Here is a 53,108-nt window from a genome sequence, read left to right as displayed (position 1 = left end):
TAGGGTTTAAAACTTGATTTTTCATGATTTAAGGGCTTAAAACGTGTTAGTCAAGTTACTTATGTATATAGTATTTATATTATGTTAAAATCATATTTTTGGTGATTAAAACTAATTTTCAGATTATTAAGAATATAGATTTCGGAATTTAAAGCGTTCTAAATCATGTTTCTTAGAGTTTTCTATACACCACATGACCGTTATGATTAATTTATGTTAATAGCTTATTAAAGTATCAAGTTTAGAGTTTAAATTAATTTCCAGATTTTTGTAATCTGAATTTTATTGTTTTGGTATAAAAAATAATAAGTTTTGATGTTTCTACATATATATTTAAGTTATAATTCCATTATTACAAGTATGGGTTGTTAATTTTGCAAAGGATGCATATAAACTAAATTTTCAGATTTGGTTAGTAGCTTAAATATGCTGTAATTTCATATATAAAGATGTATTTTAAGGTTTTTATGAAGGAAACTTAAAGAACTATATATAAGCTTTTGATTTCAATTAAAGGGAAGATTTTAAAGTGTCGTTTAATTGGATTTTAAAGGTTTTAAATTAAGTTAGTATTGCTGTAAATTTGGTTGTTTGAGTATTGATTGAAATCTTATTGTTTGGTTTAGGAGAGGACTTTATAGAAGGTGATTTCTAGTTGGTTAAGTGGCATACCAACTCGTTTACTCAAGGTACGTACGAGTTACGAAACCTTGCCTTTAGATGCATGTTTAGGGATGTATAGAGAACCTAGTATCATGTATAGAGAAGACTGGGCTAATTTGTTTGGTTATACATTGTGATTTCCGTAGATTGTGTATGAGGTATGTTTGAGATATAAGTATATGACTACGGTTGTGGGTGATGTACAAGTGATTGTCTTATCAATTGGATATGTTATGATTAATTAAAGGTTATGGATTCTTGGTTGTCTATAAGTGGAATTAATTTTGATAATGGTTCCATGAGGTTAATTTTTAATACTCTTTCATAAATTAATTATGATTTGAGTAGAGGGAGTTTATTAAAGTTTCTTAAGACAAGGTTCAGGATTTGAAGTGCTCTATGCACTTAAGGTGTTTATACACCGAGGTAGTTAAAGGATTCAATACTAAATATTGTTTGCCACTAATAAATCAAGAATTGAATTGGAAATTTGGATTGCTTGGAATGATGTGATATTTGATTGATTATACTGTTTTGCATATGAGTCATCACCAATTCTAAACTTGTAAATCACGTAAAGTGCAAGATGGATGAGCAATAAAACTCTGGATTTGTGCACATCTAAAGTATTGACAATCAGGGGTTGGGGTACACGGGGTATTAGCCGTGCACTTTTCTAGAGGTCGTCTGATCTATGAGTATCTTATTTCAAATATTTATCAAAAACTAGGAGTTAAATGAGATCTCATGCTAGCTACGGTCACGGAATCGCGCCCGTGGTCGTTGGATGTTTTATTGATGTTTCCGAAAGGATGCATGGGGTTTTTCTTTTATTGATGTTCCAAATGGAGCATGGGATGGACAACCTTGTCTATTGCTTAATCCAATGAATAAAATGAAATGATTTAACCACTGTTAACTAGTGAAGTCTTAGTAAAACTGAAGTTGAGTCGTGTGTTGAGTCTATAATTAATGATGCGTGATGATTTAATATTAGTAGCATGCTAGGGATTTCTTATATATTTCGTAGCTTGTATGTACTCAGTTTTGCTAATTGCGTGCTTTTGTGTATCTTTCTTTGGTCATGACCTTCGCCTTTCAATGACCTTGTTATGATCTAATTTTTACACTTATAATATTGGGGAGCAGATTAATCACAGGTATTTGCATAAAGTGGGACTTGCTTCAAGTGATGGGTAATTGAGTGGAGAGTTGGTTCTACTTATGATTTATTTCTCGCAAAACATTAAATTGTCTCAAACTCTGCTTTGATTTATATACTACTTTGTTAATTGGGTTTTGAATAAGGGTCTCGATGGTTTCAACTTGTAAAATTAAATTTTGTTTTTAATTATTGGTTTGAAACTTTAATTTAATTAAACTATTTTCCGCTGCTAAATTCTGAAATAGCCTTAACGTTTGAACACGTGGCGGTAGCACGTCAGTAATTCTCTTGGATTTTGTTCAGGGTATTTACAGGTTTAAAGAGAGAATTATTGGGGTGTTACATTATTAAATAGCCTTAACTTTTGAAAACGTGGCGGTAGCACGTCAGTAATTCTCTTGGACTTTGTTCAGGGTATTTACAGGTTTAAAGAGAGAATTATTGGAGTGTTACATTATTATTATTATTATTACTACTACTACTACTACTACTATTATTATTATTATTGCATTATTATTATTATAATCAAATTAACTATTAATTATTATTATAATTATTTTATTATTATTAAATATATTTATTCATTATTTTTATTATTATTATTGAAAAGTAATAATAATTATTATCTTTAAATATTAGTTATTATCTTTAAATCTAATTTTTATATCAATTATTATTAATAATAATAATTATAATTATTAATATTATTATCATTATTATTATTACTATTATTATTATTATTAAAGATTAGTTATTATTATAATTATTAAATATAAATTATTTATTATTATTATTAAATATTTATTATTATATAATTCAATATTAGTTATTATTATTATAATTATAAATATTAATTATTTATTATTATTATTAAATATTAATTATTATTATTATAATTAAATATTAATTATTATTATTATTAAATATTAAATATTAATTATTATTATTATTATTATTAAATATTAAATATTAATTATTATTATTATTAAATATTAATTATTATAATAATAATTCAATATTAAGTATTCTTTTTAAGCACACCAGGGCAGAGCAGAGCAGATTTCAGAATAGTAGAGCAAGACTCAGCAGAGCAGAGCAACTCTAAAGAACAGGGCCCAATTATGGTTAATAAACCAATCCAATAAAATATGTTTGTATCAACATTCCATATAAACAATTAATAATCCAATTCAACATGTTTGCATCCATAATTCCATATTAACATAATCAATTCACCAAAACATGTCTCATAAGCATATAGCACATGAATTAATTTAATGTTTAATCAAACAATTTCCATCCAATTGTTCTCTACTCATGAAACTAAGTTCAAAATGGATAATGTATCACAAACAATATATTTTTCCTTTCACCACCCTAATCCCTAAACCCAAAATATCACATCCTTTTAACTACATCATGCAAGTATATTCCTCACACAATCAAACACATTGACTAGTTTTCAACTAGTAAAAAGTCAATGTAAACAAAAGTAGTGGGTGGTTTAGACTCATATACATTGACTTCTATTGACTTTTCTACCAAAGTAACATAAAAAAACTCTACATAATCTCCAATGAAATAGTGCCATGTGTAAAAATAAAAAGAGGAAAATTGGGGACCATAATTAACGGCATTTAAGGTGGTCTAAGTTGAAAGTTCATAGTCATAATATAGAAGAATTGTTACTACTACTAATTCCATTAAGAATATCATGATCATAGTAATTTTGTGTCGTTATAAATAGGTTGGGAAGTTCATTCATACCAATTTGTATGTTTATTTAGAAGATTCATTTTCTCCACACAAAATTTCCAGAAAAACTAAGAAAATGAAGGCTATCAGCAAGAGTAATAATAGTGGAAAATCTTCTTTCACTTTAATTTTTGTTCTTTGCATTTTCAGCTTTTCTCTCGGATTGTTTTTCTCTAACAGGTTTATTTCTGTCTCTACTTATATTGTTTTTTTTTTTTTTTGAAACTTTGTTTATTTCTAATTATGTCCATTTTGCCAACTTTATCGAGAAATATTGATGGAAAAACATTTTTTTCTTTGAACAATCTAAGAAAAACAAAAAAAATTGAAGTTGTTTTCTTTTTAATGTGGTTGTCCATCTCAAATATCTCCATATTTATAACAATTTTTTGTTCGTTATTTAAATTTATTTATTTTAATTTTGAGGTTATAAATCACTTGTGAATAGAAATTAAAATCAATTATGCTAATTGGTATAGTGTAGGGATAATGCATCTAAAATATCAGATCGAGTATTGCCTACATTACTTCTCTTTGTAGCTTTTCATACCAAAGCTATAGACTTTTAGGGATGACTTCCATAAAATTTTCAAAACCTATAATGTAGATATAACACATACAATAATTATGTGTATAACTTGCAAAAGGTAAATAAAATAATTAATGTTTGTTGAAGAGAGCATAGCTTACACTGTGAATACAATTTACATTATTCCACGTCATTTTGTTGGGTTTATGACTTAATTATGAGGATACAAAAAATGCGTAAAAGCAATTCTATTTACATTTTCTGAATTACAGTTCTAACCTCGTATCAAGACAAAAGCATCTTCAATTAAGCTATAAAAATTGCGCATCAGAAAATGAGGTAATAGATTTTGCAACCATTATATTCCATTTAACTATATATATATTATTCGCAACAAAGAAATAAAAAGAGAGAATCAACTACAGAAGGGCTTAATTTTTTATTTTTTTTAAGGACAGGACTTAAGTAATTCGATGTATTTTGCAGAAACTTCAAGAGGAGAAAGGCATAATGGTACACGTACGCAATAATCAGAAAGCTATCATGTGAGTAATGTTTGATTTATTGGAACTTTCTAACATGTTCATAGACACGTTTAAGTTACAAAAATAAACCTTTACTCTGTATTATGAATAAAGAATTAATTTATTTAATTTTAAAAGTTTCATGATACATTGATAACTTAATAGTTAATATTTCCCTCAAAAAACTTAATAGTTAATACTCTTAATTATTTATAATTAAAAAGTCAAACTTAACCCACTCACCTATTGATTGTATTTAATTCTAAAAATTGTTGTCTAAACCCGCTTTAACCGAACGGGTTGTTTTGTAACTCATACCAACTCTGAATTATAACCAAAGTGTTCAAACTCTTGTGAATATAATGCAGATCATTGGACAAGAAAATGGATGCAATTAAAACAAAGATAAAGGGAGGGAAACAAAATATAAAGGATGATAAAAGATCAAACTCCATGACCAAATCCATCAACGCTCTCTCATCAAGAGATAACTTCACAACAGAAGGTAGAAGACAGAAAGTGTTTATGGTAATAGGCATCAACACAGCCTTCAGCAGCAGGAAAAGGCGCGATTCTGTTAGAGAGACTTGGATGCCTACTGGTACTTATACCATTCAGTTATCTTATTCTTATACTTGAGTTTGTACATCAAATAGTTTAATATGTTGCTCAATGTGTTGCTAGTTCGTCTCCAAGATGATAATATTCAAGCACCCATACTGCCTTACGGGCATCTTAGCTCGAACTAACATATCGAACTATGCTTTTCTTTTTCAGGAGAGGACTTGTTGAAAGTAGAGAAAGAGAAAGGGATTATCATCCGGTTTATGATCGGCCACACGTATGTCTTTACTCTATAAACTTTAGGGAGTTTTACAATGATGCAAATCCTGATATGAAATAAAATGAATTCTATTCTTTGTTTGACACACAGAGGTTCAGGTAATGGAGTTCTAGATCAAGCTATTGACGAAGAAGAGGCTCAGCACAAAGACTTCCTTAGACTTGTATGTGTTGATTATAATCACCGAGTCCTTTTTTTTTTTTTTTTCCCAAGAGGCTGTTTAAATTGGAAAAAGAAAGAAAAAAGAAATGGTACAGAACTGACTAAATTGACTGATTGAAACTCACAGGATCATGTTGAAGGTTATCTGGAGCTATCTGCAAAGACGAAAGCATTCTTTAGTGCTGCTTTCGCAAAGTGGGATGCCGAGTTTTATGTCAAGGTTGATGATGATATTCATGTAAACCTGGGTAAGTGTACATTCAGTTTCAGATGAATTCTGCTACTGTATCTCAGAAATTTTATCTTGAATTCATTCACATTATTTTAGTTCTGTGATTTGAACAAAATCTCTAATTAGGTTAACTAATTTTCAGGAACCCTTTCTGCAACTCTGTTTCGCCACCATATGAAACCCAGAGTATACGTAGGGTGCATGAAGTCTGGTCCGGTTCTCTACCAGAAGTAATTCATCTGATTTAACTTGTATTCCTATTAATTTAGCATGCCATTAAGTCAAAAGCAATGAAACATAAACAAAAACAAACAAATAAAAGGATAAGAGATTGTGCAAAAATGGTGGTTAGAATATAAAAAGTTGTAATACTCGCCAAAATTGATATCACCTGCACACTGCACCATAATGAAAGTTCAAAATAACAAGCTTAAACGTGGTTGTAGCTGAAAGTATTGCTCATCTACCTAGCAAAATTATGTTTCTAACTTTGTCATGTTCACAGGGGAGTTAAATACCATGAACCCGAGCACTGGAAATTCGGTGAGATAGGAAACAAGTACTTCAGACATGCAACAGGGCAGCTTTATGCAATCTCCAAAGACCTGGCTGAGTACATTTCTATCAATCAGTAAGAATATCACAGAAAGCTAATTCCATAATTAATTTAAAGTGCACAAAGATGTGATAACATTTACACTTGGTATTTCTCTAGTTAAAATATGACAATTTACCTTGATATCCTGATATTCCAGGGAGATACTGCACATGTATGTCAATGAGGATGTGTCACTCGGGGCCTGGTTCATAGGCCTTGAGGTTGAGCACATAGATGATCACAGTATGTGCTGCGGGACCGAAGAATGCCAGTGGAAATTGAAGGGAGGTGATGTTTGCGTAGCATCATTTGATTGGAAATGCAGCGGGATATGCGAGTCGGTGGATAAAATGAAGGATGTACACACCAGATGTGGTGAAGATTCAGAATCTCTATGGCATGCACTCAATAATAGTGAACAATAACAAAGTATATTGTGACCCAAAGTTTCTTCTCTTTGTTGGGTTCACCCTTAGATTTATTGCAGTACAAGTAACACAGCTACTTAGCGTTACCAAACTACACTTTATACTGGAAACTGAGGTACATAGAAAAGCAATAGACGGGATAATGCACAAAAAGCAACACAGCTAGGCTGATATTATTGTTGCCATTAATCCATTATACCAACATCAAAAACGTACAAATTTTTTCAAACTGATATGATTACAAGGAATATGATATAATTATCTGAAGGTCAACAGCAAACCTAATAGCTTTTACATCTTTTGGAGGATATAACACTGCTGATCAGTATATATTCTACATGAAAAAATGGTTTTCGTAACTAAAATTCTATACAACGTATACAAACCTGATCATACTACCTCCTTTTCAAGCTTCAACACAGCCATAAATGCTTCTTGTGGTACATCCACTTTGCCAATAGACTTCATTCTCTTTTTTCCTTCAGCCTGACCAAATAAAACATATTTGTAAGTAAAGAAGAAAGTGTCTTTTGATCCTGCTTGAGCCTCAAAATATAATTGGAGGGAGTAAAACTATAATTATTTGACAAATTATAATATTACTCCCTCCATTCATATTTACATATATTGAGCTAATTATAGCCTTTGTATTAAAAAGACTGTGTGTGTGTGTGTGTGTGTGTGGGGGGGGGGGGGGGGGGGGGGGGGGAGGGTGGAGAGGGAATCAAATGAAGTACCTGTTTTTTCAGCAATTTCTTCTTCCTTGATATGTCACCACCTGTGTAATAGCAAAAATGATTAATCATAAATCAGCCGAAAGAAAACAGTTTACTATACTTGAACAAACACAATGAACAAGTGGTCAACAAATTGCTTGGAGTTTGATCCTGCTTGAGGCTCAAAATGTCCTCTTAGTTTTTACCGAAAAATAAGACCCTTTTTTTTTTTAATCATTATTTTCCTTTGGAATACAGAATAAATAGTAACTACAATTTTAAAACAGAACTACAAAGTTTGCCTCACCATAGCATTTGGCCAATACATCCTTTCTAATAGCAGAAATAGCTTCACTTGCTATAACTTTAGAGCCTATGCATGCCTGTCAGATGTAGAACAAATAGTCAGTTCTTATTCATATCAGACAACAGGGTATGTTTATGACAAAAGAAAAATCATCTTAGTTAATAATTAGCAACATAACAAGAGAACCAAATTATATAAGGGAACTGTTTTGTTGGAACAGATATTCTGCATTGCAGCAATATAAACAGGTAAACAAAGTTCTCATAACCTCACAGACATCTTAAAAATGATAACAGACGATACATGATTTTGGCTTCCCAATTATGCAGCTGAAGGGCTACGTATTCTGTTTGTCAGCTAGATGATTAGTAAAATAACAGTCTATTATACAGAATCCAATAATGGAGTCTTCAGTTTAGCATGCACCAGATGAACAAACCTAACCCAGCCTAAAACTCGTAAATAAATAAAAACACCTGCATTCTTTGTAACAAAGGATCTCTTCAGAAACCCCAAGCCATTATCACAAATTCACAATATTGTTGTAAATCATACCAACCAGCATTAATTTAAGGAGGCAAAGAATCATTTACAATTGAAGAAGAAAACTAGATGATATTTATTTCAACAAGAGAGACCTTAACAGTTCTAAGAGAATGCGGAAAGTCCACACCAATTTCAATGAGATGATGAGAAGAGGTAGGAGGGTGAGAGGCAAGGGTTTGGATGTCCTATTGCAGATTCTCTTCTAATAGCAAAGATATGATGCCATTACTTAAACAAATATGATGCTTTTTTATACTCTTTTCTCCTTTTCTTTGAATTGAACTAAGCAAGTAAGCTAGGTCATTTCACTTGTTGAATCAAGGGATCATCCTTCATGCCTAGTTTTCTGAATAAGGATAAAAGTTAGATTTTGATCTATAAATACTTTAAAATAGTGTTTCCAGTAAGTTTAATGACATACAATAAGAGAGTCTGAAATGCATTTTTTCTGTTTAAAAGTAAAAAGAATTATGACAAAAAGGTCAAATAACTATGGATTAGTAAGCCTCCCCACATAAACAAAACACGATGACCAATTGCATAGAGTCACTATGGAAAAGTAAGGACATATTAAATCATGACAATTTCCTTCTTTCATGAATTTTCAGCTTATAGTTGAGGGTTCATTATTTTTACCAGAAAGGTTAATAATTCGGGAGAAGGGAGATGAATGGATCAAAGACAAGCCTCACATCTAACTGATGTCAGTTAAGACTGATGGCCAGCCTATATCATCTATCAATGATGATGAGTAAGCTAATGAATCTGTGCCATACCACAAGTTTTTATGTTTTGACTGCTTGTTTAGCAAACATGGCTTTCAAATTAAAAGGTCAAACATTCTCTTTTCTTTAAATCCTATATCAGGAAATGATTGAATTAAGGAGCCTATTACGGAAGCTGATCAGCCTGATCATTAGGCACACAAAAAGAGCAGCTTTAGAGAGTCGTACCATCCCTTCAAGGGTCGAACATAGCATATATTTCAGGATGTATGGTCATATTTTGGGTCCAATCTAGTCAACAAACAATTCAATTATACAGCCCTATTAGACAAGTTTGAGTAAGAAAGCCTCGGTAGTCAATGCATAAAACCCTGATAATTAAATAATTCCATAAAACTGAAAGCAGTGTCAGCGTAGAATCATGTCTCCATATAGCACTTAGCACAAGAAAACCAGATTGAAGAAAAATAAAATTTGACGTAAAAAAGTTTCCATGCACAATGTGAAAAGCACTGCCAGACTTATCTAAGAGATGTATAAAAGAACCCAATCTCAGTTTGTTTTGTTTATTTCTACTTGTCCTATAAATTTCTTGGCTTGAGATTGGACTCTTATAGAACATCATGAACAGATACTTTCTCCAATGGGAAGATGCAGAACTTACTTGAATAGGTACTTTAAACATCTGGCGTGGTATAAGCTCCTTCAACTTTTGAGTCAAGGCCCGCCCCACACTGTATGCCTATTGAGGAATCAGAATACAAATCAGTGATATAATTCAACAGACCACAAACCATTCATATTTACAGACAGAAATTTTAAATTATCTCTTGCATTTAATTATTCTACATTTCTACTTAATCTTTCATTGTAAGGTGGTCAAACTCAAAAGGGAGAAACAGCTCTAATCTTGTGCCGTAAGTTGGTTAAACTAAAAAAACCAGTTGCTGAGTTCATCAAGATTCATCAATTTGATACTTTCTCCTTTAGATCTCCTCTTTCTCCATTATGCTCCTGCATCCATCTCTTTTTATGTCTACTAAGATGTTTTTACAATGACTGACATTGTATTTTAGTTTTTTACTCAGCCGCATGTTGCATCTACACATCTTGTCAGTTCCCATGATCAACTTTGTAAGTTCATAATATGTTTGTCCCCTTGCACTGAGGAGATGTACTAACCAACATCAGTTCAAGCAGTTAATTCTACTGGCAAAGTATGTATTACAAAAACTAGCATCAGGTGGTTCAAGAAAGAAACACAAAAGTTGATGAAGGCTGGTGGTGGATACTAATCAACCAAAAACTCAACAAGTTTTCCTATTTCTTTTTTGTCTTTATTATCTAAAAATGCAGGAGGGAGCAATAATGAACTTTCTTTAACTTTCAATGCTGGAGAGAGCATAATGAACCTTCTTTATAATTTCAATTCTACAGTTATCCTCACTACTTGGAACTAGGTTAATTGACTAATTTATTGGGACAGTGGAAAAGTTTGCTTTTATCATCTAATCATTTTAACACTAAATCTTCTATTCACATGTGCCAAAGTCTCTCCATGCCGCTTTATTTCCGCAAGTGTCCTACATTTTAAAAGCCAAGGTTATGAAGTATAACAGTCCTTTGCATGGACATCATGCCTTGCTAGGAACAACACTAAGGATAATCAACAAATTTGGCAGCTGATAAAGTTTGCATTTCCCAATTCTAATGCCTTAAGCCTACAAGAGGAAAGTGCTACAAAAGCAACATATAATAAATCTTGAATGGACCCGATTACCTTATCCTTGTGAACAATAGTAGCCAATGGATCCACACGATCACCATTTATTTGAATATCAAGTTTAACCAAGTCGCTTTCCCGATATCTGGCAGTTCAATTGAACACAAAGTATTAACAATCCTATCTGTGATGATGACCATAGGGTGAAAAGACAAAACTAGAGATGTTTAGGGTATTAGGGAAAGCACATGACTAAGTAAAAGGGAAAAAAATCCAAGTTTAACTAGAAACAGTAGTCAGTACCCCACAAAAGTGTACTCCATGCTGGCATAACCCTTACTCCTGGACTTGAGCTGGTCAAAAAAGTCACCCACCATCTGTGACAATGATATTATTATTATTATTATTATTATTATTATTATTATTATTATTATTATTATTATTATTATTATTATTATTATTATTATTATTATTATTATTATTATTATTATTATTATTATTATTATTATTATTATTATTATTATTATTATTATTATTATTATTATTATTATTATTATTATTATTATTATTATTATTATTATTATTATTATTATTATTATTATTATTATTATTATTATTATTATTATTATTATTATTATTATTATTATTATTATTATTATTATTATTATTATTATTATTATTATTATTATTATTATTATTATTATTATTATTATTATTATTATTATTATTATTATTATTATTATTATTATTATTATTATTATTATTATTATTATTATTATTATTATTATTATTATTATTATTATTATTATTATTATTATTATTATTATTATTATTATTATTATTATTATTATTATTATTATTATTATTATTATTATTATTATTATTATTATTATTATTATTATTATTATTATTATTATTATTATTATTATTATTATTATTATTATTATTATTATTATTATTATTATTATTATTATTATTATTATTATTATTATTATTATTATTATTATTATTATTATTATTATTATTATTATTATTATTATTATTATTATTATTATTATTATTATTATTATTATTATTATTATTATTATTATTATTATTATTATTATTATTATTATTATTATTATTATTATTATTATTATTATTATTATTATTATTATTATTATTATTATTATTATTATTATTATTATTATTATTATTATTATTATTATTATTATTATTATTATTATTATTATTATTATTATTATTATTATTATTATTATTATTATTATTATTATTATTATTATTATTATTATTATTATTATTATTATTATTATTATTATTATTATTATTATTATTATTATTATTATTATTATTATTATTATTATTATTATTATTATTATTATTATTATTATTATTATTATTATTATTATTATTATTATTATTATTATTATTATTATTATTATTATTATTATTATTATTATTATTATTATTATTATTATTATTATTATTATTATTATTATTATTATTATTATTATTATTATTATTATTATTATTATTATTATTATTATTATTATTATTATTATTATTATTATTATTATTATTATTATTATTATTATTATTATTATTATTATTATTATTATTATTATTATTATTATTATTATTATTATTATTATTATTATTATTATTATTATTATTATTATTATTATTATTATTATTATTATTATTATTATTATTATTATTATTATTATTATTATTATTATTATTATTATTATTATTATTATTATTATTATTATTATTATTATTATTATTATTATTATTATTATTATTATTATTATTATTATTATTATTATTATTATTATTATTATTATTATTATTATTATTATTATTATTATTATTATTATTATTATTATTATTATTATTATTATTATTATTATTATTATTATTATTATTATTATTATTATTATTATTATTATTATTATTATTATTATTATTATTATTATTATTATTATTATTATTATTATTATTATTATTATTATTATTATTATTATTATTATTATTATTATTATTATTATTATTATTATTATTATTATTATTATTATTATTATTATTATTATTATTATTATTATTATTATTATTATTATTATTATTATTATTATTATTATTATTATTATTATTATTATTATTATTATTATTATTATTATTATTATTATTATTATTATTATTATTATTATTATTATTATTATTATTATTATTATTATTATTATTATTATTATTATTATTATTATTATTATTATTATTATTATTATTATTATTATTATTATTATTATTATTATTATTATTATTATTATTATTATTATTATTATTATTATTATTATTATTATTATTATTATTATTATTATTATTATTATTATTATTATTATTATTATTATTATTATTATTATTATTATTATTATTATTATTATTATTATTATTATTATTATTATTATTATTATTATTATTATTATTATTATTATTATTATTATTATTATTATTATTATTATTATTATTATTATTATTATTATTATTATTATTATTATTATTATTATTATTATTATTATTATTATTATTATTATTATTATTATTATTATTATTATTATTATTATTATTATTATTATTATTATTATTATTATTATTATTATTATTATTATTATTATTATTATTATTATTATTATTATTATTATATAATTGATCATCTCAAAAATGAGAAAGGAAGAGCAAATAAGAAATCCACTGATTTAATTTAAGAAATCTACCTCCGCCAATGGCATTTCATAGCTTAATGATGCTCTTATCTCAGTAATAAACTTCATTTCTTTAAACTCTGCCCTTCTATCTTGAGCCAGCTCCATCAATGGACCAATATAGTCTTTTGGTGTAAGTATTTCAATCTACATAAATCATTTTGGAATAGAACTTGATCTTTGCAAAAAAGAAAAAATTGTAGCACATAACATATAGACAACAAATTGTTCAAGTAAAGAAGAGAACCTTAACATATGGCTCGTCAATTGATTTCCGTTTTCCAGGTTCTGGAAGTAGAGAAGGATTGGAGCATTCAATCTGAATAAATTACAGCAAAATGAATTAACTAGAAAAGGAGGCGTTGACATTTTTAAAATCTAACTCCGATTTCACCCTTTATGAACCCTAATAATTAAAAAATGAAAAATAAAAAAATAAAAAAATAAAACAAAAACCTACAATAAGACAGAATTCTCCAGCCCATCCCTTGGCCCCTTCAAGGAAAGAATAGCAGGAAAGAAATATCGGCAATAGTAATTGCATTATCACTGTAATCTGACCTTAGAAACAGCAGGAGACTAGAATTTTTGAAATTTATGCAATTCTACAAGTGAACACAGCAAAAAAATCCTACTGAAGTTCAAAGTGCAGTTACCATTTCACCATCTGAGCGATTCACTCGATATACAACACTTGGGGCAGTAGTTATTAAGGACAAATTATACTCTCGTTCCAGTCTTTCCTGCATGATAGCTAAAGTCATTCTCTCATTTACACAGCCAAATATAATTTCAATACGTAAAAAGCCACCTTTAAGAGAATCTAATTACCTGAATAATTTCCATGTGCAGAAGACCCAAAAATCCACATCTAAACCCAAAACCCATCGCAGATGAGGTCTCTGGTTCAAACTTTAAAAATGCAAAAAATTGTCAGCAGCCTTCATTTGGATATCACACCTGGCGCTCTTAGCCATACATAACAGAATGCTACTAAAAAACACAATATTTGAAGATAAATTCTACTTCAACAATTAACACTTAAACAGTTCCACAGGAAAAAGAGTAGAAAAATATATTTGTAAGGGAAAGGGAAGCTTAGGGAAGCCTAACTGTTGGCTCAAAGGGGAAAAAGGTATCCGATGAATATATACAGCAAAAATATATGAAGTATTAATAAATAATTGCTATAACAAAAATACTTCCTCCGTTTTCCCATGTGTTACCCACTTTCCGTTTTCACCTGTTTTTTTAAGTTCTACTCACTTTTACTTTATTCTTTTTATGGAAACCTTTTATTCATTTTTATCACCTACAACCCCACTTTGTGGTCCTAATTTTATTTAATAAACCCCTTATTCTCTATCGTTCTCCTCTTTAAAGCAAAAGTACCCACATGCATGATCCCCATCTTTCACTTTTCCTTTGTTACCTTGCTACAATAACTGAGTCACTCAGCAAAATGGAGAAAGTAGTTATTTTTAGCAAATACCTATTATAGAAGATATACAGATTTGGAATAATAATTTAGTTAAATGTAATGAAAGAAATATCTATGTTACTCGGACTCTTCATTTTACCTCAAGTACCCGTGTCGGACCCTCGACCCTCGGACATGGGTATGATACATGGACACTTCATTTTAGTTGAAAATCATAGAATTTTTTCACAAAATAGCCGAGTCGGACACTTGGACACGTACCTGTGTCGGACATGGGTACCCGAGTCCGAGTAACATAGAGAAATATGATGGAAAAATAGGAAGAAAAATATTTTAGTCTACTAATACTACGGTAAAAAAATGGCAAGAATTGTTTTTTTTTTTTTTTTTTTTTTAATACCCAGAGATGACACTGTAATTTTTTACTCACTTTTAGTATAAGTTTATAGATTATTTGGCAATGATTTAAACTTCTAAATCCTTACAAAAAAAATTTGTAAGATATAAGTTTGTGTATTTAATTCACCTTATTTTTGCTGAACTTAAATTATTTTACTAAACTGAAATTAATTTTGCTAAACTGAAATTATTTTTACTAAACTGAATCTCTATTATATTTCTTCTTCAAAGTTACTGATTTTTACTGAACTGAAATTATTTTTGTTGAACTGAAATTATTTATTCTGATCTTAAATTATTTTTATAGAATTGAAATTATGTTTACTAAAATTATATTTGCTAAAATTATTTTCACTGAATATTATTTTTTAAGGTGAAGTGAACAAGGCCTAATACAAAATTAAGTGAGAGCTCAATGGTAGATCTCCCATCTACAAACCATTGAGCTATGTTACTTCGATACGTCCAAATACATAGTGGCCTTGTATGAAATTATATAGAATCTGGAGTGTAAGAGGATCTAAATCTGAGATTGGGTAGCATAGCCATTGAGTCTGGGATCCAACTCTTATTACACCCAACTTCAACGTTGATACCTTGAGTATTGGGGTGTTTGTTTTCTTGTAGGTTAAAATCTCCCAATTACTAGTTGGGGTTTCCTAGTGGGTTATTTTACCCTTATTTCCACCCACATCATAAGGGTCATGCCTTCTAGAAACAACAACAACAACAATCTAAGCCACAATCCCAACAAAGTAGTTAGCAACATGACCTAAGATTTTAATTCATGTACTCGCTAATCATGATCCTCTCTTTTCAATCTCTTTTATCAACGCTATTCCTACAAACCAAACTTCTTTCGGTCCTTCTTGGTCTTCTCGTGCCTTCACTGAGATCCTCTTATACCAACGCTCTACTTTTCTTACTGGTATGTCTTTCGATCGGTTCTCCCTTATTTTATCCTCACTCTAACTTTCCTCCAAATATCTTCATTTCTATCCTCCCACACAATAACATACCCATCTCTGCTACTCTAATCGTCCTAATATGATCTTTCCTTGGACCCATATAACAACGCTGGTTTCATAGTTGTGTAACAGACTTTTCCCTTTAACTTCAAAGGTTTTCTACGGACACACAATACCCCTGCTCTCTATTTGAGCCACTGATCTTTTGGGTTACATCTTGGTCGATTTCTCCGCTCTACTGTAAAATCAACCCAAAGTATTCAAAACACTTGCTTGCTATGTTGCATATACTTGGCTTTGCTTTGACTTAGTCTAAACCCCCAAGATTCTAAGTTTTGTCTTCATCGCTCTAATTTAGCCATTCAGTTCAACTCTAGTTTCAAACACCATACAAGATCATCTACAAACAGAATACACCAACTCAAACCTTGGATAGATCTTGCTTAATTATCCAATACTTTTTTTTTTTTGACAAAGGGGTAAGGAATTTAACAGTGTCGTATATTGAGTGACTCATGGTGTGACTCCTGAGTTTTTATACCTCGATAGTTTGAGCAATGAGCGATCTTGAGCATCCCCTATGTTTTTACAAAGTGTTACCAAAGTGATTCCTCCAAGCCTGTGGTTGTTAGTTCACCAAATCTTGTTAAACAAGTCTGCTAACCAATCAATACCGACCTTTCCAAACATTTTATAGACCAAATAAATTTAATGATAATCTTATTCGTCTAAACAAAACATCTACTTATTGTATAAATTAAAGCCATTAGAGTAAGTAGCTCCTGAAATAGAAATCAACGTACAGATTGTAGTCTCTACCAAGATAATATGTTCCTCTCAACAGTTATGGTGAAATTATCAATGAAGCAGTGAGACAACTAGCAACAATTTCACCTCTCCTTAATTAAACTTAGGGGAGTGATGAAATAGTGAGAATATGAGTCAACAAGCAGCTATTACTTTTCCTAAATTATATGACTTAGAATTAAAAATGTCAGAAAAAGTCACTCTTTGGGTTCACCTTCAGGGAAGCATCATTAAGTTGCAGCTTTTCCAAGGCATCACGTAACTCTGGAAACCTGCGGCATAAAAATGGGCCGTTGATATCACCAAGAAATTGAAGTTAACTAATTTCTAGACCCCAATCTAGAATAAATTTTAAGATATTGCATCAGGGGTGATAACAGGATATTACTGATCTGCATCAACTGGAAATAAACCACAGAAGACCATGGGAGTAGACTCCTGATATCCAGGAAGAGGTTCCTCCGCCTTGCGGCCATAATGAGTGATGGTGTCACCAACTCTGGCATCTGCTACTGATCTTATTGAAGCTGAGATGTAACCAACCTATAAATAAAGCAAAAAATATATTAATCACTCTTCAGAAGAGAAAAAGTACATCCTTCAAACACTATGTATGAATTCAGTTACATCTTAAATACCAAATGACATGGGCAATAATGACTTTAGACCTTGTAATGCAGATAATCACATATTGGAGCCAAATACTATTCTAGTAAAACTATGAATTCTAGGATAAGTACAGCCAATACACATCAAGAAACTATTGAGAATTAACATGAAGACAGCATTGAGAATTCTTCTGCAAAAGATAAACCTAGGTCTTTTAATTAATTCTCTTTCCCTTTACTAAGCCATTGTGTTCATCAAACATAAATATTCTACAACTAATCTGCCTACCCCCAGTTCGAAAAAAAAAGGGGAGGAAGTCAAAATTATATTCAGGCAATATAAGTTTGGGAATGAAGCAAGAATTAAACAGTACACATTAATTTATAAGAAAGAAAAAAACACTGTGTCAAACTATCCTAGATTAGGAAAACTATTTCAAGCAATACCATACTGGAATTATTGAGATTTCATATAGTATTGGAGTTAAACAATTACATTTGAAAAATGGATCCCTTGCATGGTATATATTTGTAAAAACTAAAAACTGTTATTCTAAAGTAATCTGAACTTTGTGTTTTTAAAAGAGTATTTGATCTTGAATTTATAACCCTATGCCTAATTTCCTAGATCCCCCACTGCCTTCTTTCACCTAATTAAAGCAGCTTTTACGTAGTTATGCCCCAGCAACTCTACCTGTCTAGCCCACAAGAAAGCTTAATTATTATATGACTGTGTGATCAAAGATATGTGACTTGCTTCACCTAGCCTACCTTTACCTTGTAAGGTGAGCCATTATGGACAAGTATATGATTAATAGTAACATACACAAGTTTTAGATATGAAATATCACTCAATTTCAGATCTAAGGAAGGCATTGAAGCATTGACAAGAAGTAAATGTAGCACTTTACAAAAAACAAGTTACTAGAACTCAGCGAGGAAAGTCCAGACAGGAAATTTAAGTTTTATAAGTCATAATCCACTAAACAGAAGTTACAGAACATGGTTCAGCTGTAATATCCTACCTCACCAGCATAAAGTTGGTCAACTTGCATCTGATTAGGAGAAAGAACTCCAATTTCATCAGCAAAGTAATCCTGGGAATCAGATTAGCCCCTGCATCAGTTTCCAGAAATGGGTGTACAAAGCAGTATAAGAGCAGCTAGCATACTTAAAATCAGTAAGAATTGACACGTGAACACGTCTATGATTAAGTTATCTAATTTAAATCTTATAGAACCATAAGAGGGTAAGATAACAGCTTTCAATAATTATGAGTCAAATCAAATGTCTCATTAAATAGTCCTCTACTTATCACTTGTAGCAAAATAGCAAGCCAATTTTCATAAATCGTGTAAGAATGAAAAAATACATCTTCTAATTAACCTACAGTGAAGATGTAACTATGCATAAAGAGAAACCAAACTCTTCAAAGATATGAGGTAACATTGCGACAATTTGGATAGATTTCAAATTAGCTGCTGGGAAGAGTAGCCCAGGCTAGTTTTTTTTTTTTTTTTTTTTTCACACCTTTTATTCTTCATAATGCTCTAACTCGGATCTGAAAGGCAATATTTATACAATGAAATTTTCATTTAGGAATTGGGTTGAGGGAGGGAGTTTAAATAATTGTTGGGATGCTGGGGGCATGCTTTTGGTCATTCCTTGAGACCAGATATCAAGCTATCTAGTTTGGAAATTTCTGTAGCTCTTTCTCAGAAAAATTGTAATGATCTCAACAACCTATGTTCACCCGGTCACCCAGATTTACTTATTATTTAGAGATCTAAGGCCAAAAAGAACAGGCAAAGACCTAGTGTGGAAGACTTAATAGAAAGGTTTGACAAAAATGGGAACAGGTACGAAAACTCAATAAGCACATTCCAGTAATTCCACTGATACATGGGCCTTGTGCCTAGGAAGTAGAAAGTCAGGGATCCATCTCACATTTTGAGCAGGTTAAAAACACTGCTAGTGGGTCTTTTAAAATTGTTGGAAAGTAGTGGTGTATCCCTCATATACTTGGATTAAATTTGCAGATCTTGTTAATTTTGGGCGTGTAGTGGACTAGTGGTGCATCCCTCATGGTCCTCATACGAGGAATTGGATATAAAATTGTTCAACCCTTCCACCAAAGAAAGGAAAGGGAGAAACGCGCATATATTAAGATGAATAAGTTTGAGATTTCTACCAGCCAAGGCCTATGGACATTAATGTCCAATTGTCCAGTGCTTAAAGAGTCATAGGTTCATAAGTCATCACCATGAATAAAGCTCAATTTTTCTTCACAGGTTGCAATTGAGAGGCGGCAGGGTGATAAGGCTTAAAGCAAATAGTTTCTCTCTCCCAGTGTTGTGAAAATTCTACAGTTTTCCTAGTTTTTGATGCCCCATTTGGAATTCAACTAAAATATATTTCCCTTGTAGCCTAGAAATAATGTCTCTACAGGAACTAAGGGACACAACAGGACAAATTCAAATAAGTACTCACCTTTCCACTAATCATGAAATAGATTCGGTCACCTTTCTTCAGAGTCCCATCAATTACTCGAAAATATGCGATCACTCCCCTATACGGATCATAATAACTGCAAAACACTTTGAAAGCAACTCATTTACCAAATAATTCAAGACTTTTGATCTGCAAGGGAAAAGTAAAAATGACAGAAAATAAATGAATGATTCAAGGACTCAGAAAAAATGTTTGGCAAGAAAATTGTTTTCATGTCAAACTCGTGATGGCTCATTATAAACCCAAAGCATCAAATATTTGAACCTCAAGACCTAGTTTTACAAAATTGCAAATTATAATCCTTATTATAGTCATTACATGATTCTTTATAAACTATTACACCCAATGATACTGGCATACTGCTACAGGCCCACAACACCAGTATAATCCCCAGCGACCAAGCCATTGCAATAAAATAGCATACAAGGCACCAATGAGTCAAGCATGGTTACCTATCAAATATTAGAGCCCTTAAGGCCTTTGAGGAGGTATCAGCAGGTGGAGGAATCCTTTCAACAATAGCATCAAGAATTTCATTAATGCCAATGCCCTCCTAAACACGAGAAATCCAACCATTATTATGACCAGTAATTCCCATATTAATATCTAATTATTACTTTAGAATGAAAGCATGATGGGATTGTAATTCAACCATAAGAAACTTTTTTTTTTTCTGACCTTTGCAGAGCAGAGAATTGCATTGCTACAATCCAATCCAATTACCTACAAACAAAGAAGTATCTATATCAGAATTGCAAGATTCAAGGACAGCCAAATGTCACACAATAACACGTGCAAAAGTAAGAAAATCAGGGATTACTGGATTAGAGCACTGCGCTAGCTGCTAAGTACATGTTAAAGCTAAAGGTCGGACCCCTAAATTGAAACTATATTATCAACCATATAGAAACGATAAGACATATTGGACAAATAAGTAATGGAGGGAGCACTTTAGTCCACACTCCACAAGGATTACGACGTATCAACAAGGCAACAAAAGAAGCATTATAGATATAGATGGAGCAGATATTTGAGGAAAATAATCACACTTGCTTCTAGCAGTTTGGATCTTCACATAAATATAACAGTATATGAATCAGAGTTGACTGAAGCAACCAGAAACACGAAGTGGTTGCACTCAGAGAAGCTGGCTGGTTTCTGATCTGAAAAAATTTCCAGAATACAGTGATATTTATGTGAAATTGAGCATTTAATGCTTTATCAGAATAAAGGATTAGAGAAGTTAATGAGTAGCCACTCATGGGAAAGAAAAAGGAGCAACAATAATATATTCAAAGCTACATGATCAACAAATCCCTCAATTACAGCTTATTCTGACACCAAATGAATGTCAATAGAGATATAAAAACTGCTAAAGCTAATATCTGGATAGTACCCCTATGAACTAACCTCCTCAATCTCCTTCGCAACAAGATCAGGATCAGCGCCAGGCAAATCTATCTTGTTAAGAACCTGCAACATGTAAACATGTTCACTGTAAAAGACAACTCGCATTTTATAGATCTTAAGAAATCACCATGACCAAAACTTTCAATAGAATCCAATGAGATTATGGTAACTTCAACAAGAAAATAATTTTAAGATAATACTACCAGATAGTGCAATCCGGCAAAACTATAGAAAACAGAGTATCTAATTTGAAATAGTGTGATTTGGAAAAGGATAAACTAGTTATGACGAGAAAGAAAATTACTCACAGGGATTACTTCTAAGTTGTTCTCCAACGCCAGATATACATTGGCTAAAGTTTGAGCTTCCACTCCCTTCAAAGTAGGCCATAGAAATAATGACTAATTGATGAAAAAAGTAAAATCTAAGTAGCAGGTAGGAAATTCACCTGAGAAGCATCTACAACAAGGAGTGCACCCTCACATGCAGCCAGAGATCGAGAAACCTACCTCAAAAGGTAAAGAAAAAAATAAAGAATCAAGCAGATAATATCATAATAAAGTATGGTCTAAGTGAACAAAAATAGAGGATAGGAACCACAAAGGGAAACTACTTGGTAACAATCATTCAAACTCAAAAGAGAATTTGAGCTCTTTATCACTAGACTCATGCATGTGACTTTTCTAGAACATACACGTACTTAATTATTCTTGGAAAATTTGTCGAGAATAAGCCAACCTTTGCGCAGTTAGCTCAAATTAAGTCAACCTTTTGATTGACTCTGAATAAGTTGAATTTTAAAGGGTAATAACTTTAAAGAAGTCAAATGACATATCAAACAGGTCACTTTCTTTCACATTTTTAAATCAAAAATTATTTATTTTAGTTAATTAGTAAAAAATATACAAAAAGAAAAAACCCGCCACTTCTTCTAACAGCACCCATCACCATCTCCAACTCCCCCCCCCCCCACCTAATCAGCCACCGCAAGAATCACCCCCCACCTCGACTTTTTTTCTTTCTTTGCCCTCCCGCCAGCCCACCATCCCTTCCCCTAGAACACCGGTCACTTCCTATCCCTAAATGCCGGCATTCGTTAGCCGAGAGTAGACTTGGCAATTCTGACCCAGACTCGATAACTCGACCCAAATGACCTAACCCATGACCCGAAAACAGTGACCCGAAATTGACCCAAAACCCGAATCAACCCGACCCAAAGTGGAATTGACCTGACCTTAACCCAACCCGACCCGAGATGACCTGACCCGAAGTTGACCTGAGACCCAAAATTGACCCAATACCCAAAGTGACCCGACCTTTAACTTGAATTAATTGACCCAAATAGACTCGAAACCCAAAGTGACCCGGACCAAAATTATCTTATACCACCAGAATCTATTTAAGCTAAAGATTTGACCGGAGCAAACTGAAATATAAAAAAACCGCAATCAAACTGACTTAATTTTTTTTATTAATTTGTAGTGTGTAACAGTGTAAGTAATTTACATATTTTGAGCATTACTTTTCTCGATTTCTTCGGCCTTTTCTCTCTATAAGTTATTAAAAAATCGTAAAAAGATTGAAATTTAACGACTATTCTACGGAGTTTGTACATAAGATTAAAAAAAGGGAAATTCTCAATGGTAGCTATTTACTTTTACATATTCTCATTGGTAACAAAATATTTGGCTAATTCTCTCAAATAGCATTATTTTTTATTAGTTTCTCTGAATTGACAATATTTTTACATTAAGTAACTAATTAGCTTAATTATATGATTTTTAAAAAAAAAATTAAAAAAGTTGTGCAATACTCTTCACCAGCCACCCCACACCACCGACTATCCACCGGAACCCATCACCACCAAGCTCGCCTAAACCCCTCCGAACCCACCCCCACGCTGCGACTAGCCACCAGAATCCATCACCACCAAGCTCGCCTCAAAGAACCCTGCGAACCCTCCACCAAGCTCGCCTAAACGGACCTGCGAACCCACCCCATGCCGCCGAATAGCCACCAAAGTCCACCACCAGAAAGATCGCCTAAACCGCTACGAACCCACCCACGCCGCCGATTGTCCACCAGAATCAACCACCACCAATTGCACCTGATGAAGATTGTCAATTGGGGAAAAATCGAAAACCCTTAAAATCTGAAATAAAAATTTCTAGGCTAATGAGGAATCAATTCGGCAGAGGAAAGGGGAAAGGAAAATGAAGGAAAGGGTGGGAGGTTCAGGCGAGTATAGTTGTATGAATATCGAAGGTGATGGTGGGTTCTGTTGGGTTAGCGGCGACGTGGGGTGGCTGGCAAAGAGGGGTCTGTACATTTTATTTTTTGATAATTTTTTTTTACAAGATTGTTAATTAACTGTTAATTATTGTTTAATTAAGCTAATTAATTACTAATTATAAAAAAAATGTCATAATAGAGAAACTAATAAATAATAATGCTATTTGGGAGAATTTGTGAAATATTTTGTTACCATTGAGAATGTGCAAAAGTTTATAGCTACCATTGAGAATTTCCCTTACAAAAATTAACTAAAGATCGAAATAAAAGTCACAATTCTCACAAGTCTAGAAAAAAAAATGGTACAATAATAATGCGTACATAACATAATGTTCAATACCAAATGAAATTACAAAATAATCTAAAGTCAAAACAATTATTGTATTCCATGAAAAAAGTAGCCTTATTAAATATAGTGAGTTTCTCGTCAAAAAATATATAAATATATATATAGAGTTGAATTTAACCTAATACATCGACCCGAAGTTGACCCGAAAATAGGACCCGAAGATTGACCCGACCCGAACTGACTCGACCCGAAAATTGACCCGACCCGAACTGACCCGACCCAAACTTGACTCGACCCGAAATGTTGACACGAAACCCGACCCGACCCGATTATCAGTTGACCCGAAACCGACCCGAAATGACACGACCCGACTCAAACTTGACCCGATAACTTTTTGACCCGAACTTGACCCGACCCATACCCGACCTGAATGATCTATTTGCCAGGCCAAAAACCACGAACCCACACCGAAACCAACCTAAAAACCACCGTACCCACCTTGATTCCCCACCGTAACCACCAAAACATCACCATATCTACCCCGAAATCAAACCATAACCACCGAAACTTACTCAATTCACCCCGAAAAACCCAACACTCACCCAAAAAAGCATCCTACCCAGAAATTCGAAAAAATACAGTGTAGGAGCAAAGGTGGCAATGGGAAGGGAGAAAGAGAAAGGGATTCACGGTGACCAGTGGGTGGAGGATGATTGGCGGTTGCTCGGCTGGTCTAATGTTGCCGGCACGAGAGGTAGGGGGTTATTCAACAGTGAAAGGAATTAGTAAAGAAATTAAAATAAAATTAAAAAAATAGGTAATTGGAGGATAGGGATTTTAAAAATAAAAAAATAAAATAAAAATAAATAAGTAAAAAAAAAAAACCCTTTTAAATGCATCATTTTGTGGAAAAAAAAAAAAAAAAAAAACCTTTTAAAAGCTTTTTGGCAAAAGAAAACCAGATTTTTAATATTTTAGCAAAAGAAAACCCAATTGTGAAATTTTTTTGTTGAAGACAACCTAATGCCGCTAATTCACTTAATTAAGCTTCAATTTCTTCTAATTAAACTCTAACTATCACTTAATCATTTAATAATTAAATTAATTAATAAATTAAGAAAAAAAAAAAAAAAAAACAAAAAACAAAAACCACCACCCCTTCCCTTTCCCCCTCCCCTGGCAGCACCGCCAGACAGTCAACACTCCTCACTTGGCCACCATACTTGACCCCCTAAAACCGACAACCTAGCCACCCCAAAACCAACTATAACCGACTATCCCGAAACCCCTAATTAAATCAATTCGAAGATAAAAGAGTTTCCCATTTTGAATGAAAACCCTAATCTTCTTCCTTTTTAATCAATGGTGTTTTCTCCTATTTCCTGTTGATCGCCCTTTAATAAAATAATAAATCCTCTATTTTTTTTTATTAGATTTTTCTGTGTTAAAAATATTGGAACTCCGCCATTTTTGTTTGCTGTAAAGCTTGTTGGGGTGGTGGGTGGTTTGGTTTTGGGGGTTGTCGGTTTTAGTGGGTTTCGAACTGACTGGGTGGTGGGGTTTAGGGGGTTTGGGATGGTCGATTTTATGGGATTTCGGGGTGGATGGGTGGTTGGGTTTTGGGGTGGTCGATTTTTGGGGGTTTCGGGATGTGTGGGTGGCCGATTTTAGGGGCTCAGGTGGGGGTACATTGGTCAAGTAAGGACTGGTGGTGGTCTGGTGGTGCTGCCAGGGGAGGGGAAAAGGAAAGGGGTGGTGGTTTTTATTTATTTTTTTAATTTATAATTAATTTAATTATTAAATGGTTAAGTAAGAGTAGGAAGGTAATTAGAAGAAATTAGACGTTTATCAAGTGAATTAGTGGTGCCGGTTGTTTTGAACAAAAAAAATTTGACTTCGAGTTTTTTTTTTACGATAAAGCTTTTAAAAGGTTTTTTTCGCAAAATGGTGTATTTGAAAGGTTTTTTTTTGACAAATTTTACTTTTTAAAAAAAATTAAAAAAATTAATTTTAATTAAAATTTTGAAATGAACCAATTATATTATGATATGTGACGTACTTAACCTAAACAACCAGTTAACCCTAAAGCCAACAGGTCATAGCTCATTTTCGGAAGATATCATATAAAGGTTGACTTATTTTTAGTTAATCAAAATGTTGACTTATTTTGAGCTAATCACGCAAAGATTGGCTTATTTTTGACAAGTTTTCCATTTTTCTATGGGAGGCGAAATAAGACATTTTAGCTGGAGTCCATAGCTTTATTATTAAATTTATTTTCATGATAATGTACTCCGTAAGAACAAATACAGATCACAATAGATTATTTCTTAAAGCAGCCATATACTTCTGCTGCTCAGAGCACTAGGATACTATTAGCATCAGAAACAGCATCTCTTTTCCATTCAATTTGTTAAAAGGTGCATAGTCTGCATAAACATAGACATCTTAAACCCTACAACCAGAGAATCCACACTGGATGATTGTAGTTAATGTTGTGTGCATGAACATGCTGCAGTTCAGATGTGACAACTGACACAAAAAGAGAACTTTAAGATTTGTCTATTGTTGCATTGAAAAATCAGAGATAATTTGCAAGCAACCATCAATCACTCCAATCTTCTTTTTTAAGTTTCCTACTGAATAGAAAGACAATAACAGAGAGCCTCCACCAAGGTTAATCCTCAAAGAACTATCCACGGCTAACTAATGCATTCAGGTATCACACACTATTATACATATGGCTAATACAAGGGAGAAATTTTCTTTAATCAGGAAAAATATACAATGGTTCTCCTAAGAAAAATATATATATATGAAATAAGCACAGGTGAAGCACCTACTTTATTTAATAAAATGATACATATTGATTTAGAGAATTAAGGATATTATATTGTGTTGATATTCATTCTTATATTTTGATATGATAAATTATTACAACTTTATAGAGGATTACAAGCTAAAATAAGATAGGTGATGGAATCAACATTATTGTATACCTGACACAAAATTAACCTTTAAATATTTAAATTTAAGATTTCTCATTATGTTCACTTTATTGCAAATTAATCTCACAAATTCCCCTTCTGAATTTGCAATGTTTAATAACGTCTAGAATTTCTCTATCTTTTCAGAAGTTATTGATTTAGTAAGCTATATGCTGGTTAATCAACAGTATTGATGAACTTGGGCTTTATTTTTCCTTCATTGACTAAGTCACATATAATGATGTCCAATCTCAATGTGTTTGCTTCTAGCATGAAACACCGGATTCTTTGTCATTGCAATTGCTGACATATTGTCGCAAAATATTGTTGTTGGACTTTCTTGCATAATATCCTAATCTTTCAAAATTCTTCAACCAAACTAAGCAATGACAAAGAATCCGGCGTTTGGTTGAAGAATTTTGAAAGATTTGGATATTATGCAAAAAAGTCCAACAACAATATTTTGCGACAATATGTTGGCAATTGCAATGACAAAGAATCCGGTGTTTCGTGCTAGAAGCAAGCACATTGAGATTCGACATCATTTTATACGAGACTTAGTCAATGAAGGAAAAATAAAGCTCATCAATACTGTTGATCAACCACATATGCTTACTAAAGCAATAACTTCTGAAAAGTTTAAGAAATTCAAAATGTTATTAAACATTGCAAATTAAGAAGGGGAATTTGTGAGTTTAATTTGCAATAAAGAGAAAATAATGGGAAATCTTAAATTAAAATAGTAAAAGGTTATTTCTGTGTAAGGTATAGAATAATGTTAATTCCATCACCTCTCTTATTTTAGCTTGTAATCCTCTATAAAGTTGTAACACTTTATCATATTAAAATTTAAGAATCAATAGCAAAACAATACAATATCTTTAACTCTCTAAATCAATCTCTGTTATTATATATATAAAGTAGGTGTTGCAGCTATGCTTATTTCATACTTCCTTCTTTTCTATATACTTGACCCATAGCCTTAGGCACAACATTTAAGGAGAGGAGAGAGGAAATATAGTTTTGTGGCCCTTGTTGCACATGGCTTACCTTATTACCCCCAAAAGTTGCTCCCATGTGCACTTTATGAGGGTAATTTAGATAATTTATTTACCAAAAGCTTACCAAATATAGTATAGGTCAAGTAATATGACATTTCCATTTTAGGAATGTGAGTCAAGTAAATAGAAACGGAGGATGTATATAATTTTTTAGGAGAACCGTTGTATGTTTTTCCTGATTAAATAAAATTTCTCCCTTGTATTAGCCATATGTATAATAGTGTGTGATAATTGAATGCATTAGTTAGCTGTGGATAGTTCTTTGAGGATTAACCTGGGTGGAGGCTCTCTGTTATTGTCAAAAAGAAGATTGGAGTGATTGATGGTTGCTTGCAACTCATCTTTGATTTTTCAATGCAGATAAGTTATTAAGTCTTCTAAACCTGCAGATAAGTTATTAAGTTTTCTAAACCTGCAATCTTGTGCTTAGTCGTTTTTCCATAAAAACGAAACTAAAGCCAATGCACACAGACAAACAACACCCAAACTAAAGCCAATGCACACAGACATTCTTTTGACTTCCTACTGTTAAAAATATATATGAATTTCAGCCGAATTTAAATTCCAAAATCCCACAACAAATCATTAGAGTATTCTAGATGGACAAGAGGTCATTTTGACTTGACATGTCAAATGTATTGGTGCTGAAAACTGAATAGCTAGATAAAAGGTTTTCTGTTCCCTAGGTACACTTTCATCAACCATCAAAATTATGTCACTATATTTCACGAGAACAATAGGTGATTGGAAAAGTAGTTGGTATCCCTACTATATAACATAACTTCGGGGGGGGGGGGGGGGGGGGACGAATAAACAAGTATTCAATAAGCACAATATGGATCCAGCCCATGATACACAGCCATACATCTAACTCTCTTAGGCTCTAATACTTTTTAAATGTACACACTAAATATAATTCGGTTCCTTAATTCTAATATTTTTAATTTTTTATCAATACAATTCAAAAAATTAATTTACCAAGTTCTACTTCTTCCAAAATGGAACAATAATCCATGCATAGCATGGGATTAGAAAACCTGGTGTAGTAGTCACAAGGTTATCTGAAACATATATCACCAACCAATAGCCCCCTTACATAGAGTTCTCAAAGAGAAAGGGATCCCAAAAGGCACCAAAAGACGAACAGATTCCTATACTTGGTAGTGAATATTTCATAATTCTATATAATATAATAGACACTTCACTATATAGCTACTAATTGCAGCAAGGACATTTCACACATACGAATTGCAATTGATCAATGTCAAAGTTCTTCAGGCTAATGTTTAACCTATATCACATTTGGCAACATTCTGGAGAGCTTTCAAAGGTTCATACACAGTAGATGATGTGATGTCACTTCTTTTTACTGTATGTTCTGTAGTCTGTTCGTTGATCAACACAACGACTAGTGAACTAAATGCCAGCTAAACCATACCTCATAAGAGAAGTCCACGTGTCCCGGAGTATCAATTAGGTTTAGACAATGTGGTTCATTATTATGAACATAACGCATACGTGCTGCCTGGGAAACATAGTAAACAAATGAAACATTAATACAAACTATATGATACCATAGCATAGTGATTAATCTGATTATGAATAAAAAATAATACACTAGACAATACTTAACATTTAGGCTGAATTACTCTTAGCACCATAGCCTTTAATTGCTATTCTTGCATTTCAAAAAAAAATTTGAGTTTAACAACAAAACTCATGGAGATAAAACAATCTATGAGCTCATTCCTCAAAGAGAATGGAATAAAACAAGAGCATCACCCACCACCAAAATAGCTATAATACATACAAGAGATATAATAAACATCTACCTGCAGTTTTATAGTGATTCCTCTTTCTCTCTCCAAATCCATGTTATCAAGAAATTGTTCCTTCATTTCACGCTTTTGGACGGTACCGGTCATTTCAAGCAATTTGTCAGCCAAAGTTGATTTTCCATGATCAATATGTGCAATAATGCAAAAGTTCCTAATGTTTGAAACCGGGACCTGCAAGAACAACCAATGCAGCTTTCAGAGACATTTATATGATTTATACAGATAGACAAAATCTACATAATGTAAAAATGGAAAACCGCCATGCTGCCATAAACAAACAATTCCTTCCTCGAAAGAAAAGGAAAAAGACTTTAAGGAATCAACTAACTATGAGACTATACTAATGGGACTAATTTTCCTTTCCATTGACGTTTTTGGATTATGATGCACTAAACTAAAATAGCACACTAAATGTTTACGCCTTGAACCAACGTAAAGTAGCACACTCTTACTAAGGGGGCGTTTGGTTCACGGAATATAGGTATGATGTATGGGTTTAGAATGACTAAAACCCATACCATATGTTTGGTTGTAAAAAGTTGAATTTTAAATCCATCCCTCAAACCCATAAGGTATGGGGTTTAGAAACCCGAGGGGTGGGTTTGGCTCATTCCATTCTCTTAGGTATCAAATAAAAGGATAAATAATGAGATATTTCATTCCAGAATTGAACCAACACGTGGTATTAAGTATCAAGTTTCAAACCGATATCACCTTAACCTCGTTCCTAATTCCAAACTCATACCACTCTGCGAACCATACGCCCCCTAAGAGGCTAAGAGTTACACGTTGAATTAAGGATTCATCTTTCGGTATCACACATTGACACAAGTAAGATAATGTACATCCAAGTATCCAACCCCATTCGCCTTGTCCGCCTAGAGTCTTTAATCAACTTATCCAACTTTCGGGGTTATGTTGATTTCATAGTTGCACTCCCAAAACAACTTATCCAATTTCAACTCCATTCTATCTAAACAACAAATTTCAAAAATTGTACCACATTATTAACTAAGCATCTCCTCCTTCAACACAAGGGGTAAATAAGCCAATACACTGTGAACAACCCGCGAACAAACAAAAACCCACATCTTGTATTTCTATAATGAACACAAAAACCAAGCATAAGCATAACAACTTGCGAACAAACCCGGCCTCATTTTCACCCTTTTTAAACACCAATTAATCCAGCCAAACAAACAAGCACCCACATACTATTTTAACATAATGAACACAAAACCAAGCATAACAATAAATTAACCAAGAAAATTTGAAAAAAGCAATACTTTCATAAGACGATCTTGTCCAACTTTAGCAGCAAATTGGATGGCAGAAACATCTTTAGAAGGGGCACCAGCAGTCTGAGAGACGACTCTAAGCCTGCGATTAGTCCTGAGAGTGGTAATTCGAGGTGGGTATTGGGCATTTTGACGAGAAGATGAAGGGAAGTTGGAGTAAACTGCGCCTGAATTGGCGGGCAGTAGAACAGTGAGACGAGAAATGGCTGTTGAAGTGGTAGTAGCCATTGGCGCCTTTGTTGTTGCTACAAGGTTTTGTTAGCGTTTGTGGATCATGTTTTGTTATTTTGGAGTGTTTTTGGTTTTGAGCCACAAGAAATAATGGATTGGTTTTCAGTTGTAAGTTGCTAGATGTGCAATTTATTTGGTGGAGGCGGATGTAAAACTACGGTTATGCATATTTAAAAAATAAAAAAAGAGCCGCGCTTGAAATATATAATGTAATCGTCTAATTAATATCATGAGTCAAACAAAGAATATGAACCTAAAAACATCTAGTTTAATAGTATTGTACTTTACATTATTGAAAAAAGTTACACAGTTTATTTACATCTCATGTATGTGAGGCTAAGTGTACATTTTGATGTATTAGGTTATTAGGGCTGAAAGGATCTCCACAACGCACTCAAAATGAAAATTTTATGAAAATCTTATACCAATTCAAGTTCAAATTTAAAATAACTAGGTATTATGATTAAAAAAATATATATATATATACTATAATAAGAGAGAGAAATTCATTTGAAGTATTATTACCTACGTTATAGAAATAGTGATGTTGATTCGATAGAGATTTTCTAAAACACAGTGAGCGTTCCAGTGGACTCTAATAACTTTTTTAATCTTTATATATATATATGATCACGTGAAAATAAGACTAACTCTGAAAACTGAAAACAGTTAATCTGGATCGTTGATTTCTATCTAACGGATGAGATCATATCTGCTATTATGCCGTATGTTTCTTTTCTCTCTCTTCCATAATCTCTTGATTTTTTCTCTCTCATCTTACTCATTCTCTCCTTCCAACTCAAAATAAATGATAAACTCATCAAATTACAGTGGATTTTGCTTCAATCTTTAACAATTTCGACGTTAGCTTCAAAGGTGAATCTCACAAGTGAGTTTTTCATTGATATTTTTGTTTAATTTTTTTTATTTTCTACATTTCTGTTTAAAATCAAACTGATTTTTTCAATCTAATTTTCAAAATCGTACGAGTAATTACAATTTATTTGAGCTTTTTAACTTCTATTTGAGTTTCATATAAGTGCAATGTTGATAAAATTGAATCTAATTTCTTGGTATGATTTGTTTTGGGTCGATAATATGATTTCCTGATTTACACCTATATATAATGTTTTTGGATAAACTAGGTTGATATTCGTTTGATTATTATGTTTAATATGATTTATAATTTTTCTATTTATTTATCGAATTTGATTTCAAGGTTTTGCAATTAGAATTTTGATATTCTTTTGCTATTTATTGCTTTTTGCTTAGGTGGTTGCTCGTGGTGTGGTTTGGGAGTTGCGGCTGCTCGTGGTGTGATTCGGGAGTTGCTACTGCTTGGATCGGTGTTTGGTGAGCAATGCAGTAGTCGAGATTTGGTGCGGTTGAGAAGTGGGATACAAAGGTAGCAGAGGCGAAAGCAATTCTATGGGGTCTCAAGTTAGCGCTGGACGAAGGCATTGATAAGTTAGTGGTGAAAATTGGAAAGTGATTGCTTGGGTTTAATTCCAGAAATCCGTGCTCAATCCAGTGGCTTAACTTCATTTCATTTAATTGTTGATGATATTTTAGAATTATATTCTAGTTTTACTAGTATACGTAGTAGTTTGGTCTTTTGTTAAACGATGCGAGAATAATGTATTTATATATAATGGGTTTTTGTGCAAACTTCATCAAAATTGATATTGTAAGTTTGTAACCTTATTTCTATATATTGTAAACTTTGTGTAAATGTCGTCAAAATTGTTATAATTTGATATAATTACCTTATGTTTATATAAAGTGACCTCTGGGTAGTGTTAAATTGATATAATTACCCGAAGTTTATATATAGTTACATTATTTTTGTATATAATGACCTCCGGGTAAATGGTGTTAAATTGATATAATTACCCGAAATTTATATATAGTTACCTTATTTTTATATATAGTGACCTCTGTGTAAATGTCGTCAAAATTAATATAACTTGATATAATTACCTAATTTTTATATATAGTGACCTCTAGGTAAATGGGGTCAAATTGATATAATTACCCTAAGTTTATATATAGTGACCTCTATGTAATTATTTTCAAATTGATATAGATATGTTATTTTTATATATAGTGACTCTATACAAATGTCGTCAATTTAAATAAAGTTACCTTATTTTAGTATGTAGTGACCTTTAAAACGGTTGAATTGATTATATGTAAGGTTGGAAAAATATTAGGGCTTTTAAACCGTCTGATCTTTTGTGCTAATAATGAATGGTTGAGATTTGTTGTTTTCAGCATAAGCTTTGTTTTCAGCATAAGCCTTGTTTTCAGCGAAACTACCTCGTGTGTGTGTGTGTGTGTGTGTGTGTGTGTGTGTGTGTGTGTGTATATATATATATATATATATATATATATATATATAACCAGGTTATAATGAGAACCAATTGCAAAATAGGAACTAAGAACCAATCAAGACCGTTAGATCAGAGACAAGAGGCGCGTGATTTAAAGGCCGAAATTGATTCAGACAAATTAAATGTACCACGCAAATTAAGGCGCGATTTCTCTCTCTACTCCGTCATTTTCGCTCTCCTCTCTCTCTCCTCTTTTTCGCCATTTTCAACTGCTCACAAGCTTCGAAAACCGCCATAACCGTCCATACAACTGCTTAATTTCGCTATATAATCACAATTATAACTTCTACTGTCTACATAATTCATTTTCGGAACAAAAAATTTCGAAAATAGGCAAAAGTTGACGAATATTAGGTATTATATCAAAACTTCGAAGTTCATACTCTTTTTTGCTATTTTTGTTGCAATTTTTTTTACTTATATTTGTCTTTTTGCTTGATTATGTTAAATTTGAAGTACCAGAAGTTGAATCGGAGAACTTCGAAGTTTAATTTGGGCATTTTTAAGTTCGATTTCTTCTAAATCAGGTATTTTCACAATTTAGTTTGTTTTTGTTCAAATTATGTTTAATTTAATTATTATTTTGGTTTAAATTTGTTGTAATTTAGGTTTCAATTGGTACTAATTTAGAATAGTTTTGATTAATTTAGGAGTAATTGTTGATAATAGTTAATTTATGAGTAATTTTTTAGTGCATTATTGTTGCTTTGGTACTTGTGCTCTGCTACTTGCTATTGAAAATGTTGCTACGGAGTAATCAAGTGACTTTGGTTAATTTATGAGTAATTTTTTAGTTCATTATTGTTGCTTTGGTACTTCTGCTCTGCTATTTGCTATTGAAAATGTTGCTACGGAGTAATCAAGTGACTTTGGTTAATTTATGAGTAATTTTTAAGTGCATTATTGTTACTATTTGCTAAAAATAGATAGAGATTTGCAAAATGTAAATAGAAATTAAATAAAAATAACTTAAAAGTAATTTGTTTTAAGTTTCTATAGTTTTGAGTGCATTATTTTTAAAAGTAGACGGAAATTTGCTAAAAGTAGATAGAAATTGCCTAAAAGTAAATTGATGTGCCTAAAAGTAGATGTGCAAACTAAAGATGTGCCTAAAAGTAGATGTGCCTAATCAATAAATTGATGTGACTTTTGTATTATGGCTTGTGTATAACATATTAAAAAAAGATGAAAATCCTTGCTCATTACATTACCCTATACATTATCCTTGGTCACCTCATTTTTGTTTTGAATTGCAAACGGATTAAAATGGCCAAAACTACAAAGAAAAAACCTCCAACACAACCAGATCTAGCAAAGGAAATTCTTGCAGCAAAGAAGGTTGCTGCAAGTAAAAAAGTTACTGCAGCCAAGAAATCTCCTGCAGCCAAGAAAGTTCCTGCAAATTCAAAGCAATCTCCAATTAAAGGTATATAATATTAAAATACAATAATTATTTGATAAAGTAAATAGAAACACTTATAAAGTAAATCATTTATCTGTATAAGTTGATGTTACAAATTTAAAGATGCATACTATTACATAATTGAGTATAAAAGTAAATGGTTAGTTTAGTAAAGAAATAAAAAATCTTATAAAGTAAATATATATGTTTTAAAAGTTCTGTAACATGTCTATACTTATAAACTGATTGTGCAAACTAAATGTATTAGGTGCTAAGCTTCAAAGGATTTCGAAAAAACAAATATTGATAAAGAGAAGGGTTAAGGAACTAAAAGCATTAAAAGGTTCATAAATTTATATAGTAAAGAATCTATTAATCTATTATAAAGTAAACGAATATTGTTATAAAGTAAATACAAATTGTTATAAAGTAAATAGAAACTCTTATAAAGTAAACAGAAACTGTTATAAAGTAAACTATTTATTATTATTTGTGTATGAAGTCTATTGATAAGTTTAATAAAGTTAATAAAAATGCTTATAAAGTAAATATAAATGTTTTCAAAGTTAGTTAACATGTTTTAATAAATTATAGGAACAAAGAAAAGGATAAAATCTGAAGTGAAAGATAGCAATTATGAACCAGAAGAAGATCAGAATGAGGATTCTGATGGATCATCAGAAGAAGACAGAAAAAAGGGAAAAGCTCATTTAAAGAAAAAAATGAAGCTTGACAATTCTGACCTTGATGTACATGAAGTTATTGATGTTAATGATGATGATAATGGTAATCTAGAAATCAAGAAAACACACTGCAGGCCCAATGCAGTTGTTGATTTGATCAAGGATTTTAGTGAGCAGCAAAAAAAAAAATGTCATAAGTATTGGTTTTGGAGGGCTGCTTGAACTAAAGTTAACAAAAATTTCAACAAAGATGCTTCCATGGGCATAAATTTAGGAACTAATTATATACGTATCAATCTAAATATATGCCTAACTAAAATACACTAACAAACTTAGGAACTAATTATATACGTATCAATATAAATATATATGCCTAACTAAAATACACTAAAAAACTATATATACATATATCTTAACACACCCCTGCAGTCGAAGCAGGAGGAGGACGAATCCTCACAAGGAGTACTAGAAGTTGCACTCATCTTCTCCTTAGTGTCAACCGGAGTAGAAGATGACTTGCATAAAGCCATTCCGGCTCTCTCAATTATTTGCTCGGCATATTTGCGTTGAGAAAGGAACAACCACCCTTATGTCGAGAATCTGCAATACCAAGAAAATAATTTGAAGCCTAATTAAACCCTAGAATTGACCTTTTTATATAGAGAGTCGTAGAGTAATTTACAAGATAATAATCATATTCTACGAGATCCTAAAGATAAATATCTTATATTTTTTAATATTATCTCCTTATTTACATATATCTGACACCTAATAATTAACAAAATTTCGGTGTCTACACCTAGATCCTTTATAGTAAATTCAGAGCCAAGAAGCTTCATTATAAACAATCAGAGAGCATTAGAAGAGGCAGTGAGAATAATATCATCAACATAAAGCAATATATATGTCATATCACGACCCTTGCGATAAATAAATAAAGAATTATCACTTTTACTATTAGTGAAGCCAAGGAAAATGATATAATCAGTAAATCGCTTATATTAAGCCCGGGGTGCCTATTTAAGTCCATACAATGACTTACGCAGCAAGCAAACATAATCCGGACGGGTACAAACCCGATACCCCGAAGGTTGATGTATATACACCGTTTCTTGTACCTCATCATGAACAAAGGCATTTTTAACATCCAATTGATGGATAGGCCATGCCTTTGATAAAGAAAGAAAGAGAACTGTGCGAATGGTTACCGGTTTCACCACCGGACTAAATGTCTCGCCACAAGCAATACCAACCTGTTGAGTTTTTCCAACACCTATAAGACAAGCTTTATGCCTCTCAAAAACACCATTAGATTTTTCTTTATGAGCAAAATACCACATAGAACGAATCACATTCACATTAAGTGGACGGGGCACCAACTCCCACGTCTTATTTTTAATAAGAGCATCATATTCATCATCCATAGCTAACTTCCAATTCGGGTCACAAAGTGTTGTTACCGGGTTACATGGAATAGGGGACCTTGTAACCATAGTGGCATAAGCAAGCTCATATTTTTTGTTGGGTTTAAAAATACCCATTTAGCTTCTTGTGACCATAGTGGGCCAATTAGTAGGCAAGGATGTTGAAGGTTGGGCAGAAGGTGTTTGAGAAATAGGTGGATTTGGGTTGCTCACGTCTGCTGGGCTCACAGATATGGGCCAGTCAGGTGAAGAGGGAGGGCTGACTAGGCTTACAGGAAGCGAGGAAGATAGGCTGTCTTAGTGTGGGCTACCAAGGATTGGGCGGTCAACATAATTTAGATTTGAGGCTTGTGTTTGGGCCGTTTGTGGCATTGGATTAGGAGAAAAAGTCTGACTCCGTAGGTAGTGCAATGTGTATGGTGAAATATCATCACATAAGAAATCATAAGTAGAAGCAGAAGGAGTATGCAATTGATCAAAAGGAAAAACATTCTCATCAAACACAACATGCCGACAAATTATGATCTTATTTGATGAGAAATCATAGCATGTATAGCCACGGTGATTCGAAGGGTATCCCAAAAACACACAAGGAGTTGAACGAGGTTGCAACTTATTGATGGTTGTAGAAGGAATAAGGGGATAGGACTGATATGTCTACTTTATATGGTGTTTTACCCCCGTCCCTTGGTCATAATTAGTAGTGTTTTCGGCTCGTTAGAGCCACTTTTATTACTAATTGGTGTTTTCTAGTGTTTTCGTAGTTTCGGTTGAGTTTTGTAGGGAATTGCATCTTTGGAGCTTTTTCCCGGGATTATTGCGGTACAACTACGAGCATTTGAGGGCATGACCGATTGCTTTTGGACACCGAGTATTCAAGACCCGAAGTGGAGATTCGAATTGGGCCAAGAATGGAGCCCAATCCAAGTCCAGCATATAGCCGGGCTCGATCGGGCAAGCTTTAGCCCGATCGGGCGGATGCCCAGAACAAGAGGGCGAAGAGAAAAGGCAGGCCCGATCGGGCGGCCCTAAGCCCGATCGGGCGCGTGTTTCTGGGGAGGCTTCTTCGACGATTACTTAGTTTCTAATTAGGAGTAATTTTGGGTTATGGTATAAATACGATTTTTAATGCTTTTGCTTAGGACCTCTTCTCTTAGACTTTCTCTCTCTACTTAGCTTTAGATTAGTTTCTCTCTCTACAACACCGTTCTCCATTTTTGTTCTTAATTCAACTCCTTAATTCCGATTACTTTGGTAACGATTTCTTCTACTTTAATCTCATTTATTTTACTTTATTTCTTTCATCATGTTTCCTTTAATTGCTTTGTTTAGTTTATGTTCAATTATGTCTGAGTAGTTTTCTTTCTAGGGTTTATGGGGATTCATAAATAATATGAAGGGGTAAATTATTATTGTTGGTTATCAATGCTTGATTAATTTCCTATTGATTGATTTAATGCTATGCAATTAGATTAAGCCTGGTTTAATTGTACGAGTTTAGCAATATTGATTCAAGATTCGAGAGATGAGAATTTATGTTTAGGCTTAGTTTCAATAGGCGGACTAATTTATAAATGGTTAAGTCGAGATTCGAGAGATGAGATTTAATACCGGTAAATTAACTTTGTGATTGTAATACGTAGAGAAAGCCCTTTATGATCTGATTAATTGATGCATTGATGATTGATTGTTATGTTTTACCTTGGAATATTGTTTATTGGTGAACCTATGCCCTAGGCTTTTATTTCATTGATTTTCCTCCTACTTTTATTCCTTCCCACTTATACTCTTAGTAGTTTAGTTCCCTTTTATAATAACAAATTCGTTACTTGATAATTTATATTATATTGATTAATTAGGAATAAATTAACTCGTTTCCCTGTGGTTCGACCCTTCTTCCCTATCTGCATAGTTAGTGGATTTAGGTATTATTTTTTATTGGGTGACTACGACTTTAGCCTGTCAAAATATGGCGCCGTTGCCGGGGAGACGGTATTAATTTTTATTTCTGATTATTCTTTGTAGTCTAGATTATTTTCTCTTGTCTCAAAGAACGTTAGTTCTTTGAGGAAATTCTCATATTTGTCTTTTTAGTTCTTTGTTTATGCCCAGGGGTTCCAGATCAGGTTATATTTCATTCAATCCTGAGATCGAGCGTTTTTTCCATAGACAAAAGAATCTCTACAGACAAATCCTGGCAGGTTCTGGGAGTTACGATATTCCTAACGATCCGCCAACTGATTCTAGTGATTTAGAAATTCCATCAGATTCAGAATCAGAGATGACAGCACCTAAGAAGCTCAGCGATTACTCGCAACCGTCCCTGACGGATTTTCCACACCTTTCGCCTACTCCAGATCTCGAGGGAGTCCAGTTCGAGATCAAGCCCCAATTCGTAACTATGATAGAAAGGAAGCAGTTCAGTGGAGCCAAGGGTGAAATCCAAATCTTCACATTGCAGATTTTTATCAGTACTGCAATACTATTAGGCAGAATGGGGTTACGCAGGACCAGATAAGGGAGATTCTTTTTCCCTTTTCATTATGTGGAAAAGCTAAACTGTGGTTTAATGGTTTGAATAGAACTGCACTAGGTATTACTAACTGGGAAACTCTTGCTTTGAATTTTTATAACAAATATTACCCTGCAGAGAAAACAGCTCTATTGAGAAGTGCAATTCAGAATTTTGCCCAAGAGCCAGATGAAGCGCTATATGAAGCTTGGGAGAGATTCAAAGATCTATAGAGGGAGTGTCCCCATCATAATCTGGCACAGTGGCAGTTGATTCAAGCCTTTTACAACGGATTAGGAAATACATCCAGGACGATTCTAGACTCCGCAGCTAGTGGTAGATTTATGAATCTTAATGTTGATGATGCAGGTCAAGTTATTGAAGATATGGCAATACATAATTCCCAATATGGGAATTCTAGAGGCTTTGTGAACAAAGGCAAACACCACGTTGATTCAGTATCCTTTTTGCAAGCCTAACTTACATCTATTTGCCAGAAACTAGATAGTCTTAGTACTTCTATTCCTACTTCTGTTGCTAATGTTTATGCTGTTTCTAATAATTCTAATGAAGCTTTTTGTGAAAATTGTGGTATTGTAGGACATTGGGAGCAAGATTGCAGGAGTTCTATAGAGCAGGTTAATGCCTTCCAAACCTATAGGCAAAATAACCCATACTCCAACACCTATAATCCTGGCCTTCGGAACCATCCATACCTATCCTATCGGAGTACCAATGTTCAGAATCCTTCACCTCCACAACAACCACAACAAGCACCCCCTTCACAGCAGAAATATTACCATACCCACTCTAACCAAAAAGCCCCAGCACAAACCCCTACTCCAACTTCTGACCCTGCATTGTCAGAAATTAGAGCGATTTTAACTAATATGCAAAAGCATATGGAGAGTAGAGATACACATATTGACTCAATCACAGCCCATAATAAAGTCATGGACACCCAAATTGCCCAATTATCTTCTACTCTACAAACTCGCCAGCAAGGAGTTCTACCATCGCAAGGAATACCACCTATGGATCATGCAAATGCAATTACCCTGAGAAGTGGTTCACACTACGATGGGCCCCCTATGCCCAAAGAGGATGAATCTGATTTAATTAAAATTGCTAATCCTGATTCCGTTATACATGTTGTTCCTGTAGGGCTCCTGGGTAAAACTAACATTTCTGATACTACATTGCAGGGTACAACTTCAGGGAAGGATACTACTCAGGAGAAGAGTAGAGAAGCACAACAACCAGTTATCAAACTACCATTCCCAAATCGTCAATTGAAAACTAAATTAGATAAGAATTTTGGTAAGTTTTTGGAGGTTGTGAAAAATTTGCAGGTAACAATTCCCTTTACAGAGCTTATTACACAGGTTCCTGCATATGCTAAATTTATGAAAGATATTCTGACTAGGAAAAGGGCCTTTAATGAGGTAGAAACTGTAGCTTTTACAGAGCAATATAGTGCTTTATTGCAAAATAAATCCCCTCCTAAGTTAAAGGATCCTGGTAGTTTTTCTATCCCTTGTCATATTGGTAATGTCTTCATTGATAAAGCATTGTGTGATTTGGGTGCTTCTGTTAGTGTTATGCCATCGTCTATATGTTCTAAACTTAATATGGGTGATTTAAAGTTACTAATATTACTCTGCAAATGGCAGATCGTTCTGTTAAGTACCCCTTAGGTATTTTAGAGGATGTCCCTGTTAAAGTTGGTAAATTTTTTATCCCTGTTGATTTTGTTGTTTTAGACATAGATGAGGATACACAAATTCCCATTATATTAGGTAGGCCTTTCCTCCATACTGCAGGAGCCATAATTGATGTTAAAAATGGTAAACTAACCATTTCTATTGGAGATGATAATATCACTTTTAATTTAGGGAAGGTTTTGAAAGGACCTATGCTAGAGGAAAATTGTTGTTTAATTGATGTGATTGATATAATGGATGATATCTGTGAAGAAAGCTTACCACAGGTTCTTGCAAGGGATCCCTTGGAAGAAATACTTTGTGGAGATTTGTCTGCAAGGTATGCGAGTATTTGGAGCAAAGAGGTAGATGCCATTGAGAAAGCTCTTGCCATATAAGAACTCGATCCTAAAGAGAGTAAGAAGGTAGTAAAATTGGTTCAAGAATCAAAACCTGTAGAGGTGAAGAAACCTGAACTAAAACCTCTCCCTTCTCATTTAAAATATGTTTTTCTTGATGAGTAGGAATTGTACCCTGTGATCATTAGTACTGCACTTGATGACCCTCAAACTTCCCAACTTCTAGAGGTTCTTAGAACCCACAAAAGGGCAATAGGGTACAGTATTGATGATCTCAAGGGTATTAGCCCTGATTTTTGTATGCACAGGATACATCTAGAGGACAATTATAAGTCCTGCATTCAACCCCAGAGGAGGTTGAATCCTAATATGCAGGAAGTAGTTAAGAAAGAGGTGATGAAATTACTTGATGCAAGTATTATCTATCCTATTTCTAACTCTAAGTGGGTAAGTCCTGTACAGGTGGTTCCTAAAAAGGGTGGGATGACTGTGATTAAAAATGAGAAAAATGAATTAATTCCCACTAGAACTGTTACAGGGTGGCGTATGTGCATTGATTATCGTAGACTAAATATCGCCACTAAAAAGGACCACTTCCCCCTTCCCTTTTTTGATCAAATGCTTGAAAGGTTAGCTAATCATAAATTCTTTTGCTATTTGGATGGGTATTTGGGATTTTTCCAAATTCCGATTCACCCTGAAGATCAAGAAAAGACCACATTTACATGCCCTTATGGTATTTTTGCATATCGTAGGATGCCCTTTGGTTTATGTAATGCCCCCGCTACCTTTCAACGTTGCATGATGAGCATTTTTTCTGACTTCATAGAGTATATTATGGAAGTCTTTATGGATGATTTTAGTGTGTATGGTTCTTCATTTGATGCATGCTTAGCAAATCTCGCTAAAATTTTGAAAAGATGTGAAGAATGCAATTTGGTTTTAAATTGGGAGAAATGTCACTTTATGGTGACAGAGGGAGTAGTTCTTGGTCATATTGTATCTAATAAGGGTATACAGGTAGATAAAGCTAAGGTTTCTGTGATTGAGCAATTACCTCCTCCAGTTAATGTTAAGGGAGTTAGAAGTTTCTTAGGTCATGCGGGGTTTTATCGTCGCTTTATCAAAGATTTTTCTAAAATTGCTAAACCACTAACTCAGCTCTTACTCAAGGATGCCCCTTTTGTTTTTACTGATGAGTGTCTTGAGGCTTTTAACAGGATAAAGCAGGCTTTGATATCGGCACCCATCATATGTGCACCCGATTGGAATCTTCCTTTCGAGATTATGTGTGATGCAAGTGACTTTGCACTAGGAGCCGTGCTCGGACAGAGAAAGAACAAGGTTTTTCATGCTATTTATTATGCAAGTAAAACTTTGGACGAAGCCCAAGTTAACTATGCCACAAACTTTGGACGAAGCCTAAGTTAACTATGCCACCACGGAAAAGGAGTTTCTTGCTGTGATTTATGCTTTAGAAAAATTTAGATCATATCTAGTTGGTTCCAAAGTTATTGTTTTTACTGACCATGTAGCTCTGAAGTATCTGATAGCCAAGGCAGAATCAAAGCCTAGGCTACTCCGTTGGGTTCTCTTACTCCAGGACTTTGATGTTGAAATAAAAGACAAAAAAGGTGCAGAGAACGTTGTGGCAGATCACTTGTCACGTATCAGGTGTGATGAGGGTAAGAATTCTCTTCCTATAGATGACTCTTTCCCTGATGATCACTTTTATGCAGTTGTAGAGCAGCACCCATGGTATGCCGATTTTTCTAATTATTTAGTGGGTGGTACTCTACCCCCTGACGTATCCTACCAACAGAAAAAGAAATTCCTTTATGATGTTATACATTATTTTTGGGATGATCCTTTTTTGTTTCGTGAGTGTGCAAATGGATTATTTCGCAGGTGTGTTCCCGAATGGGAAGTCCACGGCATTCTTACTAGCTGCCACACTTCACCTTATGGTGGACATCATGGCCCTACCAAAACGGTGGCCAAGATTAATGAGTCAAGTTTCTATTGGCCCACCATGTTTAAGGATGCTAACACTTTTGTGTAGGCTTGTGACTCTTGCCAGAGGACTGGCAACATTTCGCGGCAGCATGAGATGCCTCAAACCAGGATTTTGGAAGTAGAAATTTTTGATGTTTGGGGTGTTGTTTACATGGGACCGTTCCCTTCTTCAAATGGGAATCGTTATATACTTTTCGCCGTCGACTATGTATCCAAGTGGGTTGAGGCCATTGCCACTCCTACTAATGATGCCAAGGTGGTCCATAGACTTTTCAAGAAGACCATCTTTCCACGATTTGGAGTACCTAGAGCTATAATCAGTGATGGAGGATCTCACTTTCATGAGTGGAAGTTAGACACCCTTCTCAAGAAGTATGGTGTATACCATAGGACAGGTCTAGCCTATCATCCCCAAACTAGTGGCCAAGTTGAAGTTTCCAACAGGGAAATCAAGGTCATATTAGAGAAGGTGGTAGCCAAATCTAGGAAAGATTGGAGCGACAAGTTGGATGACACCCTTTGGGCATACAGAACTGCATTTAAGACCCCAATAGGTACTACCCCCTATAGACTTGTGTACGGTAAAGCATGTCATCTTCTGGTGGAATTAGAATACAAGGCATATTGGGCTATTAAGGAGCTCAATTTGGATGCTAAGCTAGCGGGAGAAAAGAGGTTACTTCAACTTAACCAACTCGATGAGTTTAGGTTGATGGCCTATGATAGTGCACGAGTCTACAAGGAGAAAACCAAGAGATGGCACGACAAGATGATCCTTCCAAGAGAGTTCAAAGAGGATGACAAGGTGTTGTTGTTCAACTCTAGACTTAAACTTTTCCCAGGAAAGTTGAAGTCAAGGTGGTCGGTCCCTTTACTGTAAAATTGGCTAATAAGTTTGGTTCTATGGAATTGTTTGATGAGCAAGGTAACGAGTTCAAGGTTAATAGTCAAAGACTCAAGCTATACCATGAAGGGGCTACGATCGGTGCGGTTGAATTAGTTCACCTAACCGGTTCCGGTTCACCTTGAGTTACATTATGGTAAGAGGATCGTGCAGGACTTAGATAAACCAGCGCTTTGCGGGAGGCAACCCGTATTTCTTGCTTTCTAGACTAACTTTTTTCCTTTCTTTTATTTTTTATTTTATTTTGAGAGGTGAGGAGAGTGCAATTTACCTTTTCAAAGTGTCTTTTTGCACAGGTTTTGAACAAGTAAAGAGTATTCAAGAGAAAAAGTTAAAGAAGATTGAGTGTCCCGAACTGGGCAGGGGCCCGATCGGGCGCGAGAGTAAGGTTCAGATCGAGCCTTATCCTCGCCCGATCGGGCTACCCTTTCCCGATCGGGAGCGCAAGTGAAGGAGAAATCGAGTGAAATTTCGCCCGATCGGGCGCGAAATCGGAGAAATCGAGTGCACAAAAAAAAAGAAATCCCGGGCGAAGCTCGCCCGATTGGGCAAAGGAATCGAGCAAAGTTTGACCCCCCTCTCGCGCCCAATCGGGCGGAGCTCCCCGATCAGGCGCGCAAGCTGAGAAAAGGAATGCTAAAGATTCGCCCAATCGGGCGTGCCTTTTACCCGGGTTATCAAACCCTCCTTTCCCCTTTTTTCTTTTCACTTTCCTCCTTATTTCTCCTCCTTCAAACACTCTTTCTCTCTCTAAACTCAATTAACAAACACTCCAAACTCATCTTCTCTTCAAAATCTCCTCAAATTCTTCCATCCAAACTCAAATATTTTTTACATATTCTTAAACCTCTCACCTTCCTCTACATTCTTCATATACTTTCCACTACTTTCTCTCATAATTTTTGAAAACCCTAAGAGAGAGAAAGCTTCAAAGTTTGTCAATTTACCTTCAATGGCTCTCAAGCGATCAAGAACACAAAGGGGTGAGAATTCAAGGAAGCAACAACCACCTATGGTTGACCCGGAACTCCAAATTCCGGGGTGGAGCGAGGTGGTGGTCACTTCCGCCGAACAAAAGGCTAGGATGCTCAACCTCATTACGAGGCAGGTAATTTCTACCCGTTTTGTTCATCATCCCACTATAGCTAGATTAGGAATTAATAAACCTGTGGAAAAATTGTTTAAGGGAATTGGCATGAGTGGTTTCTTTCAAATGCATTATGATACATATGATTATTTGACCGTGGAATTTATTTCTAGCTTTAATATGATTAAATCTAATTCTATTATTACTCATGTTCAATTCCGATTGCTTAACAATGATGTGAGAATGACTTTGAAGGAATTTGGTAAATTGTTTGAGTTAAAATTGGATAAACCCATTGAACCATCCCAAGACCATATTGCCGTGGTCTATCAAAAACTCACAGGGGAGGGTTTAACTAACCTCCAACATGCCAAGGGAACTTGGATTCAACATCCCGTGCCAAAATTTTGGCAACGGTTTGTTGGCCTCACCATCTTTGGGAGGCATGAACCGGCCAATGTAAGGAGGGATGAGCTAGAGTTGTTGGCCTCCTATGTGATCCCTAGAGGCGAGAAATTGAACATCCCGCATAGGATAGCCCAACACTTCCAACGGGCGGCCAATGCAGCCGAGGGTGGTAGGTCTAGGGCACCTATTTATTTTGGTGGGTTGGTTACCCACATTGCGGTCAAACACCTAGGTTTCACCCCTACCGGCCATAGGAAAGTAGAAGGCTCAACCCTTATGGACCTTGCTTACCTAGGAGGCCTTAATTGGATCCAACCCATGGGTGGCGAGACGTGGTGGATAATCCACCGAGAGTTGGGTAGGAGGGACCCAGCCTTTAAGCTACCTAACCCCACCTTGACTAAGTTTGAGAAGGGTAAGCCTTCCTATACATTTGAGTTAGATGGTCAAGGGGAGGCTCAAGCGGCTCACCATACACCACCCCACCCATAACCTCCATTCCAACCACCGCCCCAACCCTACACACATGACATCCCTACCTCTTTCGTTGATTATAACATTGATCCTAATGCCCCATATGACTTCTCGGCTTTTAGGAGCCAATTAGATAGGATTAAGAGGGGACAAGGAAGAGTAGAGGGTTTAGTGCGAAACCTTGACACTAGAGTAGGTTCTCTAGATAAACAGGTTGGGCATGTGGAGCGAAACCTAGGGAGGGGTTTATACCCCATGTATGATGACTATGCCCGCCGAGGGGCTATTCCCCTCGAGGCTCTTATTCCCGATTGGTTTCAATACCCCCCAAGGAGGATATTCGACCCCTGGTGCCTATGGTAGTTATGTGGACTATTCTTCGGTCCATGGTTATGGGGTCGATGCTCCTTTTGGTGGGCTTGGGGGGAATGTGGACCCTAACTATTTTGTAGGTGGTTCGGGTTATGTAGGTGTTGGTTCGAGCCATGGAGGTGCCGGCTCTAGCCATGACGGAGGCTACTCGAGGATGGATGAGGATGAGGATGAGGAGTAGCTACTCTTAGCTACACTCCCAAGTTAATGAGGGCATTGCTTGATTTAGCTTGGGGGAGATGATCTTGTACATATGGTAACTCTCTCTCTCTCTCCTTTCTCTATTTATTGCTTTCTAGTATAGATTTATTTGCTTTCTAGTGTAATTTTTATTGCTTTCCTATATGAAAAATACAAAAAAATTAAAAAATTAAAAAAAATACAAAAATACGTTCCAATGAATTATGAATCATGCTTCCCTGTGCCCCATACTTGAAAAATATTGTTTTGATTCTTGGTATATGACGATGAGCATTGTGGATTTGTTGATCATGATTTGAAGTTTGATTGCTTGGATGCCTTTACATGCGTTAATTTTATCCAACTACTTGTGAATATAGTGCTTGACTATTTGATTTGGTTAGGAATGTGTGTTAGTTCTTGGTATGTCAATGAATTTGAGTATTGGTTTGCAACTATGAGTATTGTTTCATGGCTCATTATTATGCACATGAAGAGGACGAAGGCATTTGTTCTTTAGGTGGCCTTCAGATGATATTAGTTACATTTGTTCTCTTCTTGCTACCCATGTTGTTGCCTTGACTTTTTGTTGTTTATTAGCCACATTACAAGCCATATTTGCACCATTGGTTACTAGTCCCAAGCTTGGCTTGGGGGAGCTATTAGTGAGTGAGTTGAGGGAGTTTGTAATGTGCTTATTATTTGCACAATTTGGGTGGGTTTTGAGAAGTTATTTGTTCTTGATCGTATTTTATTTTTGATGAGTTTGGAAGTTGAATTGTCTTGAAAAAATAAAGTACGATGATATGAAAGAAAAAAAAAGAAGTTCGAAAAAAGAAAAAAAATGTTTAATGTTCAAGTGTTCTAAGTGAAGGTTGATCAAAAGAAAAGAAAGAAAAAAAAATTGAGTTTCAATGAAAAATTCATGTTTGATAGTTTAGAGTTTGTGATTCACTCGAGTTCTACATTATTATATTTTTATGAGTGAAATTGTAAGAGTTGGGATTGTTTGATATTTTTGGAGTTGTATTTGGTGGATTTTTGTTGGAGTTGGTTATGTTGGAGATGTTGATCATTATTTGTTTTGATCATGGGTTTTATTAGGATTTGGCTCCCTTTAAGCATAGCTTTTCTTTCACATATTCCCAAATATATCCTACCCTTTTTCCCTAGCCTTACATTACAAGCTTTAAAGACCTTCCGACCTTGTGCATAGAGTTGTGTAGATGTGAAAGTGTTGCTTATCAATGCAAGTTATGATTTGACATATTTCGAGTCAACTAGTAGGTTGAGTGTATGTTTTTTAAACACACGTGAGTGTGAGTTGGGAGGGCATTGTTCACATTAAAGGGGTTGGGATGGAGAGCGATCGAGTACATCTTTTACTCGCCACATAAATTAGAGTTGAGTGTGTGAGCACTAGTCTTGAATTCTATATGCTCATGTGGTTTGCTCTACTTGACAATTGTTGGGGAGGATGAGTGATTAGATGAATGAGATTGATTGACGTTGAAGCATGTTTATTAGATTTTCCTTGAATTGTTGGTTCTTGATTTTGATTATTTGGGGTGAGGCATGTTTTATGTATTCATTGATGAGCTCTTTGCTTAGGGACAAGCAAAGGTTCGGCTTGGGGGAGTTTGATATGTCTACTTTATATGGTGTTTTACCCCCGTTCCTTGGTCGTAATTAGTAGTGTTTTCGGCTCGTTAGAGCCACTTTTATTACTAATTGGTGTTTTCTAGTGTTTTCGTAGTTTCGGTTGAGTTTTGTAGGGAATTGCATCTTTGGAGCTTTTTCCCGGGATTATTGCGGTACAACTACGAGCATTTGAGGGCATGACCGATTGCTTTTGGACACCAAGTATTCAAGACCCGAAGTGGAGATTCGAATGGGCCAAGAATGGAGCCCAATCCAAGTCCAGCATATAGCTGGGCTCGATCGGGCAAGCTTTAGCCCGATCGGGCGGATGCCCAGAACAAGAGGGCGAAGAGAAAAGGCAGGCCCGATCGGGCGGCCCTAAGCCCGATCGGGCGCGTGTTTCTGGGGAGGCTTCTTCGACGATTACTTAGTTTCTAATTAGGAGTAATTTCGGGTTATGGTATAAATACGATTTTTAATGCTTTTACTTAGGACCTCTTCTCTTAGACTTTCTCTCTCTACTTAGCTTTAGATTAGTTTCTCTCTCTACAACATTGTTCTCCATTTTTGTTCTTAATTCAACTCCTTAATTCCGATTACTTTGGTAACGATTTCTTCTACTTTAATCTCATTTATTTTACTTTATTTCTTTCATCATGTTTCCTTTAATTGCTTTGTTTAGTTTATGTTCAATTATGTCTGAGTAGTTTTCTTTTTAGGGTTTATGGGGATTCATAAATAATATGAAGGGGTAAATTATTATTGTTGGTTATCAATGCTTGATTAATTTCCTATTGATTGATTTAATGCTATGCAATTAGATTAGGCCTGGTTTAATTGTACGAGTTTAGCAATATTGATTCGAGATTCGAGAGATGAGAATTGATGTTTAGGCTTAGTTTCAATAGGCGGACTAATTTATAAATGGTTAAGTCGAGATTCGAGAGATGAGATTTATTACCGGTAAATTAACTCTGTAATTGTAATACGTAGAGAAAGCCCTTTATGATCTGATTAATTGATGCATTGATGATTGATTGTTATGTTTTACCTTGGAATATTGTTTATTGGTGAACCTATGCCCTAGGCTTTTATTTCATTGATTTTCCTCCTACTTTTATTCCTTCCCACTTATACTCTTAGTAGTTTAGTTCCCTTTTATAATAACAAATTCGTTACTTGATAATTTATATTATATTGATTAATTAGGAATAAATTAACTCGTTTCCCTGTGGTTCGACCCTTCTTCCCTATCTGCATAGTTAGTGGATTTAGGTATTATTTTTGATTGGGTGACTACGACTTTAGCCTGTCAAGGACAAACACCCAAAAACCCGAATATGAGAGTAAGAAGGAACCCTATTATAGAGAACTTATAGCGGAGATATATTACCCAAAAGCTTGCTTGGAAGCATATTAAGAAGATAGGTAACCATTTGTAATGCATGATGCCAAAAGGAAGGAGGAAGAGGGGCATGAGCTAATAGAGTATGAGTGATATTATTGATAGAATGAATTTTTCATTTGGCTTTACCATTTTGAGATGATGTATGAGGACACGAAAGACGGATGGACATGCCATTAGCTTCACAAAATTCCCAAAAAGGACCATTGTCAAACTCCCTCCCGTTATCACATTGTACAGTTTAGTATTACGTTAAAATTGGGTGAGAGTATGAGCATTAAAAGCTAAGAATTTGTCAAACACATCAGTTTTTTTAGCTATTGGAAAAGTCCACAAAAACTTAGAATAATCATCCAATATAAGAACGTAATATTTATGTCCCATAGAACTCAAAACAGGAGATGTCCATAGATCACTATGAATAATATCAAATGGCATAATAGTACTTTAATTAGAAGGAACAAATGGAAACTTAACATTCACAGACATAAGAATGACAAATACTAGAACTTGAATGACGATTACAATCAATGCTTTTATTTTTCCTAAGAGCCTCTAAAACAGGAGCACACGGATGACCCAATCTATCATGCCAAAGAGTAGGTAAGATGACTGCAAAGATTGAATAGAGAGCTTGATTGTTGATGGTAGAGGAAATAGGATAAAGGTCACCCCGACTATCACATCTCATTATTGGCTTCCCTGTCTAAAAATCCTTCATAGAAACCCCAAAAGGATCAAACTCAAATGTCACAGAGTTATTCGTTGTAAACTTTCGAGCAGCAATGAGGTTTTTAATGAGTTTGGGAGCATGAAGAACATTGTTTAGGGACAAAGAAGGATTGTCATTAGTCAAAGAAGTGTAATCATAACCATGAATAGGATTAATTTGACCACATTGCCCACAGTAATACAACTATTATGATTATATTGCTCAACTTAAAATAAAATGAGAGATTACCATTTGAGGAAGTCATGTGAGAGGTAGCTCCGGTGTCCATGTACCATGTCGGATCGGGGGGGATTCAATGACATAGTATGCATCGCAGAAGCAATATCAGTTGGTGCATATGAAGCGGACTGCCCACTGGTTAACCCCATAAAGGCCTACTGTGGTCCCCAAGAAGACCCTGCCACTGACCCTTGTTACTCATTGGACGCTGGGCCAACCCTTGTGATAGATATGGGCAGGGTGGTGTGGCCCATTGTGGCATCCAACCTCAAGGTGGAAAATTAGGCCACGGCTGTAAGCCCCACTGCTTCTATCTGTACGGCTGCTACTGCTGACATGAAGGTTGCTACTGTCCACCCCGAGCACCAGCATCGTGAGACTGACCCTGGCGACCAACACCTGAACCTTTTCCGCCACCAGAATTCTTACGGTTGCCGTTGTGCTTCCCATGATTGTGAGATTGATTCAAATTAGAAGATGGGGAACCCGAGTCCTCATAGTCCTTTCCTAAGGTTGCCACCATATAGAAGACTCCGAACTTATGGCAGCCTCCTTCTCCTTGTCGTCCTCTTCCAAAGTCAACATCAACTGGGCTTGATAGAATGGAGGTAACGGGTCTCTTTGTCGAATCAAGGTATCAACACCGCGATATGCCCTCGTGAGACCCAAAATTAGTTGAATAACAAGCCGACTATCCGAAACCGGTGCTACGATATTCTTTAACTCATCAGCAAGGGACTTGAGACGCTAACAATACGCCGAAATGTTAGGGAAATTCTCCAATTTTGTATTGGAAAATTCAGCTTCAAGGGTCACCACACGGGAATTTTTGTTATCCTTGAAAATATCACGGAGTTGATTCCAAGCTTCCACAACCGTTGCATTTGGTTCGATGATAGTATAATAGAGATCATTAGAGATTGTAGCATAAATCCAGAAAAGAACCGTAGCATCAAGAGTCAACCATAATTCTTTTTCATCCTCGATCGAAGGAACCTTCTCTTTGCCTTTGGCAGGAGGAATGATGTGATGAAGGACCTTATGAGAATGTGCGGTGATCTTAAAGAGTTCCGCCCATGTGGAGTATTGAACATTCTCTATTTCAAGGGTGATGGAGATATGGTTCCAAATATTTGAAACCGCAAGAGCAGGATGAAAGGCATTCTTGTTGTCCGACATGGTTGAACAGGGAAGAAGAAGAATAAAAGTAATGGAAAAGAAGAAGAAGAAGAAGAAGAAGAAGAAGAAGAAGAAGAAGAAGAAGAAGAAGAAGAAGAAGAAGAAGAAGAAGAAGAAGAAGAAGAAGAAAGGTAAGGTGCTTTGCAGAAGCTAGAGAGGATCGGTTTAGCCTTAGTAATCTGAAACCATATTAGAAAT

General features: G+C 33.7%; 2 protein-coding genes and 1 non-coding gene across 4 annotated transcripts; 1 reads left to right on the top strand and 2 right to left on the bottom strand.

Annotated features, from left to right (window-relative positions):
- The first annotated feature begins 3,585 nt into the window (after positions 1-3,585).
- LOC145574643 (putative beta-1,3-galactosyltransferase 4) lies at positions 3,586-7,112 on the top strand. The gene is made up of 10 exons (XM_081632482.1): positions 3,586-3,763; positions 4,385-4,451; positions 4,599-4,657; positions 5,005-5,237; positions 5,414-5,477; positions 5,571-5,643; positions 5,770-5,890; positions 6,017-6,104; positions 6,380-6,505; positions 6,630-7,112. The coding sequence occupies exons 1-10, from the start codon at positions 3,660-3,662 to the stop codon at positions 6,895-6,897; spliced, it is 1,203 nt and encodes a 400-aa protein (XP_081488608.1). The 5' UTR covers positions 3,586-3,659; the 3' UTR covers positions 6,898-7,112.
- LOC145574642 (translation factor GUF1 homolog, chloroplastic-like) lies at positions 7,041-31,958 on the bottom strand. 2 transcript variants are annotated; one of them, XM_081632481.1, is made up of 22 exons: positions 31,574-31,958; positions 30,282-30,458; positions 29,888-29,974; positions 22,269-22,325; positions 22,129-22,194; positions 21,821-21,883; positions 21,089-21,133; positions 20,863-20,963; positions 20,390-20,486; positions 18,925-18,996; positions 17,680-17,834; positions 17,506-17,563; positions 14,508-14,588; positions 14,333-14,419; positions 13,924-13,995; positions 13,689-13,823; positions 11,221-11,270; positions 10,975-11,062; positions 9,859-9,936; positions 7,924-7,999; positions 7,638-7,678; positions 7,041-7,386 (listed from the first exon to the last, which is right to left on the bottom strand). In XM_081632481.1, exons 1-22 carry the CDS (start codon positions 31,811-31,813, stop codon positions 7,291-7,293), a joined length of 2,022 nt encoding a protein of 673 aa, XP_081488607.1. In that variant the 5' UTR covers positions 31,814-31,958; the 3' UTR covers positions 7,041-7,290. The 2 variants fall into 2 exon arrangements, with proteins under 2 accessions (XP_081488607.1, XP_081488605.1); XM_081632479.1 differs by having other exon boundaries at positions 11,221-11,294; positions 31,574-31,957.
- Positions 31,959-40,379: 8,421 nt separating this feature from the next.
- On the bottom strand, positions 40,380-40,486 carry LOC145577175 (small nucleolar RNA R71). Its single transcript, XR_014098655.1, has one exon. It is a non-coding gene; the product is annotated as a small nucleolar RNA R71 (small nucleolar RNA).
- Between the last annotated feature and the right edge of the window lie 12,622 nt (positions 40,487-53,108).

This window comes from Chenopodium album, chromosome 13 (assembly GCF_948465745.1).
Source record: "Chenopodium album chromosome 13, dcCheAlbu1.1, whole genome shotgun sequence".
NCBI lineage: Eukaryota > Viridiplantae > Streptophyta > Magnoliopsida > Caryophyllales > Amaranthaceae > Chenopodium > Chenopodium album.
Note: the sequence above shows the minus strand (reverse complement) of the source record. Positions and strands in the feature narration are given on the sequence as shown.

Coding starts and splice junctions, on each gene's coding strand:
- LOC145574643 (XM_081632482.1), top strand. CDS start 3,660: ATGAAGGCTATCAGCAAGAGTAATAATAGTGGAAAATCTTCTTTCACT. Junction 4,452..4,598: donor ATTGCGCATCAGAAAATGAG/GTAATAGATTTT, acceptor TGTATTTTGCAG/AAACTTCAAGAGGAGAAAGG. Junction 4,658..5,004: donor AATAATCAGAAAGCTATCAT/GTGAGTAATGTT, acceptor AATATAATGCAG/ATCATTGGACAAGAAAATGG.
- LOC145574642 (XM_081632479.1), bottom strand. CDS start 31,813: ATGGCTACTACCACTTCAACAGCCATTTCTCGTCTCACTGTTCTACTG. Junction 18,997..20,389: donor ATTTCATGATTAGTGGAAAG/GTGAGTACTTAT, acceptor TCTGATTCCCAG/GATTACTTTGCTGATGAAAT. Junction 14,589..17,505: donor TTAATGATGCTTCCCTGAAG/GTGAACCCAAAG, acceptor GCATTTTTAAAG/TTTGAACCAGAGACCTCATC.